Here is a 72,089-nt window from a genome sequence, read left to right on the forward strand (position 1 = left end):
CTAACCTCGTCCGTCAGCCTGTCCATGACAATTGCGAACAGGAAGGGACTCAGGGCTGATCCCTGATGTAGTCCTACCCCAACTTTAAACCCATCTGTCATTCCTACCACACATCTCACTGCTGTCACACTGTTCTCATACATATCCTGCACTACGCTCACATATGTTTCTGCTACTCCTGACTTCCTCATACAATACCACAGCTCCTGTCTCAGTACTCTATCATAAGCTTTCTCTAAGTCAACAAACACATAATGTAACCTTCTGTCCTTCCCTATACTTCTCCATTAACACTCTCAAAGCAAACATAGCATCTGTGGTGCACTTAGCTGGCATGAAACCATTCTGCTGCTCACAGATATCTACCTCTCCTCTAAGCCTAGCTTCCACTACTCTTTCCCAGATTTTCAGGCTGTGACTGATCAACTTTATTCTCCTGTAATTACTACAGCTCTGAACGTCACCCTTATTCTTGAAAATCTGCACCATTATGCTTCGTCTCCACTCCTCAGGCATCTTCTGACCTTCCAAGATTCTGTTAAATAACCCAGTCAAAAACTCCACTGCTGTCTCTCCCAAACATTTCCATGCCTCCACTGGAATATCATTTGGTCCAACTGCCTTACCACACTTCATTCTCCAAATTGCAGCCCTTACTTCCGCCTTGCTCACCTGAGGCACTTCCTGATCCACAACCTCTACCTCTTCTAACCTTCTTTCCCTTTCATTCTCTTGATTCATCAGTTCCTCAAAATACTCCTTCCACCTTCCCTAGACACTCTCCTCACCAGACAACACATTTCCATCTTTATCCTTTATCATCCTAACCTGCTGCACATCCTGCCCATCACAGTTTCTGTCTGGCCAATTTGTACAATCTGTGAATTGATAATATTGACACTTAAAAAGGACCTTTAGCATCTGTTTAGCGATTGTTAACGATATTAACATTTTTGCCTTAGTGTAAAGCTGTTAGCATGTTATCTTCTACTCTGTTCTTGTAATAGTTATCTATAACTCGTATCCAAGGTTCAGTAATAGTTATCCCACTTGTATTCTTTATTTTTGGTATGTGATACTGTTTGTTTATTTATTTATTTGTATTTTACAAAATGTGTACATGCATGGTGCTTTTGTGACCAAGTTGGGCATGTAATCCTATGTGGGGCTGTAGGATGAAGAGTAGACTTCATATCAGTGTGTATATATACTGTATATAAATTGCATAACGTAGTCATAGTACTGACACTTATTGCACAGCTAATGAACTGGTATGTGTATTTACTCATATAAATAACATGATAATTTCCTAGCCTTACTTACCATACTTAACCATTACAGATTTATGTGTCCCTCCAAGTGATGATCTTTACCATGAAGTACACTATGAACTCACAATTAAGACCTGAGCCATTACTGATATATTCATTGGTATTTACTGATTGTGTTTTTTTGCATGCTCAAATGTTAAAGAAATATTAATGATCAATTAGTATGTTTATTCTAAATGATTAAATATTACACACCAAACAGAGATAAGGAGCAATAGCTTTTTTTTTATTAAACAACAACACATTCTTCATGATGGAGCACATGACAAGAGCAGCCTTGAGAACAGCTGACTGCTGTAGAGATTCAGGTACTGAGTTTCAATGGTTTTATGTGTTATTGTATTTGTTTAACCCTTTCCTAGCCTTTCCAGATGGACATCTGTGAAATTAAGAATGTTTTGTCAATTTTACTGTACTTAATTTATTAGCATACAGCACAAACACACATTTTGCCGAGATAAATTGACGGAAACAATGTGATTAGATTCCAAAGACGTCTGCACAATACTAATGCATAAGCAGTTAAGCAACATATACATAATGTAATAATGGATACATGATTACATGTAATTAATCACTGATATGCGACCCTTAAAGTGTTACCACTTTAAGGAAAATAAAGTGGCATATAAGGCATAAAAAATATAAGGCATAGGAAAATGTGAAATAAATCCATGTGAAGTAGTTAACCACTCATAAAAGCTGTACTTATTGACGAGAGCCCTCTGAAGTTCCTGCTGATGTCTGAGTGTGGGGTGTGCCTGTAATTTTTACAGGTCATCCATAATATTGTTTCAAATGTACAAATGGAATAACACAAAAGATTGTTAACCATAAACGTTTCAGATCTGAAAATGTGAAAAGGATCTTCCTGCAGAAATCATCCTTTAAATCCACACAGAAATGGGCACTCTTGTCAGGTTTTTAGAGCTGCATGCCAAACTCCTGATCTATTCCCCATTAAAAATATGCAGGATAAGATCATCTTTTTAAGTTTACCTTTTCATTTTGCATATAAAAAGATGTAGGATCAAGGTAATGAACAGCAAAATACATTTTTATAATTGTTTTGTACATAACTGTTTATTAAAAAAGTAAACAAAAAGTATATTTTTATAATCTTTTATATTCTGCCTTTGTTTTTGTGTGATTTTGTTGCTTATCTCAGCTTAGTGCATATCTAGTTTGCCACTGTGAATGCATTTCTTTAGGAAGGGTACATTAGATGAGTGCAGCTACGATGCTTGATGAAGATGGTCAACCAAAAGATGGACCACAAGCAAAACACATGTGAGGAAGCTTCTCAGCAGGAAGGCATCTAGTACCACATTAGTCATGGCTGAGCAGAGCAGATTTACTGAGGAAGTTAAATATTCAAATGATCAATGACAATCGAATTTTCCATCAGACACCATGGGTTCATTGTGCAGAAGACAGAGGTGGGACCAAGTCAGTGTTTTGCAAGTCTCAAGTAAGTCCAAGTCTTTATACCTCAAGTCCCGAGTCAAGTCTCAAGCAAAGACACTCAAGTCAAGTCAAGTCTCGAGTCAAGACAGGCAATAGTCAAGTCAAGTCCCAAGTCTGAAACTTGGAATTTCAAGTCCTTTCGAGTCTTTTTTTTTTTTTTTACCAATGTTGCAGGTATATTTTTAATGTAAATAATAGACATGCGTTCTTTTTTTAATCTGTATTCTCCTCAAATCTTGATAAAACATGTGCAACTGAAAACACGAAGTATAAAAAAAATTTAAATTACACCTCTTTATTGCACAGTTCAATTTGTTAAACTTAGCTGCAAAAATATTCATACTTTAAACTACAATTTTCCAGAAATAAATATTCTGTGAAAAAGTCATAAGTAGAACTCCATGTTCAAATAAAAAAGTGCTGATATTTTCACAGTACAATACAAAGAACCATAACAGCATTTTCCCTCTCTTCTCTTATCTGGTTTCTTGGAGAACATGTGTGTCCATGTGTGAGTGACACAAGACAAACAAATATAAGAACTGAACAATTAACAGGAATCTGCAACTTTAGACATTTCAGTAAACTATTCTGCATTGCATTTGCTGGCCAAAAGTCTGTATGTCATTTGTGCACGATGAATGATGTCCCCATAGTTGAAAACTCGCTCCACTTTTGTCAATATATTTTTTTCTCGACGTAGATGTCTTCAAATACACAATCCATGCTGAGATAGAACTGGATATTATGATGGTGACAGAGAGAGGCTCTCTTCCCTGAGTTCAGAGAACCCAGGGTTGCCAACTCTCACGCATTGAGCTTGAGACACACGCATTTGACCGTCTTCACACGCTCTCACGCCACACATCCGATTTCTCACGCCGGAAAAAAATCTAGTTTATTTACCTCTGATCCACATCAATGATTCAATGAGTTACTAGTTCGCTCTGGCACCGACCACTGGCGATCGATCGATCGCGATATAATACTTAATTTGTGTCCATTTTACACTCCGCCCGGTAAAAATTTACGTTCGCAGCTCATGCACACACACACGTACAGAGTGTGGAAAAGCAGAGGACTGGTCTGCGTCAGAAGGACGGAAATGAAATTAATGGGGCGCACTTTATAAATATTAATATGCGTTTTAAAATTTAGATTTGGGGTAAAAAAAAAATCAAGTCTTTGCAAGTAAACAGGTTCAAGTCCAATTCAAGTCCCAAGTTATTGGTGTAAAAGTCCAAGTCAAGTCTAAGTCTCTGAATATTTTTTCAAGTCAAGTCAAAAGTCTTAATATTAATGACTCGAGTCTGACTCGAGTCCAAGTCATGTGACTCGAGTCCCCACCTCTGGCAGAAGAGCAGATGAAAACTTTAGAAGGTGCTTGAAAACATGATCTATCAAAGAGCTCAAGTAGTCTGAAGGAGATCTGAATGCATAAAGAGCAAAAAGGCCAAGAAGCGGAAATAGAGGAGGTTCTAAAACCATGTCTCGGTTCACATCAGGCCAGGTCATGTCAGGTCATGTTTTTTGTCATCTCAAACCACATACAAAGTATGTGAGAGACAAAACTATGCATCGAGGAAAACTAATCAATAAGACATACAAAATCACATATAAAGTGCAATATGAGAGAGACATGTGAAGTGATAACCACCTGATGCGGTGGTCAGTATAGGCTTTATCAAACACATGAGAATTGATGAAAAAAATATTACTCAAAACATTTAAGGCATGTCTAACCACATCAGTGATACTGAGTTGGAAGAAAGTAATACGTCATTACAACTCATACATTTTCATTGTGAAGGGAGAAATATATGCTTATTTAATTGAAGGGCATGATTTTGTTAGAGCATTCACTGTGTTTCCTATTTTTACCCTGTTTTTGCCCTGTTCGGTGTAAAAACGGCATGCACTTTCCCACATTTTTTACAGTTATAAATGAATTTATATAAATGTATTTATATAAATTTACATTTATTCATGCAAATGTATGTGTACAAATGTATTTATTGTACAGCCATGGTTCCTAACCTGGGGTCTGTGCCATCCTCAAGGGGGCACCAAACATAGGGTTGGGGTGATGCTTTGTCAGTTCTATCAAAAATCTGTGTATAGTAGAATATACTAGCAGGTCACACATCTGTGACTCACACTCAATTACCTGTAGCTGGTTAGCTAAATGATTCATCCCTCCTCTGTGTTTTCTGCCAGAGCTCTATTTTATGAATGAAACAAGTCTCAGAAATGGAAAAGTGCTGATGGTACATCAGTGTCAAAAAAAGAATGGCTCTGTGTTGAGATACATTAACTTTGGTTTAATTGAAGGATAGAACATGACTTGGCTAATGCAGCAGGATGAATCCAATGAATGAAAGTTCAGTGAGTGGAAACAATTAATTTGTCATACGTTTTGTGTGTAATTTATGTTCCTGCTGAGAAGGAAATACATTCATATATACACAAACACACACTTATGAATGTATGCATAGAAATTTTTAAATATACATACAGTCATAGATGTATAGCTGCATTGAACGGACAGCAATTCAGTGTAGCAATAAATCATGGCATAGAAGACATATGAAGGCCAGGGAAGGAACACACATCATTAGGACCAAGACTGAAGTGTAGATTTATATGAATTGAGATCTTTGCAATAGAAAGCTTAAGGGACATGTAGGTTGGAAGGCCACAGAAGGGGCTGATATTTAGAATTTCTCCTGTAGGTGTGCTGCTCCCGTTACCTCATGCAAACGTTAGGCTATACTGGACACTGGTCTGTTGTTCATCGACCTTGTTCTTGTGTGTCTCAGTGACTCTTGTGAATGACTCCTTTATGGTCAGTCTGTCACATTCTTGGCATTCATTTAATTCCAAGTAAATATTCCAAATACTCTGTTGCCACTATGGTTTTAATAGGTGACTATAAAATTCAAATAGGCCTATACCCATTTGCAGGTGGGAACCCTGTGTGATTATTTGTGTTGGTTGTTTTACATCTTTGTAACTGTTTTATACTGAAAAAGAGTTTTACACTAATTGATAATTATTAATAAAAAATATTCAAGGGTTTTCATTATAATAAGCAGATTAAAAGATATGTGTAATCGTTCAAGCATGTTTAGATAATAAATGAGGATTTGTGATTCTGCTCTCTGCATTGAGAGTCACTGTTATTTGAATATGTCTTTATGAAAAAACATTATCGGCTTTTTGATAGCCTAAATCTGAATAAGTTATGCCATCAGTATTCCGTACCAAACCATACGCGAATGTCTTGTCTTAAAATTGTTTCCTATTATTGTGTGAATAGCTATTGAAATAAATGGGTTATTTATATAAATAAATATATACATTGAATACATAGACTACTTCAAATGTAGTTTTACTTACACATAAGATCATTTTATACCCCATTGATTAAAGTATTCGTATTGTATCCGGTAGGCTTCGCATTACCGTTTCATTCTCCAGCGTGGAGCCGCAGCCCGTAACGTGCTGGACTTGGGGATGTGTGCGCATGCGCTCTAGACAGCGAGGAGGGGGTCTCTCATTCTCCCGGGTGGTACGCTGTCTGCCAAAGGGCTATGGATGCAAGCCGGTTGTCTGCCGGCAATGGTAATATTATTAGCACACATTCAAAATTATTGTACTGAACATGGTTAAGTTATTGAAAGAAAAAAAATGTTCTGCAGTCGTAATAGATGAAGTGTTAATGTGCATTTGTCTACATTGTTCGTCTTTTCAGTGGCGATGGAGACCGGCGGAGACGAGGAGGGAGAGGCTCAGAAAGTGAAAACGGAGGTAAGAGATGCTGGAAGAATACACCAGCACCGCGCCCAAACCCCGTTTAGAGTTACGCTCTTTAGACATTAAGATCTCCAGCACAATACTGACTTTCTTTTAAGCATCTAGGCCCTGGCTGAGTAAGCTAACCGGCATTTTGATTTATTCGGCACACGGTTCCTAATGCAGCCACCTCCTTGAATGAACACACTGGGGCATTATTTGATTTAATGCACAGATTACTACTGCATTACTACTGCATTTCGCAGTACTGCTCCAGACATTCACCCAGATAAAAAAAAAAAAGTTCACTCGCACCATCAATACCTTCAAATGTTTTTATTTTTATTTTTTACAAGCACTCTAGGCTTAAAGCAAAGCTTGTCAGCTCGATCGGAGAAGCAGAGGTGGGCCGGGTTACTTGTCTAAATCATATGCACCACCCCCATCACTTTCGTCTGAAACTTGTCACAGGATTACTATCTAATGCAGTGGTATTATCTAATGTGAAATAGTACTACAGCCCGTTTTTTGACTGAATTTAAATAAGGTTCAATGAGATTCATTTGACAATTGTTTAAAAATTATCTATTGTTATGTAAAAAAACAAACAAACAACATTGTTATTCGTGTTGTCAGACAGAAAGTGCTCCTTTATTCCCAGCTTCTTGAAATTGCCCATGCTGGGTTATCCCTCATTTTCCTCTGTTACCGGTACAAACTGTGTGTCATTCCCTGACAGAACAATACATTTTCAGCTTTTCTTAAAGATACAATCTTGTTGATATATATTTGTTTTACAGTTGTTACTCAGTCTGACTGCTTAGTATGTATACTCAAATGCGGCATATATTGTGTGATGTCAGCAACTTTTTAAAATTCCTCAGTGCATGAGGCTTACTGAACAGAGAGATGAGGCAGAAAGACAACTCAAGCACATCAGGAGAGGTAAGTTCAGCCTTCTGTTGGACATCAGTGGTATGCTGTAGGTAAAAGGCAGATGAGTTTCAAAATTGGCTCCGTTTTCAATGTTAGGTATGGCTAAATTCTAAATTCTAGACACTCCAATGTTGTAGGAACAGAATTGTTGTCTATTTTTATTGCTTTTACCATGGCATTGGCTATAAATTCCGTCACATGTATGTTCCTATCTTCTGATACATTTTCCTTCCTGTTTCATAATGCCTCCTGAGCCCGTGTCATTATGACCCTGCCTCCAAGCCCTCTCAATGAGTGACTATATTATTCCCAGGTGTAAAGTGGCATCCCAGTTGCTATGGCTACTTGGAGCCAATCCTATAGATGGGGTTTTGTTTGGTGATGCTTCTTATTCCTACTTAGCACCTTGTAAGGAACTACACTCACACTCACATTGCACTGTAAGAACTCTCTTTTGGATTAGTTTTGGGTGAGAAAGTTATGATTTTTACATTCGATGTAGTATTTGTTTTTACTAACCTACATGTATCCTATTTTCTGTTTTTGAGGTGTAGAGCTGCTTTGTGATAACATAATGGAATTAAATGTGGCATGAGTTGGTACTCCTGTTTGTATGTGGAAACCTATTTAAATTTCGTTTAAGGGTTTAGATGTGTTAAGAAAGATTTAAGGTAACTTGGCTTTGTCTGGCTCTGATATTTGTAACTAAAATAGAGTACATTTGAGCTAAATTAGGCCATTCCTATTCCAATTTCTCATTCCTATTTTATGCTTCAACATGAGCCTGTTACGGTTTGGAAGTCTCTTGAGCTGAACTACCAGTGCTGTGGTAAAGGGGAAACTGGACTGATAGATCAGTTTAAGAATATAATCTGATTTGGAACTTCTTTATGTTGTTTCTTGTTAACATATAGGACGTTCAGGATGTGTTGTATGGATTAATAGATTTCATATAGTCGAATGGTGCCCTATAATCTTTGTAAATTAATCTAGACCCTCCTGGAAATATCATCATCCAGCAAGAGAGGGTTAGCAGACTCATCTGTGTAATGTATTTCTTTGAATTATTTAATCGACCAATTATTAATGATTGACTCTTCAAAAATTAATGAATGTTTGTGTCTTTATTGTCATTCTCAGTATTTTATATCTGCATTACCAAATTAACACATATAAATGATGTTGAGAATGAATTCTGGTCATGTCACATTGACCTGTTTATATATTTACAGAAATTAGATTTTAGGGAACATTTTTGTTGATCTTCTTTACACAGATATACATGTTATATCCATTATACATGTAAAATTGTGTGCAGAAGGTCATTTCATTAAGCCACAAAGTGCAATTAACACTTTGCATAGCTCTCATCAGTTCTTAACATGACTCTGCAAATGTCAGAGCAGTTTGGCCTAGCAGCTGACATAAAGGACAATGGTACTGTACTGCTTGCACATGATTGGTGGGAGTGCTATTTGTTGATTGGCTACCATGACTAAATTACTGCTGAGTATCTGGGAAGCACTGGACCTGTGTCTGGCTAAACAGATGCTTCCTGTAATTCTTAGTCATAGTTACACTTGCACAGTAAAATACTGATATTTATTATTTTTTAATGCAAATAAAAATATAAGGAATAAGTGTTTGAGGTAAAGGCCTGTTTAACTTAAAAGTGGAGATGGCTTTAAAAGATGAAAAATCGAAAGACGGGAAGTTAAGGCTGCAGTTGCAAACAAAATTGCACAGTGATATCCAGTAAGGTTTATCAGCACGCCTAACTACTACAATGAAAAAGCATGCTACTTTCAACTAATACCAGCGTTCCACATTTATAGGACACAGAAAGACACTGTCAGGTGTCTCTTTGAAGTAATGTATTTGAACCCAGCCTGGAAGAGTACTGCAAGGATAAAATCTCCTCTTTTAGTCTCGGTTTGCTGCATCTTTTCTCAGGCAGGATAAAGCAACTGCTGACCTAGAATCTTCCCATAAGTGCCAGGCCTGGAGCTTAGCTCACCCAGACAGTCATTAGGAAGCTAAATGATCAGGGTCCATGTCTGGGGGGGGGGTACTTTGTTAGAGCTGGAGTCCCACCCATTTCAGTGTACAAAACCACAGTCCAGCTGGGTCTGGCTGGACTCTCATTTTACATACATTTATGAACGAACCATTATCATGGTTGTTTAAATGGTGAGTAGGCTCCTTGTCTTTAATTAAACTCATCATAGACACCTTGAGCATTATACTTCAGTCACAGTATTTACATGCATTCAAAATGATGATTTAAGAAACACACTGGCATGAATAAAGCCCCCCAAAAACACGTCTGCTTACACAATGCAAGATAGACAATGAGGAAAACAAAGTGGTGAAAGTGGATGACCAAAGTTAACAGGAACTCTTCTGTGAGCATTAGACAGAGACACACTGAGGAAAAATGCAGAGGAAAAAGAGAATGTCCTGTGTTCTTCAACAGCACTCGGTGGAATGATTACCTTCTTCAAGTAAGTGTGGTAGGATGATAAAAAGGTATTGCCTGTATTGGATGTATTGGGTACTGCCTACCCAGTGTTGACCATGGGCCACTTTTATGCCTTTCATCTTCCATCGCTGGTGGCCTGTGCTTAATAACATGATTAGTACTGGTCCCACCCCCAGCACACGCACATTTGTTTAGGTCCTGCTTTGTGTTGGAGTGTCATTTTGGGATTGGCAATCATACTCCATGAGGCTCTGCATCACATCCTCCCCCTTTTGAACCGAACCAAGAGTGCAAAAGATACCTGTCTCAATAGAGTGCAGTCTAGAGATACTTCTGGTGTTTGGAGCCAACTCTGTACTGAACCCAGGTGAACATCCTGTAGATTGAGGGTCTTATATCACGATATGGGGGTTAGTGACTTTGGCCCATGTCCTCCAGTGGAGAGTAGCATGGTCAGTGATGGGGGGGCATCTAGTGAGGTAGCAGCAAAGATCCTCCACCACCAATTTGATGACGAGTGCTTCCTGCTTCACCACTGCATATTGATGCCTAATGATAACTAAAAAAAGGTTGCCTCTCATTGCCCAGATGCTAAGTGTGTCTGCCTCCTTGTGGGTGCCAGGACCATGTCTGATGCATCAGTCTGGAGGACAGAAGGCCAGTGGATGTCTGAGTGTGCCACCACAAGTCTGGAGTTAAGGTTTTGTTTTTCAGCTCCTCCAGAGTGGTGTCCATGGTGGCATTTCACTGGACCTTGTCTGTCACATCGTTTCCACCTCCTCCTCCATCGCCTGCTCCTGGGCCTCATGAACATAACAGGGCCGCTGCCTGACAACCACCACCACGTGGTGGTGAACGAGGTTGGTTTAGTCAGAGTCAGATATATAGACATCCAGAAACTGGTTCTTTGACTCACAGCAATTCCTGATGCTGATTACTAGACAGTTCATGGTCCAATCGTACCAGTAGATGAATTGTTGGAGGGTCTTTCACCAGGGTTAGGATGGAGATGACCGGGAGGGGCTCAACCCCCCTCTTAAGCAAGTTGATGTGATAGACTTGCACTGTCTTTTCCGGTCCGGCACAATAGGTGACCTGTGACAGTTCTTGGCTTCTTTTCTATGAGGAATGGGCCTTGGAACTTGCAGGTGGCATTGGGAGTGAGAATCAGATCTCTGTCCCCTGGCTGGAAATCGTTTGGCTGGACTTCCCAGATGTATATTCATTCCTGTGTTCACTGGGCCTCCTGTAAATTTTGCTGTACTATGGGGCTGTGATTCTTTTTATGTGCTGCTGCATTTGTTGTGTTTCCAAGCCCTCCTTGGCTATATTCAGCAGGTCCCAGGGCTGTCATTGCTGGAGGCCTGAAGTACTTCCTGCACTGCAAATAGCACATAAGGCAGCAGAAAATCCCAAATGTGTATCCCAAATGTGTGGCTATTCAGTCACTCCCATCCACGGTATGCATTTCAAGGATCGAATGAAATGCTTCACCATCCTGTCTGTCTGGGGTGGCAGACTGAGGTGGAGGATCTATTTTATCTGTAGTTACCTACATATGTCTGCCATCAGATGAGGCAAAAAATACGTCCCGTGGTCTGTGAGACTCTGCTTGGGTACGCCAGCCCAAGACCAACAGAAACAGGACCATGGGCTGTTTTTAGATGTGGCTTTCCGGAGAGCAATTGCTTCAGGGTAGCAGGTTGTGTAATCTACAGTGGCTAGGATGGCCCCATTCTGTACATGGCAGTTCATCAATGTTAACCATGCCAATCCGCTCGAAGGGCACTTCAAAGATGGGAGGTGGTATGAGGGGAGTAGGCAGTGGCTTGCAGGAAAAGGTCCACTAGTAGATGTTGTGGTCCTGCAACTGCTCGATTGTATGGTATCCCAGGTAGCCACCAAATGGATATGTACATAGCATAGCAGTCTCACTGTTGGAATGATGCCACACCAGCAGGTCAGTTGGTATGGTAATACAGAAGAAGGTAATAATCTGTCCATTTGTTCCTCAGTGAACCTCCCTCTGGAGGTTCTGCTTGTAGAGTAGATCCATGGTTGGGGGAGGATTCGCCTCTTGTAGATTGTACATTGTTTTGCTGCATTTTAGGGTCGGCACTCATAATACACGAGGTTCTGTGACACCAAAGTAACACAGAGGTTATTTTGTGACTTCTCAACCAAGTCTGTCTCTTAACAGGGAATAGTGTTAAATGGAGCACTAGGATGAACTTGAGTTTAACTTCCATTCAGCTCCTGCTACCAGACTCTCAGAGGAACACGAGGAACAGAGCCACACTCACAAGCGCACACTTCACGGGGAAACGGCAGTCCATCCTACACTCTCTTCATCTTCTGGGGTTAAACAGCAGGGGACTGAAAGTCTTTGGCATTCATTAAAATGGAATCTTACAGAATATACAGAGTTCACAGAGTGATTGTACAGTTTGGGTGAGGAAACTTCTCTAAGAGTGATTTGGGCTAGACTCAGACATTTCACTGTTTCTACAAGGGTCAAAAGTTGGGCCTTGTAGCCACAGAGACGTACTGTTTCAGAGGAGACATGTCAGAGAGATGAAAGGAGGAAATGTGTTCAGTTGTTGGTCATCCGTACCACTGGATGATGTGTTCATTCTGACTGCATGCTAAGAGCATCTTTCATGTTTTAGTCACCAGCTGCTGTTGTCAAGATATGGACAACAGTGTTTTTTTCATCTTCATCCATTCCACTGGAAAGTGGAGTCACAAATCTATAATTGATCAAAGCATCAATATCATCACAGACATGCCCATAAACGTGATGGAGTTTATAGTTGCTCAATGCATTTCTCAACACACAGTGATTGAAAGTCAAATGTATGGATGATCAGCAGTATGGAAGACAAAGCAGGAGTAGAGCCTCCCTGAACGGGCACTTGTGCACGACCTCGCTATGACACCTGACCCCCCTTTAAAAGGCCTCCGTGGAGGGTAGTGTTACTGTAGAGGAGTTCCGTGACAGCAACAGTATTAGTGCTGTCAAAATTGTTGAAAGAGCCTCCATTGTGAACATGTAATAGATAAGCAGCTGGGTGGTTTCTGCTTACATGCTGATTAAAATGAAAACTCAGTCTGACACTTTTATCAGATTTTGATATTTCTAGAAATGTTTTCTTTCATGTACATGTTTTGATACTATAAGTACATCCTCTTTGTCTTTCTTTTCATGTATGATAAATTAGAAATAGATTTTTGATAATACATATATTTAGAAATATTTTCACAAAAAGATGGAATGGAACTGTGTAATACAGTATCTAACATTATTTCAAAAGAAACCACTGGTAAACCTTTAATTTCATCTAGTTTCCCAAATGGTGATTGAGGAGGTGAGCGTGTTGCAGACACAGCTGGAGATTGAGAAGTCATGTCGGGAGAACGCAGAAGCCCTGGCTACTAAGGTAATGTAACTGCGTTTTGCTCCATCCTGAGCCCAAAAGCATGTTTACTGAGCGCTTTCTGTGTTCTTAGATTTCTGATGTAATCTGTGCAAATCTAATAGACTGTGCAAACATCAAAAACGTACTTCAGTTCAGTAACACAAATATCACAGCGCGTGTGTGTTCAGATTGTACTTAAAGTAACTGCTACGTGGCAGGCGTTGGTATTCAGAGTTGGGCAGTTCATGTCATTGTGCACATCCCCAGCTGAACTGTGAGAACAGGAAGCTCAAGTACCTGAGCCTGTCGTCTCGGCCGTGCCTGGACGAGCTCTTACCCAGCATCTCTGACTGCATCTCCCTGGAGGAGGAGGCCGAGCCTCAGGACCACAGCCCAGACCCTTACGCCCAGTACCAACGGCAGGTCAAAGGTACACCTCATTGCCAGATACGGCTTTAATGTTAAGCAATGTAAGAGGGTAGTCATATGAGGGTTAGCATTTAGCCATACAGAAGGTATTTCCAATGTTCATATAAGTCACACAAGTAGAATTCATGATCTCTACATTCAGGTACACTTCATATAATGAAACAATATTATTTTGTGTCTGTATGCTAGTATTGAGAGATCTGTATGGTACTGGGGAATATATAACCACTGCCTACCTCTGCATGACCTTTAAAGCATTTTTTTCCCCCCTTTCCTGTAGATCTTCAGGAAACGGTGAACACTTTGCTGGAGGAGAAGAAGCAGCTTGCCTGTCAGCTGCAGGAGCAGCAGAGACGGATGGAGGATCTGACAGCACTTGTAAGTGGAGTACGGATTTATTCTTTTCAGTGCAGGAGAGGGAACCTGCTGTGGTTTAGCAGAGCTGTAGATGGGGATGTGGCTATGCACTACACGTACGAACATGTTTCATGACAAATTAGTTAATGAAACCTCACAGTAACCTGTGAGCAACTGTGTCGATATTGAGCATAGTGGACTGTTCTACTGTGCTCCTTTACATTTCCAAATGCGATTAAAATTTTAAACAATGCAGATATAATGTTTTTATACATCCTTTAATTTCTCGTTTTCTAGATGGAAAAAGAGCAAGCGGAGATGAAGGAGCTTCATAAAACGATTGAGCAGCAAAGCAAGACCATCAAGAGATTCAACAGAGGTGAGTGTTGCCATGACACCCCACCCCCTCACCTCTCCGTCATGAGATACTTCTGAATGGCAGCTGGTTGCCCTCAGACATGTTCTCATGAAGTTTTGATGAACTGCTGGCAGATATGTGGTCTGCTCGTGTCTTTTGTGGAGCCACATCCATGCCACTGTGTGTATGACATCATCCCCGGTCCTGCCGCTGTGCGTCTGGCGTCTGGCCAAGTCATTCCTTAACCCGTGCACTCCCGCCCCTATTAAAACAGCCCGATCAAATTAACAAATGGGGAAACGGTGCAGGAAATCCCTTTAGCCTCCTCTAGGGAGATGTGCTTAACGATGACCTCTATCTTACACCCAGCAGGCGTGCCGCATAGTGCAACTGTAGCATGTCAGGTGTTCTGCCTATAAGAACAACGTGTTGGGCCGTCAACTCTGGACGTCTGAGGGTCTCAGTAAGAACTTGTGTTTCTTCTCAGTGTCCATGATGGCTGCTCACGAATATGATGGTCTGAAGGAACAACTGGACCTGGAACACAACCTGAGGCAGAAAGCAGAGACATATGCACACGAGGTGTTTAGTCAAAACAAACACACACAGCATACATCACTGTTATCACTTATGGTTAACACAGACTTTAGTCAACAATCTTCCTAATAATTCACGGGTTTGTCAGCATGTTCTGTGTTTTCCTGAATGAAATCTGCATGCCATTATTTTAAGCAAACATGGTAAAGCATTTCAAGCATCGGCTATCAGAATTTGATGATGCCAGACCTGTTCACAGGAACATATTTAAATATGCAATGAATGATACCAATGACATTTTTAGTCTTTCCAATATTGAAAGAGAGTGAGCGATGGTCTCCTTGTGTCCCGGTAGATGCTGGTGAAGCAGAAGGAAGCCAACAGGCGGAGCATGATTCTCCTGCAGCAGGTGGAGCCCAGTGTGCAGCTGCTCAAAGCTCTGGAGGATGTGGCTAACATGACCAAAACGCTGGAACTGGAACGACTCCAGCACCAAGAGAAGGTTTGACATCACGGCATCTCCACCAGTACCAAGGGGAAAGAGGCGTGTGAACCATGCACGCAGTTATTCCTGTTAATAATAGACTGATGTAAATGCCTGGAGACCTGATGCTGGTTTTAAGGCAAAGCTTCAAGAAAGCTATGAACAAATGCAGATATGAATTAAGAACCGAGCGCTGCAGACGTGAACCTGTCAGAGCTGGTGTGTCATTGAAGCATGGATGAATACTGGCATGAGCTGAAGTGGGTTTGCTGGCTCACGTGATTGCAGGCTCACGTGACTACAGGCTCACGTGATTGCAGGCTCACGTGACTGCAGGCTCACGTGACTACAGGCTCACGTGATTGCAGGCTCACGTGACTGCTTGCCTCCCTCTGGAGCTACAGCATGTGACAGGTTGTGATTTGGAAGGTGGCTGTGCCTCCACAACTGTACTGCAGTAACTACAGTTCCAGCACGTCGGAGGGGAAACCCAGCAGGGCGTGGCAGTTCTGAGAATGCAACTAATGGACATGCTCACTTCTAAGCTAGGCCAGGTCTGGATGAGCAATGACTCAGCTGGTCCCAGATCATGCAGTGCCAAAATGCTGACAGTAACGAGGAGGTTGCAGACCAACTAAGGGAAGTGATTCATTGTGCGTTGAGTTCAGGCGAGGTAAGGTGGGTGGGTCATCAATCAGAGGCCAGATCTGCTGATGCCATTGGCCTCAATGTAAATTTTGGGCACTGTTAGGTCAATACATTGTTGATAAGGGACAAACTGCAAGGAGTAATTTGCAGCGTAGGCTGCAAAATGGGGGATGTTTTGAATGTGAAATTAGACACTTGTATCTGTCTGGTCTGAACTAGTTGGATTTAAATTCTGATTTTGGTGGGCTGTGGTAAACGGACAGCGTTTTGTTCTAGAGGGGTGCTGTTGGAGTTCTAAAACAGGCTGCATGGGTCTAAACGAGGGGAGTGCTGCTGGTTCTTCACCGTTCTTCACTGGTTTTTCTCCTCCCTCTCTCGCCCCTGCAGGTGAAGGCCCTGGAGGCGGAGCTGGAGCAGTGCGCCTCTCAGAAGCAGCTGGCTCAGCTGCAGCAACAGCTGGAGCTCCTGGAGGAGGAGAAGAAGGACACGGAGGAGCGGCTGCACGAGGAGGTGAAAAAGTGCAGCGCTTTGGAGAGCAGAGGTGAGCTCACATCCTGCCGGACGAATCCCCCCCCCACATACACACACACACACATTATCTTTTATTATGTATTCCGCATCAGCTCCATTTGGAAGGTGATAAAGTATAAAGTATAAGCATTTGACATAGTAAAATATGTCCTGCCATAAAACGCGGGACAAGCCGTGTCTTGGAGCGGTGGGCAGGCTGTAATGTAGTAACGTCTCCCCGTTTCCTGCAGTGGAAGAGCTGCAGGAGTCTCAGAGGAAAAGTGATTCACCGTCGGATCTCTCCGCAGGGACTGCCCCGCCCCCGGCGCCTCCTCCTCAGCCCCCTCCCCCTCCCCCTCCACCTCCCCCACCTCCGCCCCCACCCCCTCCATCTCGCTGCAACCCCCTCAGGTACTGCCCCGTTTCCTGCACCAAAGCCATGCCGTGCACCTGCTGTTTGCCTGTATTCTGTCGGCCAAAGCAAATGCTCTTAGTTACTCTGCCAATATGTTAAATTGTTTTGTACCGTCACCTTTCATAGTTTTTGTTCTTCTGCAGCAGTCTGCTGTTAATTATTAAATATGCATGTGCTGCACGGTTGTTTGATGGTAGGCATGAATCCATAATTCTGGTTCTTCTCATCATGCTGATTTATTCTACACTAGCTCCCTTATCGCAATCATGAGGAAATCTTCCAAGGCTGGAAAAGGCGCCCCAAAACTGGAGCAGGCTCCAGGTGACTTCACCTTTGACCCCTACACAGTCCAAACGTGTCCCGTGTTGCTCCCGCTCGCCTCCTGCTGTGCTGTCATCTGACCAGTGTGCTGGTTCCTCTCTGCGCAGTGAACGAAGGTGTGGATGACGTCAAAGTAAAGGCTGTCAATGAAATGATGGAGAGAATCAAACATGGGGTGGTTCTCAGGCCGGTGAAAGGACAAGACACAAAGGTGAGTCCGTGGGCACGTGGGTTGTGTTCTGTTTAATTTATGGAGATGTTTTTAAACGCTTGCCGTGCTGCGTGCTGTGTAATCTGTGATTATTTATGTTGTGCCCTTTATGTTGTGCACCTTATATGAACTGCTGACATCACTGGATCATATGAAGCGGTTTGGGACCAAGGTAAGCTGACAGATATATCAGGAGACTAGCAAACATGGCATTACTGATCATGAGCATCAAAAGTATTGCATTGAAGTTGCATTATAGGCTTGATATCCTCTTTAACGAGGATATACTACTGAACAAGCCCCTTTCTAGAAAGGCTCATCTGGCCATTGTCCCTGAGGAATGGTGGAGTTAATAAGGCAGTGTTTATAGTGGACATCTCATAATGAGAGTAAATCGACTGTATTGAAAACATTGATTAAGACACCATGACAACACTCATGCCCCTGGTTGCTGTAGGATTTAAAATCAATAATTTGGACCCATGGTCAGGGTCATAATTGCTGCCATCTGTACACTGTTTCAGTGCCAGATACACCCCCAGCCCTTTCTGTGTATCATTCATATAACGGTAAACCATATACTGTATACAGTATAGCAATTTAAAAATGGAATAGACAGTGGTGTAGGCTCTTACAGTTTGACAGCGCTTACAGTATCGCAACCTTGTGTAGCGTCCTGACAAGGCAGAGCATCTGAGTCCTGTCTGTTCTGGCCTTCTGTCCAGCAGCAGACTCCGCCCACTGAGGACAGGCAGCAGGAGAGTGCCATGGAGGAGCTGAAAGGCATTCTGGTACTTCATCGCATGAATGGCTCCTTTTCATTCATTCAATATGCACTCACCAGAACTTGCACGCTACCCTACGTGTGGTTTGGCAATAATTGGTGCTTAGTACATACCAGATTTATAGTATTCACTTGCTATTTCTTAATAATAATAATGAATAATCAATTGCATGATAGAATAGATTATGCTGTATTCTGTTGTGAAAGTGAAGAGGTAGCCAGAGGCATGAGGGTGTGATGTCTTTTACCTCTCAGGAGGTGAAAAAGAGTCCCAGTCGTGGATTCCAGGAAATGCCGCCTCTTAAAAAGGACAGTGAACTGGAAGTGATTCTAAGGAGGAGACGTAAGCAAGCGTGTGACACTGCTTCAGGTCAGACCAATGATAAAAGCCTTTTTAAAATAGCAGAAAGCAACCTTGAGTACACATATTTATGTGTTTTCATGTTCAGATTCTAATTTAGCCATTAAAGGAAAATTTACTGTTGGTGATTATGATAATGAGAGATGAAGGCTATTTATGTATGCAAATGTTTATCATATGTGACTTCTGAACTCCTAGTTGTCGCTGCCAAACACTATAAAATACTGATTAACCCTAAAACAAGGACAAAGAATTACTGATGTAAAGCATTGCTCTTGCATAGCTCCCCCTTGTGGAGAATCACCCAAACAACTACTTAAATTCTTGATAACGTGGTAGCTCCATAGTCCAATTTTTTCAGCAACTTAACCTATTGCCAGTGAAAAGTGTACACATGCATTTGTGTTTTTTTCATCCTGATCAGTACCTTATTATCCTTTATATTTTCAGGTTTGCTTTTAAGCGACTTTCAGTGAAACTACATGCCTGTTTGTGTCCTACTCTACAGGTGAGATGGGTGGTCACATCAGCAAGGTCTCTTCATCTGACAGTCTGAACGGTCGACACAGTTCCGACTCAGGCAAAGAGACAGACGGGCCAGGGGGTGGTTCTGACTCAGGCAGAGAGACAGACGGGCCAGGGGGTGGTTCTGACTCAGGCAGAGAGACAGACGGGCCAGGGGGTGGTTCCTTCTCAGGCAGCGAGACCGGCTCCAGAAGCAGCTCTGACTCGGGGAGAGAGGCCATTCCCACCCAGAGCTGTGCAGACCAGGACGCCGAGCCTAACGAACCCAGGCAGACAACTGCATTCCATACGCCTCTCTCTGAGAAAGGGACTTGTGGTCCAGTTGATGACAACCCCAGTTCCTGGTAAAGCCAGTTATATTCTCATTGTGTTTAGAGTTTAAAGTTGAACATTTCTTTATTAGTAACCTCAACTGCTGTCGAGCGGTTTTCTCTGAGTTCAGGATTAAATCAGCATATATGTGAACATTTAGCAAATACGATAGGAAAGTGTTTTTGATGAGGACTGGAGTGTGCACACACACATGTCTGCTTATCACCCGTGTTAACACAGTTCTATTTTTGTACAAAGTGTATGTGCAGAAGCTCTGAAGCTCTCTCATGCTGTGTTCCAGGGTGCAGAAAGACGGAGATCAAGAGAAGACCGAGCGGCTCAATCAGACGCAGCCGCTGAGCGAGGAACCGCAGGGTGCTCTGGGCTCCGCAGCAGACCCTCCCAGCACACTGAACATCAGCAGGGACGCTGAGTGTTAACCCCATCCAGCACCGAGCAGGACGGCTGCAGAATTTGCACAGAATCTTGCTTTGGTTTTGCAATTTCTATATTCCCAATTCTAAAACAAAAATTTGAAAGAAGTTTCAGCTCTAGGTAGTCAGTGTGTGCTGATGGAACACACTGTTTAGTAATTGCCATTTCCTTTCGAAATATCCTGCATTTTAAAAGGAACCTGTCCAATTTGTATTTCAGAATAATCATTTGATCCTGTTATAAAGAAACTGGAGTTTGCCAGGATGAGTTCACTGAACTTTGAAAACTGAGATTTGATATGCAATATGAGTTGCTATGTGTTGATAACAATATCTTTCCAAAGGAAACACTCATTCTGAAATGTACCATTTTCTGATTCCATCAGCAGAGCGTTTAGGATAAGGACATCTCATTGCAGCAGTAGGGTTCGTTCCATTTTAGTAGATACCTATGAAGCCTTCATAATGGAGAATAGTGATTTACCATGACATTTACATGACAACTACATCTTTAATTCATTTACACGTAGTATCTTTAGGGCTGGGCAATATGGCCTATACATATAGCACAAGATTTAAATTAGATTTACCATAATATAAGTTTTATGGTCAAAGAAAAAAATGGTAACACAAAAATAACACAGAAAACAATACTGAGCCATCAGATCTTCAGCTCTATTTAACTGTACATTGACTAGAGGACATTGAGAACTTGCCTGTAGGCATTAAGAACTAGGTAACAGAATTTGGTCCAAGATCACATAAATTAGCATCAAATGGTAAGAAAAGGTTGGAATAATCATCAAAGGGCACACCAGTTATATTAATCCTGATATTAATATTCAGTATATCTTAGAACAGTCATTGCACTGACCAACAATGCCCCCCTTTCTATGTGCTTTTGTTTCTCAAATAAAACCAAACAGTAATGATCGATGTTTACAATGCGAAACCTTTGAATCAGTCTGAGAACAGTAGAACAGTACTGCACATCAAAGCACCTTTGCTGTATTATCTGAGGCTCTGGAGTTCAATTGTGGACTGTCCTCGTAAGATGCAAAAACAAGCCATGCACGTGCTCTGATTGGTGAAAGTAACCACGAAGGAGAAAGGTCAGTCTACCTCCTACCAGACAAACTCACCTCCTAGCCTCCTGTATTGTACAGCCCCCAGTCATCATAAAAAATGTGAACACCTTATAGGAGTGAAATACCTTCTCCAATGTCTTCCACCTGTGTTCCTACGTTTTCTTGCACTGCAGTAAGTACACTGCTCGGGGATAGTATGCCTGTTTGCTTATTTTTCACATTTGATTTTGAGGTAGAGCTGGGTGTGACAGGCTGTCTGCAGCTAGGTGTGTACAGCCTCCCCAAACAATGCAATATCATCGGCACATTGTAATGGTGTGCAGGGCTGGTACACTGCAGACACTTATTGCTGTTACAATGTGGTACTGTATCGGATGTGAGGAAATTCAGCTGTTATGTTTTATTTAGATTCTACTCTTATGCTTATTGAAAATGGAATTTCTAAAGTATGACCCTTAATTAGGCAGCACCTTTGGGACGATTCTTGGCCTTACTTAATAAAACATGTATTTCCTTTATATGCATCTAGGGTTACTTTGTAGTTTAAGGGAATCAAGGGAGATTATGTGACTATTGTGATCTTGTATTGTCTGTTTGAAGTTATAAAACAATGAGTGCATCTTTTTATTTAAAATCATGTTATTCTCCTGTACTGTACCTTTTAAACTGGACAGAATAAAGCTGAACAAATACTTTCTGTTTGATTTTCTTGCTTGTGGTTAAAAAAGGCCACAGAGCTCGAACAATATGATCACGGAAAGCAGAGATACATGCAGCCAAGAAAAAAATCTCAAACTTGTTGAGTTTGGCTGCATAATTGAGATTGAAAAGTGCTTAGGACTTTTGCAAAATGCACAGGAAATAAATTACTTAGATGTAGGTATGTAGAGGTGTGTGTGTGTGTGTGTGTGTGTGTGTGTGTGTGTGTGTGTGTGTGTGTGTGTGTGTGTGTGAAGAGTACAAGAGCGCAGGTATGTGCCCCTCAGTAACAGCATATGTTCAACCAAGTAGATTAAATTCAAGTAAATAACAACCTGCCAGTGTAATACAGCATGAAATAATCTAAGATGATTGGCAATACATAATTTAAGCTGATGTAAAGTGACCTGGGATTAGTGAAGTGTATCGGATTTGAATAACAACCCTCCTGTACAATAGGCGGCGCCGTCGTTCAACTTTTGACGAATACATCTAGCGTAGAAATTGACGAAATATCACCAAAATGGCGACCTCCTATTTTCACGAGATGCAAGAAAATTTCAAAAATAACAACAAAAGTCGCGAATTTCCTGCGCACAGCGCGAAAGTCCATTCGGTCGCCTGGAGCTGCGACGGAAGGCGACTGGCTTCGGGCTCGTTTGATAAAACCGCCAGCGTGTTTGTCCTGGAGAAAGATCGTCTTGTAAGTCCAGACGCCTGTCTAGTGCGGGACGGCGAGTCTAGATCATCTCTAGTTGTGTGTAGTAACAATGTTCTCGTGTTAACAGTTTATTCTTGAGAGGGTTAAATAAATTACAGCGATGTCCGTGTTGGCATATTTAGCAAGTTAAGATCTTCATTCACGCAACTGTCTTGCGTCGCTAATGGAAAGCAATGAACGCCCGCTAGGTGAAGGAGAATAACTACAGAGGTCACGGAGACAGCGTGGACCAGCTGTGCTGGCACCCCACCAACCCAGACCTGTTCGTTACTGCGTCCGGGGACAAGACCATCCGGATCTGGGACGTCCGCACTACCAAGTGCATGGCCACGGTCAGCACTAAAGGTGACGGTCTTGCTCTTCAAGCTGACCTCAGATTCTTCCTCTTAGAGACACTAACATTTCTTAAAGGAACGTTACCACGTTTCACATTTCCTAATAACCTTTAGTAAGTAAAGCAGTTAGAACATAATGTTTCATTGAGTTGAACACTTTTAGTCACAGTAAATGTTTGTGTAAACCGTAAACCACATTCTTAAACACCTTCTGTCCAATCCGAATGAGTATATTCTTGATTGTGCTACAGGTGAGAACATCAACATATGTTGGAGTCCCGATGGCCAGACCATCGCTGTGGGCAACAAGGATGATGTCGTCACTTTCATCGATGCCAAGACTCACCGGCCACGTGCGGAAGAACAGTTCAAGTTCGAAGTGAACGAGATATCCTGGAACAATGACAATGACATGTTCTTTCTTACCAATGGGAACGGCTGCATCAACATTTTGAGGTCAGTCCGAAGCGTTCTGCAGTTGCTGATGTAAAGCAAGACGTTTTCACTTTTTTTTCTTCATTGCCTGTAAATTAAATTCAACAATGAGTACTTGGACTAACTCGTCCTTTCTAATGCATTTAAGGCCATTATCATCAAAGCAAGTTGCTGAACTATTAGAAATGGGCTTGTTCAGTTTGTGTTGACACCTGCTGTTTAACAACTGATCTGTGTTCCAGCTATCCTGATCTCAAGCTTATTCAGTCCATCAACGCACATCCATCCAACTGCATATGCATCAAATTTGATCCTACTGGCAAATATTTTGCTACGGGAAGTGCAGATGCGCTGGTTAGTTTGTGGGATGTTGAAGAGCTGGTCTGTGTCCGTTGCTTCTCCAGGTACATAAAAACAACCTTCATTCAAATGACAATAATAATAATAACAGTATTGTTCCATGGCATATTTGTAGGAAAGGGTATAACTTTGTTGACCTTAATCAATTGCGTGTCCTGCAGGCTTGACTGGCCAGTGCGAACACTGAGTTTCAGCCACGATGGCAAAATGCTGGCATCAGCATCTGAAGATCACTTCATAGACATTGCCGAGGTGGAGACAGGTACACGAACAATGGACAACTGTTTTTCTTTGGTTGTTTCGACATGGCCAATAACGCACCGCCACGTGTCTGATCTTTTAAGCACCCAGAGGGTCTGCTGCTGTTTGCTCATGGCTGCTTTGGTTCGCAGGGGAGAAGTTGTGGGAGGTGCAGTGTGAGTCTCCGACCTTCACCGTGGCGTGGCACCCTAAGAGGCCGCTGCTGGCGTACGCCTGCGACGACAAGGAGGGGAAGTACGACAGCAGCCGCGAGGCAGGAACCGTCAAGCTCTTTGGACTCCCGAATGACTCCTGAGGAGCAGGGAGCCGTGTTGCGCATGGACCTTTCCCTGAACATCCACACCACTATTCACTCCCTGTGATGTAGGTAGGCTACGTCTCTCTCTGGGAGAGATCAGCTTCCCTGCTCGTCAGCTCAGTGGTGGAGTGGTTCCCACATTAGTTCCCTCCATCTCTTTATTGTTTATTTTTTTCTTCACAGCCCAGTTTGTTTGTTTTTTTTTTTTGTATAATGAAAGCAAATTGGCTCCTCGCTTATTCTTACGTTGACTCCTACTACGTGTACTCAAAAACAGAAATTGCTTTCAGCTTAGAATCACAGCAAGGAAATTGTACACGGTTTTCTCCCTTGAGGCCTCCACACCTAGATCACCCTATGGAATGGCCACTAGAGGGCACCAAGAACCCGTCGGTGTTCATACCTCCTTCCCAAATTCAGGCATTCCCAAGTTTTTCTTAAAATGAACCCATTTTTGTGTATTAGGTTTTTATTAAAATAAATATTTTGTATTGACTGTTTGTTCATATATTTGGGCTCCCAGGCAGTTGTGTGTATTCCCTGATGTACACTGCCGATTAGAAAGCTGTTACACACTAATGCCCAGAAAAGGAGGAGTATGGTAGTCAGGTAGCATCACTCTGCCTGATAGGATTCGTGTGAACTTTAGAGCAGACAGTATGTCGTGCATTTCCTGGAATTACAATAGCACAGAGGATGTATGTCTCATTCAGCCTGTGAAAGGTGTGATGTAAACAGCACACCCTCCGCTCTCAGTATCTTTTTCATATCATAAATTGTAGTGATTTTATCTCACTTATGAGTTCCATGTGTTTCTGCATCACACTCCATTCTAATTCATATTGTGGATGTCCCAGTGAAGCGTGACTGATGCTTTAGGAGCCATGCAGACACCAAAGTGCTGTTTCATCAGATGTGTAATTGATATTTAAATGTTTATGGTTTCTGTGACTATAAAAAGGCACATCAATCAGGGAATGCAGATGTATAATTGGACCTGGTAGTAATTTGCTGGGGTTATGGATCTGGATCTGAGCTGTGTCATCCGTTTCAGCGGCGCCTCTCTTGGCAGCTGCTGGTATTGCGGTTCTTCCACTTAACTAGCCATCACCTCTAATTACGTGCCGGGGTCGACGGCTGCCGGGTTTGAGTCACGCCGCATATTAAACAGCCGTGCGGCCCTTAGCCCACCACCGACACGGTAAACAGTCTTGGGATCGGAGTCTCTGGTCACTGTGGAGCGCTTGCCGACTGAGATTAGATACGGCCCTGTTGCTGATCTCTTTCGGTGACAGACTCGCCCAGCACGAGAGCTCTGCGTCCACACGGGAAGAAGACCAGAGCCTGGCTGGAGACAGCTGTCCTCACCCCGTCGTCTGGTGATTCAGCCCTACAGGATCCCGGATGTCTTACTTTGCCACTTCCTACACATTGCTGGAAGCTACAGGCACCTTCCACATACACCCTTAATAACATTTAGTTATGAGACATAGCTTATGTTTGTTCAGGTGCTGATTGTCAAATCTCATTTTGCTCTTAATGCCTGATTCAATGAACGTTACTGTTTATTATGTGAAGAGATGGAAATCTGTCATTTATTTTATGCAAGGAATTTGCATACTAGATCGTATTTTCAGAGTGAAGTGGAGATACTGATCACGTATCTGAAAATCGGACGTCCAGCGGATGTTATGAATGCTGGAAATGGGGCTTTTGAGTGTTTCATGGGGCATTTGAGTGTTTCCATGGACTGAGCCTCAATGCAAAATGTTCTCCAGCTAAAAAAAATTGTGGGTTGCATGCTTGCTATGAAAAGCAGTGACATTGTGTGTGTGTGTGTGTGTGTGTGTGTGTGTACATATATATACATACATACACACATTTTTGTCTACCTATCAAAGTAGAGGCTGTGTGTGTGTCTCTCACTTGGATATAAACACCATCTTCTACAGTGAACATTGTAATTTCCATATATATGCAAAACCTGTTCATTATGGCTTTGCTACTACTAAAGGCATTTTGGTTTATTTGGGATGATGAGCACCTAGAATTCTGTAATTCTGGTGCAGAATCTCAAGCATGCTGTGTCTCATCACCTCTCCAGAGAAATAAGAACGGTTTCTCTGAAGGAAGAGGAAACTTGAAGAATATCTTGGATCCAAAAAGGTAATATTCTAGAAAATGTTATTTCTCTGTATTTCTTTATCTTGTGAACACAGACACAATTCAGTCATGCTTTTCATGACAGACAAAATTTGATCAGTGTCAAGAAATGATCTTGTACACAAATAAACTAAAAATAGAAAGATCTGTATCCCAAGATGCAATTCATTTTTCTCATAAAGGTCTACCGGTGCTAATCTAAATGCAATCTCTAGCTTCAGGAAAACAAATAGTGGACTGCTTCAGATCAGCAGGGCTTTCAGGTGCCAGCCAGAGAGATACACGCTTATTTACTGGCAGAGAGGAGAAGAGCAAGATGGGGAGTGTAAATCCATTTATAATGCTGTCAGTTTGGGACCCAGAACAACACGCTTAGCACATCTTATGCTTGAGCAAATAATATGCTAACTCGCTTAGCAAAAGGGCTAGAAATCAGGAGGAATATCCATTATCATTAATATCTGTTTATTTCAAAGTAGCAAACTAAAATGTACTATATTGCATATCTCCATGTAAACATTGTCATGAATTATAATTATTCTGCCTCTGGATATCTTAGTTTTACATAAAATATCTTGGTTTCAAAAAAGGCATAAGATGAGCAGGAGAGCTTACTCCCTGAAGGGGTTAATGTTATTTTGCAAATGTCAGAGTGCCTCTGAGGGCCTCAGACGTTCACCTGTTCACTTTTCCTTAGCCACAACAGCCCCAGTTACGCTTGATTTTTTCTTCCATAATGTTGTACTTTATGAAGCTTGATTTGAAACAAACCACCTTTGACATTTAATTTATTTATAATGCCCTCTTAGTTACGTAGTTATCCTTGCAGTTCTATCTAGAATGCACTTAATTTGTGAAAATAGCATCAGTTTCTCTTTTTCTAAACCCTTGAGTTTAATGAATTACCTTTGGCTTTCACTTGTGGGCATAATGTTACTGCCCAGAATTGACAGAACAATGCAGATGTTCCTCATGGTTCAGGCAACAAACATATCTAGGTGTTAAACATTTAATACATTTTTACATCACTTCCATCACTGATGATGTGTCCCGGCGCATCCCTGAGATGTATCTTACAACTGGCCTAGCCAGTGACTCTCAGGAACAGACTGGGTGGCAACCAGGGACAGTCTGGTGACAACTGGAAAGACAGCTGACAGCTCGGAAATACGGCGAACGGGACAGGAAGGGCCAGCACCCCAACCTGAGTCTCCCATGAGGGAGAAACCCAACAAATGCTATGACAAAGCCTTCTGAGATATACCCCCAGGGGAGCCCAAGAGGGGGGGGGGGAATGACAGCCCCAACCGGACGGACCTTACGCTATCGGCACAGGGTAACGGACTTTCGACTATGAGTTCAAGATGCATCTGCGGAAAAGTGTGCAAGAATCCACGTGGCCTAAATATACATATAGCCAGGATGAAGTGTAAGGACCAAGAGAGTTTACTGCAACGCACAGGACCTGGTCCTGGTGAGATGCAGGAGGAGCCCGGCCCGGAAGCACCCCACAGTGCCCAGCCCCTCTGAGCAGTAGAGCCTCTGAACCCCTGCATAACAGTCCAACTAAAGCGGATCAAGTGGCCTTCAGCCAACAGCCACACAGTGTGGGCACAGTTTGATGCAGACGTAATCCAGATCTTGGAGACTATCGCCAAGGGAGAGGTGGATAGGCAGCTGGAGACCATGATTGCGATTATCATCAGCTATGCTGCAAAGAGGTTTGGCCATCGTGAGAGCAGGAGCGTTAGGAACACCTACACCCTGAACCGCAGAGCCGCCTACATCCACAAACTACGCCAAGAACTCCGGATTCTCAGGAAACAGTACAAGGTAGTTAGAGAGGAAGAGAAACAACCACTCGCTGAGCTCCTCAACATACTGAGGAAGAAGCTCATGACTCTACGCCGGGGAGAGGAACATCGAAGGCAAAGGAACGAGCAAGCAAGCGTGCTGCCTTCATCTCTAACCCCTTCACCTTCACCAAGAACCTGCTAGGGGACAGGCTTAGTGGCAGCCTCATGTGCTCACCTGTAGACGTAAATACCTTTCTGCACAACGTCAAAGTCAAATTTATTTATATATAAATGAGCAAGCCAAAGGTGAAAGTGGCAAGGAAAAACTCCCTACTCTGTAACTACTCTTTTTCATTTGTAAAAAAAAAAAAAAAAAAAAGTAAATAAAGGGGCAAGTTCAATTTTAGTTTGTATTTCTAAAGAAACCAGTTTTGACAGACAGGTTTTTGCAACACTGCCAATTTGGAAACATTTAAACATGTTTATTAGGGGTTGTTTGAGATGATTTTTCATAAATTACCTGAAAATCTAAAACATACAGATTATTAAAGATTTGACACATGTAGCCTTTTGTTGACGGATTTTTCAGATAAATCTCTAAATCCACTGACCATGCAGACATTTGTGTTCCAGTTTTTGTCTCATAAGGAAATGACAGCATAATCATTGTTAATATGAACTACAACCTGATTGTAGTACGGTAGTTCTGCAATGTCATTTGAAACTGTGGTTTGCTCTAAAACAAGGAACCTGAGTGTATTGGGGCAGTATGGATAACATTTAATAATTCAACAAATTACACATTTACACAGTTGTTTTTTATAAAGTTGTTTTTATTTCTGTATGATCTTTCCAAAAATGATAAATTTTGCAGTCTTTTTTTAATATGACAATTTTACAGTGATTTGGTTTGACAGATGACATGCATTAAAATAAATATTCCATCTGAGCTCACATTATACATTCTCAACACACTCGAATTAACTCTCCATTTTCAACACGCACATGTTAGAAATTTTTGAATGTTTTGTTTTTTTTCTTAAGTCAGTACCTTTCAACTTTATCATCAGAACAAATCTGTACATACTCTACAGTGTGATGTAATCAGGCTAAATGGAGGAAAGTGTTACATAAAATTATTATTTTTTAAAGAAAAAATATAAACTTAGAAAGCTGGAAGTAAATGTAATGTTGTTGCCTCACCAGTGTTTCCTTAGCATGTATGGAAGTCTGTGCAGGGAAGCATTTTATGCTGAAACTCTAGCAATTTGCTAATATGTATCAAACCCAGAGGCACTTGCACTGTATTTGATAGGAGTGGGCTTTCATTATATTGCATTAGGCTTCCCAATACTTTTAAGATGTTATAGTATACCACTGTTCAAAATGCTGAAAAAGTGTTTAAACATTAAAAAACTAGTATCTTACAAGAGTTTTTAATTTATTATATTTTAATTGCATTGTGACTAGAGAAATTACAGTAAAACATATTTGTCTGACATGATAAAGCTGAAAGGCTGTTTTTTTATTTGTTTATTTTGTTTAAAATAGAATAATAGATTATTCCACTAATCCCACCAGGAATACCCTAAAGAGTGTAACTAAGACAACATCATGCAGTAAACATTAATACATGTATTGTACTCACATATCACATGTCCAGTTACATTTTAGAATTGCTTTTTTGAGCAATAACATTCCAAAGTGAGTTCAGAATCCAAACCTTAAATACACGTTTATGTGTAAAATCCATCTTTTACTTTTTCCTGCAGTATGTATTTAGAGAAATAATATTACTTCTCTGCTTGAACCTAACCTTTGAGGTCCCTGGCAACAGAAACTGACTTAATTATCCTGCCACTGAACAGACAAACATTCATTCTGTAATTCTGTACTGCCAGAAAACAGCACAAATGTGGGTACTATTCTTCTTTTACTGTTGCACTAATAACAATTACGTGTCATTATTTTTGCTGACCCGACCGGTATTGGGAAATGGAATCTTTTATGGTGCCGGTCTGCTGCGTTGGCCAGATCTCAGAAGTATATGCACATACATTAGAATATGGTCATTCATGATCTGGACATCAGTAGTGTTCTTAAACTGTCCCTGTTTCTGTCATTTATTTAGTTTGTTAGACCCAAGTCCCAGCTTCCATTGTGCAGATTATAACGAACATCTACATGATATCAGTGCTAGTAGCATCGGAGACTTGAGTAGCACGGAACTGTTCAGACAAATATATTTTTGTATTTTATCTTTGATAATGTGCATCAAAAATAAACAATTTTTCATGTGTGGGAGAAGTATTCTTCTCAGTGAAGTTATGAAACTGATACCAGAACTTCATAATGTAGGGTGTGTTGTATTTGTAAACACCTGGTGATCATAGCCCTTAGCACAGGCAGTGCCAATACTTCTTGCCTTGTAGCATAACATATGAGAACCAACAGACATTCAATCTTTTGAATGTGAGTAAAATGGATTCGTGAGAATCATTAGACATGGACAGTTTTACAATGAAAGAACAATCATTGTCACGTATGGTATACTGTATACGTGGTAGTTATCTGTGATCTCTAAGGCCCAAACGTGAAGTGAAAGAACACACAAAATGTTAAATGTATAGCCTACATAAGACATGGAACAATGATGTCTAGAAGGATGATGGTGCTATCTTCACAGCTGAAATATTCGTGAGTGCTTTTCCCTGCAAAGAAATGCTACAATTCTAGCAGCAAATGAATCACTTTTGGGCCAATATTGTGAAAACAGGAAGAATCATATTCACTAACTCCTACAGCTTCAAGTGAATATTTTAATGTTAGCCATTACAGTTTGGGTTGAATTGAATGCTGTGTTATCTAGCCATGAGTACAGGGCCTTAAAAGATAAAATCACAGGCTTATCAGCACATTCAGCCTTTTGACTTTGTTGATCATTATGTAATGTCAGATTTATAGAGGAACATGCCTGATTAACACAAAGATCTTGTAAGATTTTTACATTTAAATTTGAATTTTCATATACTTGTAACAGCTTTTACAAATCTAGTTTACAAATGTGGTGGCTAGATGTACTTTTTAAATATAAGTAAAACATAAAAGCACATGTTACTCTGACAAACGTGCAGATTTTTAGATTGACACATTTTTAAGCAGGAGCATCTGTTCATTGACCAAGAGCCCATATGTCCTGTTTAGAGCTAGATGAATGGGTCAGTAATCAGTTGCGATGGTTAGTGATCTTTTGCCATATATGAATTCTTAAGACAGTGGTTTTAATGCAGGGATTCATTCATTTCTTACAACTAATCTAATATCAGGGAATCAACCCTTCTGTCTAGGAAGCAGCTTCTGTTGCAGGGACGATTATTCACATACAACACAGAGCCCAGTGTTTTGGTATTGAACTGCATGCATGTCAGACATTTGGAAGCAGACAATGAGTCTGTCTCCAAGACAATGAGTCTGTCTCCAAGACAATGAGACTGCTCGGAGTTGTGCACATTAGATCATGAAACACCCACAGCAACAACAGACTATCATGAAATAACATGTTTTACATTACAGGAACAGACATACAGACACTTACACCGACATCTTGTAGTACATACAGAAGACATTAACAATGGCTTTTTAGTATGTTTTCTTTATAGAAATATTTGCATATATACCTAGGTATATACACAGTTTCACATAGACGATGTAAGAGATTAAAGACACATAACATAGGTAGGTACGATTCACAAACATTCTACATCCTTACAAACAAATGCATGACTAAAAGATGATTTACCTATTTATTATTTTAAGTAATTATTGCAGTCTAAACAATATGGCTTTAACTAGTGATAAAAGTCTCAGCACTAGAATAGAAAGTAATACATAATACTAACATCCTATAAGAAATAGAAAGCTTACCTGGTGTATTTAACTATTTCTATCTTCAATATTCACTATTAATATTTTTGATGCATGAACAGCCAAATTAATAAGTAGTTCAGGAATTAATGTAAATTGGGATGCATCAGATGTTTCAAAATTATTTTTTAATTTTGTTTTAATCCACATAGTTAGGGCTATTGATTTATATTTATCACTACTTTGCCTCATTAACTATGCTTATAATATCCATCATGCATTACTTAACCCACTATTTCTTGGCCTGTGATTAGATCACTCACAATATAAATACGCAAACCGAAAGGGTCTGGAAATCGGTCTAAGAACAGGTTTCAGGCCGCAACACATATTTACAGCCAAGCAATGTTAGCTACCCATTTTACCATTTGACAATTTTACGAAAACAAACATTTGACCAGACTTTGTGTTTTAAACATGCTCTACATCTAGTTTTTATGGTAAAAAATACATGGTAATTAAAATAGATACAGATGTCCAATGACTGGAAGTACTTTGATGGGAAGATTATCTCTTTCTTTAGGCCAGTTCAGATGGTTGATTGTTGGTAAAAATTGGCAACACATGATTAAAATGAGAAAATTCTATGTTAGAACAAAATAACAACTTTAACTGAAAGTCAATACAATGTGAACTTGTCAGAGGTTTTTAAGGTAAGCTTGTAGAGAATTGCAAGATTGTAAAATTGTACAATGATATGTCCTTTGAATCACTTGGAATTTGGTAACATTTGTATAATGTCATTCTATCCCTTTTATTTTACAGTGGAGCCAATGATGAAAGATGTTTCTACATCTCCATCACCTCCCTGGTTGCAAACAGCCACACTAAATATGTGTAAATAAAATCAGGGTATTCTCTCCTTTCTTTGGTCTATGGGGTTCTAAAAGCAAAAAGAATAAAAAATGTTTTCCTAGATGGCTACTACAAGGGATGTTGGGCTTGACCAGTGCAGAAGTAAGATCTAATGATGAAGCAACTAATAGGAGAGCCATTTTACAACAAAGCAATGACACCTGCAAAAGTATTCTCAAAGAACCTTTTTGGAAACAGGTGCATATTAAGAACAAGGCCAATTATAAATCGGTTTATTCACAACAGGCAGTGTCAAACAGCCCTTGTATCACAAGACTGATATAAGTCTTTCTCTAGGGTCTGTTTCTGTGGCAGTGTTTGGTCATTGGTCCCACTGTTATTTGTACCCTTATGTTCTACATACACTGTTTTTAATTAGGCAAGATCAAGGAAGAACTCCCCCAATACAGTTGTTATTTTGATTTTGATTGTCTTTGGGGTGAAGACCTTTTATTTGAAAGAACTGCTTATTATATATATTATATATATATATATATATATATTATCATGATCATAGAGCTGATTTGGCCATGTAAACATTTTGTAAGGTAAAATCTGTTAATGTGATCATGTTTCCACCCAGTGCAAACTGAAATACTCAGACACTTTCGTTTTCTGAAACCTTTGCTAGCAGGGCTAACATGTATCATAACTTTGTATCACACCTATAACAAATCTAAAGATTGTTAATTTAAAAATTAAGAAGAGTATAAGAGTATAAGATATAGAATAGGTAAACAAAAATGCCAGACTGCATACAGTTTGAGGATTCAGATAATCTGCAATGGCATTCTAGAGGCAATCACCTTATCCTTCAGGTCAGTTATGAGCAGTTCATTGTCATGTACGGCAAAGCCAAATCCAAAGGACAGTTTCACTATTTCATTCAAAAAGTGTCATAGCTTGACCATTTGTATCCCAGAGAGAGACATTTGCAGTATTTCTTGAGAACAACTAAGCAAATCGGAGAACCTCCATGTCGGGGAGGTCATTGGAAGGCAGCATACACTAACTGCTGTTTAAAATTGCCCTCTTTGAACTGATCACCAGTGTCTGGAGAAAATAAAAGACCTAACTGTGGGCAAACCCTATTCCAGACGCCATGTTCAACAGTCTTAGCTGCATGGAATGTCTTTCTTGGTGTCGTTTTCTTTAATATTGTGGGCTGAATACTCAATAGCGATAGCTCACAGTTTGCGGTATAGCTTGTGAGGCTTGTGCATGTGAGCTAACTGATAGAAAGATCTTTAAAGTGTAAACAATTTGAACCTGGATGGCAGTGAAAAAAACATTTGTGGGCATGTGAACCTTTTTTTTCTTCAGTAAAAAGAGCAACTAAGACTTCATCAAGGTAGTGAAAATCCTTCCATGGTTTTCAATCACACCCACTCCCAATTCACCCCTCCAAAAAAACAACAAAAAGGGGGGAAAAACAAACAAAAAATAACTCCCCCACCCAAAACAAACAAACAAACAAACAAAAATTATGTCCGTTACTTTTTAAACATGTCCTGAAGTGGTCCAGGAAGAAATTTCAGGACGGTGTCTAAAATGCTCTCCTCGTCTTCATCATCATCATCCCCACACCCCGCAGGGATGGCCTTTTTGGGGCGGGTTAGTGAGCCCTCACAGGCTTGTTCCATAGCTGCTTTCTCCTCTGCCTCCTTCTCCTCTTTCTTCTTCAGTCCATACTATATAAACACAGGGGGATTCAGACCACATGCCAGAAATGGTACTCAAGGCTCAATCCCTGTGTCTGTTCATGTAATTGCTGTCTTTCTGATCAAGAAAACAATTTTCAGGTATTTGATGAATCTACAAAGGACCAGAGACTCATGTTATGATTACAGTAAACACGTTGCAACCAGTGCCCCAGCACACCAGCTGCCATTTAAACTAACAGGTCTTGCATTTCTGTGGCTCTTGGATTAAAAAATTTAATTTAATTTTATTTTTTTACATTTTAAATGTAAAAGTCGTGCACTGTAGGTGTTCTACCAGCATGTCTTTTCAGTACACTGTACCTCATAGTAAACTTAAAAAGGAACAAATAAACGGAGATGTGGTTTCTCAAGTTGCTAACAATGCCATGCATAACATACGCATAAAGTGCATCTGTCCAACCAGAAACCTCCTCAGGCATCTGTTCAAGTCAGTACAGGCTGTTGCTGAATGTTGTGAAGACAGGCAACATTACACACTCCCAACAGTTCGATACTCGTGCTAATTCCATTCTATTTGAATCTGTTAATCTAATCTTAACTGTCCAGTTTGCTCTGTCACTCCTCCATCTTGAGAGAACATTTCTATTTATCAAATTATGCTACAAATGGAAACTCAACATGCATTTATTTGCCATATTTGAAATACTCAGCTGTGGGTGATTACTGAGAGAGTACACACGTTATTTTATGGTGACTGATCATTTGGAATTGGGGCCTGAAACAAACATATCCTGGCAAAGTGTCAGTTTTTTTTTTATTAGTTAATTTAATGTGTTAATTGAATTCATTTTAATCATTAAATTATGTAAATAAATACTTTTCAAGTACAGTTTGGACAGCCCAGGAAGCTCACCTTGTCCCGTATGGTCTGTCTGACCTTTTCCCTTTCTGCCTCCATGCGAGCGTGTTTGGCCTTCCTCTCTTCCTCCTGTTGCCTCAGTGCCTCCTGTCTCTCTTCTTCCTTCTTCTGGGCATCTGGGTCTTTCTCCTCTTCTCCACCTAACATTTTCCCCATGTCTTTTGTGGCCCCTGTGGGAGACAACCAGCAGCTTGTTTACTTGTAAAAGCCGTTTTCTTTTAGCACCTTGAGACTAATTCTATTTCTTTTACAACCTTTAGAATAAAGGTAAACTGTGACTGTAGCTCAGTGAACTGTACTAAATACTCTTATTGCCGAAACAAGTGTTTGAAGTCATGTCGCCCAATAGCAAGGAACTAACTGCACTAATTATACCATGTAAACAGTAACTTTCAAAAACTTTCACATGTGACTCAAGGAGTAAATGTGTAGATGCCATGTATATTTCTAATCACAGGAGAAATAAAATAAATAATTTAAAATGCAAACAGTATCGCCAACACAATAGTAGCAAGTGTACATACTGTCTGACAGTAGGTCTGATAGGAGGTCTGGTAGAAGGTTTGATTGTAGGTTTTGAGGGCAGATTTAGAGTTTCAGAGTGATCAACCCTTGTGCCAACAATAACCATTGCCATACCCTTTAATAACCATCACCAATATCCATTAGTCTTGATTTTTTCCTAATCATAATGGTGAACGGTCAAAGAGAAAAGTCAAATAAAAATGTCATATTGTGAGCACCATTTTTTTTCTTTAACTTGAAGACATGAAATGAATTGAACTGAATCTTTTTATTGACCTTGTTGAACTCTGTCTCATGAGATTATGTCTTAGTTTAGTCCTCTTAAAACATTTAAAACTGAGGAAGGCTCAATGAAAATATTCAGCCTTCACAACACCAAGCCAGCTTAACCAAAGTATTTAAAAACAAGCTGTCAGCTTTGCAAAACTGAGTAACACTTAGAGGCTTTACTGATCTTATTTTAGGTTGTTCTCAAGCTTCCCACGCTTGCCTGGGAAAAGACTGCTGTGATTCATACACTGTGAGCACTGTGGTGCTCTCGGTGTGACATGCTGGTAAAGTGGGTATTTCTGAGCTAAAATAAGGAAGCCACAGAGGGACACTGGAGAGATACACATTCCTCCTCTCTCACAAGCATCTGCTGCACTTCCACCTATCAATGACGGAGCCTTACAGTCATCTTTTATTTATCTCTTCATGATGGATGTGAGGAGCATGCTTCAGATGCTAGCCCATTGTGTACCATGGAAACATAAGGTGACTTCTTTATAAACAACCTTCAGAATAACTAATGCCTGGTATAAAATATACAAACTAATATGGAATTACCATCAATGTTGTGTTTTAAAACATGGAATAATCATTTTTTAATTTTTTTAATAAAACTTCATTCATCCCACGAGTGGGAAATTCAGTTCAAAATGAATGTCCAAACTCACAATAAAAAATAAAAAAGGTTGGAAACAAATCCAAAAACATCCAAATTGACAGCACCAGACTAACAACAGACAGGCGATCAAAGCCTAAGGCTATTGTAACACACATTGAAAAGGCATAAGGCCAGTAGCAGAATGTATTATGTACTCCTACGCCTTCTCTGTCCATATCAAACAACGACACCATCCATGCAGTAAACTCAGAAATGTTCACTTGTTCTACTGGAGTATTATTTTCAGGGTGGTAAAATGATCAACCCTAGATTCTTGCTTCCCAAATCCACAAGATAGTTTGGGAGGAATAGCTGTATGAGACAATGAAGGTGTGGATGTCTGTTCATGGTCTTCCACCGGTTTCGGTGTGAGTCGTCTTAACTTCCCCTGAGTGCTCGAAAGTTAGTGATAAGTGAGTCCAGGTAATGAGCCGATCTTGAAACACATATTTTTCCTTCGAGACAGGAATGAGAAGCAGTGGCTTCACATAACCTCCATTGCAGATCCTCTTCAAAGTCTCACTATAACACTCCTATGACACACACAGTAGGTAGAAGAGGTAAGGAGTTTGTCTCACGGATGTGAGAAAGGCCTTACCATTCTGTGACCCGGGCCTGATTTGAAAATGATACACAATAAAAAATAATAACCATAAATGAGTGTTTAGCCCCCTTCAACCAGTGTCGCCACTCCTCAAAAAAGGGTCTGATGAAGGAGTGGGAGTTGGAGTCTGATTTGGAGGAACCTCTGCTATAAAGAGTTCCTCCGGGTACAGTTGTTTATCTACTGGAGCTTCAGTAAAAGTTTTCTTAAGGCCCTGAGTATATATGGAGAATATATATTGGGAATGTATCCTGTTATGGCCTGAAGCCTAGACAGCGGTCGTAACACTAGGCAATCAGGTGTAACCATGTAGCCATAGTGGCCAGAATTGGTCATGAATGCTTCCTTCCTACTAAGATAGGACTCCTCAGATCCAGCTTGGTAATGAATCTGGCCACCCTCAATGATATTGCTAAGGCCTCTATAATCTACTATAATCTATGCATGTGTGTAACCCGCCATCCTTCTTTGGGGGGGGGGGGAAACCTGTTGCTGCTGGGGACCTAGAAGGATGAATATACCCTTGTGTTATGTTACAGTTACATAATCCTCCATAGCCTTGTTCTCCGCAACGGAGAGGACGAGCTCCAGGAGGCACACCCCCTCCCACTAAATCTATGGCACAATCACGGGAACGATTTGGCAGTAGCACTGCAGCCTTCTCAGCCTTCTGCAGACTGCCAAGTCCTGGTACTCCAAAGCTAAAGCTGTCAGCTGGTTTAGGGCTCTGAACAGAAGTGGAGGCTGTGATTACATGGGGAACTCTTATGTTTTTAAAACAGAAAGGCGACCATGTGATTATGTCCCTCCCATGAAACTACGAGACTATGCCTTTGTAGCCAGGTGTGGCGCAATACACCTGGCTACAAAAAAAAACAAAAACAGTGATTGTCTCTTCATGGATGGCAGTACACTACAAAAAGTGACAGGAGTAGTATGATGTGTGACTAATCCAGATACATTTGTGCCCTCCAGTGAGAACTTTAAGAACAGGTTCCAGGGCAAATGTAAAGATGTCAAGAGATCTCACAAGCTCAAACACGAAGTCGCCAGCAGCTTCATAGTCAGTCAGTGCTGGAATGTCAATAATACATCCCTGATGGAGAACACCTGCTACTCCCCACCTTGGTGTGCAAGGATTCCTCTGCCTTGCTTCTATTGGGCCGAGTGGGGCAATTGCGGAGGATATGACTCTCCTCAACAGATGCAAGGCTGTAGATATCTGCATTGTTGCTCTTGGGAGCTGAGATGTAGGTTGCCCACTTGCTATTCTTCTGTCTCAACCTGATGAGGTGGACTGCGTCTTGGTTGTCTCTGATGCTCATTATTTCTCTCTTGCAGAAGGAAACTGAGGCCAATAGACATCGATATCAGCTCCTCCAGTGTCTTGGAGTCATCATAGCAGGCCTGTTCCATTTCTATATCCAAATCCAGTCATTGTCTATAGGTGGTTATCATTCAATCCGCTACTTGCAGTTAGGTTGTGGAATTCCAATGCATAATCAGAAGTGGAACATACCTGCTTCAAGGTATCATTAGCTCTGCGCTAGCCCTGATCCTTTAAGGGATGATCAAAAAACACACAAAGCTGGGCAGTACAAAGGCTGTAATCTCTGGTGAAATTACACCCTCAGTCTAAACCGCACTGGCCAATTCTAGCGCTTTAAAGCATAACAACAATAGAATTAGGAGAAGAGTCTTCACAGGGAGACTGATGGGTGAAATGCAAAGAGCACAGCATCAAAAATCCTTTACATCTGGATTGCTGTTGCTTTTATCAAGCAGTGCTAAACAAAACGGAAAGGCACTGGATGCAGGTGGAGAGAGTGTAACTACCCCTGGAGCTCCAGATGTTGCCAGACACATGGTATGTGAGCTCTGTTATGGTAGGAACTAATGCTGGAAGCTACTGTGTCTGCCTAGCACGTTCCTCCACCATATTGCCTACGGTGCTAGTGGTGCTGATTCAATGGCTTGCCTTTAGTTTCTAGTGCATCCAGAACAGATTAGGTTCTTGCCAACACCATGATGATGGCAAAGTCTTGTGTCAGAACTGGAGAACCGAGAGACAGGGTCACTTGCAGGAAAAGTGTTTAAAGAGAAGAAGGGTTATCCATACTCATTCGAAAATAGGCAAAGGTTAGTAAATCCAAAAAATAATAAAATTGAAATTTGGCATGAGACATGCAGATAGCAAATAATAATGGCTCAGAAATGTGAGCCTAGACAAACATCACAAAACAGCATTTATAGAAATGTAAATGTGCCATATTTTGTCAATTGTGATTTTTCACCACACTAGTGATTAACTAGGGGGCTGTGGATCACACGTGCCCAGAGCGGAGGGCAGCCCTAGACGAGCGCCCAGGGAGCAGTTGGGGTTAGGTGCCTTGCTCAAGGGCACCTCAGTCATGGCCTCAGGCCTGGGGATCGAACCCACGACCCTCCGGTCACAAGACCAGTTCCCTACCACCAGGCTAAGACAGACATGAAGAAAACAAGGCACAAGTGAAACTAATTTTCAGGGGACAAAGCATGATCAGGAGGATTGTGGGTAGTGATCTTGGCCAAATGCCAGTTCTGGGTGGCAAGTGTGACAATATACCCTCAAGGATCCTGGATATACTGGATCCCTCTCTGAAAGGCTGTGAGGACAACCTCTAGGATGAGGAGTATATCTCACTGGATGTGTCTGACAGAAATCTGGGTGGCAGACATGCCACTCAGAGACAGAGTGACTTATAGAGTGATTTTCAGAGACTCAAGCATGCTATACAACAATAGACACTGTATACAGACATCCTAAGTAACTAAACTCTGAGTGAACAAGAGATTTTTTGAGTTTTGATTTGAAGGCAGAAAGATTACTTCAAGCTGGGACATAGGATGTGCCACTGTAGGATTTAGCTCACACTGTATAGAGTTTTATGAGCTGGATAACAAGAAGGTCGGAATGAGGAGATATGAGTGAATTCACTTGTGTGTAGGGAACCATAAGTACGGGGCAAGTCCATGAATTGCTTTGTATATAATTGTTAGCATTTCGAATTTGATGCATGTTGTAACTGGAAGCCAGTGAAGTTTTATTTTATTTTGGCACCGCACATATGTTAACTTATAATAAGTTGCTTTGATACTGTTAAACTATGTCTACATGCCTCTCTCAAGACGATCAGGGGCAAAGATCTGCCAGTGGACATGTTACATGTCTAGTGCATCTGTGCATAGGACACCTTGGGCTCAGATTAGCATTCATCTGAGGTCTAGGCACAGGCAGGTATCTCTACAGTCACAAGAGGACAGGTAGTGGTAGAAGGTCATTCAAAGCCTTGGGTCTAGGCCACCCATATCCCCCACCCTCCGGAGTCCCATAATGGATAATTAACTACCAAGATCAGTGGTCCTTTTTTCTGCTAAATGGATTTGTATGCCCAAGCTTTTTTTTCCGTCCTGACATTCCACATGGTCAAGGTTGTTGATCTTGCCTTTTCATTCATATCTAAATGTTCTGGTTCAATAGTACAGAAAAGTCTGACCTCTAAATGCAGAGTCCCTGTACTGGCTTTATAATACAGCCTCTTTTCATTTGCTACAATAATGTTTCAATGGTAACCACAAATTTCAAGCAAAAGCTTAGTCACTTTCCTAGGTGTGTTATACAGAATCGTCTTCAGAATCAGCATATTAGCAAACAAAATATGTGGCCCATTTATTTCAGTCAGTTTTAAAGCCATGCAGAGATTAGTTAGCATAACAAAAGAGGAGATTTCCTTGTTCATCAGATTTGGCATGCCTTTACACCAGAGTACTGTGGGAATAAGACTCTGGTGATGGATGGGTGACCAAATCCTATGATTATAATGCAGCGTTTGTTAGAACTATATTCATATAATCAGAGAAAACCCCTAATTCTTGTTGATATGCAAATCACGAGGCCTCCCTAAATTAACATGTTAATTAAGTTCCTAGTATTCTTTGATAAAAGCAGTAATAAAATAGGTCACTTACTGCCACTATTGCAGCAAATGTCTATAGAAAAGGTCTTGGATTATGAAACAGTAGAACAGTGTCCTTGGAGACCCGCCATGTTGTAGTGTGTCCAAAAACATACTATGAGATATCCAGTGCAATATAACAATCCCAGAATGCACTGCAAGTGTATAAATGAAGATTTGTGCACAGATTCTCTGAGGAGGACCAAGGGATGACAGCAAGATCAAATTATTTGGTGTTAAAAATCTTTTTAATAAACTAGCTACTGATCATTTGATTACATTTGATGCGCTAAAGACACGGCGACTTTAGTACACCGTCTGGCATGTTGTCAATGTCACTCTACAGAGGCCCCCTGTTGGCCAACCCCATCAGCAGTGGCAGTATTTCATGTTGAACTATTGTGACACTGTGTTCATCCCTCAGGTGGGCGTGGCCCACTAGGGAACCCGACACCTGAGGGTCGTTTGTCTGTCTATATATGTTTTGACTTTGTACCAGTTGACTACTCCCTCATTATGTGACAGGTTTTGTGTTGGTCCATTTTAGTCATTAAATCTTCCATTTTCCCTGACACTGGTGTGTTCGCTTCCCTCTTTTTTTGCACTCGTTCACCCATCACAGTTGCACAGTGGATTGCGGCATGATTAGATTGTTTCTGCGACGCAATCTTCTGATGCACAATAATGATGTAACAACATCTCTGAAATCACCCCCTCCTTTGACAAATTCTGTCCCCTATAATAGGGCTTTATGTACAAAAATTCACAAAAAATCACTACATATCCAATTTTTGCATGTGTACAAGAATGAAGAGGGCACATTTTTTGGACACAGAATTTTTTCAGTGATTCTTATATATCAAATAGTACAGGAGATTGTAGTTACATCTCAGTTTAAAAAACATGCATAACTATTTTAGCTTACATTTTGTAAAAATAAAAATGTGAATAAACAATTTCACACCTAATTGTGTTTCACTATTTTGGGCATCTGCTGATCAAACCAAAAAACACAGGCTTGGGAAGACAGGGAGCTGCTGTAATGCTACATACTTGTGAATAATAAGGGCTACAGAAGTTTGATGAGTAGACATTAGTTTTTACTAATGAATGAAATTTGAGGATAGATCATGCCATTGAAGTAAACACAATTGCAAATGCATAAAAAAACACATGTTAAGCATGTCATGGGCAGTATCTTCTTATAGCACCATTTCTCTCTGGCTGATCTTGGGACACTAGTGATCATGGCTGAAGCAAAAATATTGCCAAGTGTCTGAAGACAGTACTGCCCACTGTCACAGTGAAAGTAGGGGAGGGGCTTACTTTAGGCAAAATAATGACACAACTTACACAGCAGCACTAAGCTACATTGGCCTGAATGTGGGGACAAAAACGATCTGTGACCCTTAGTGACCCCATTGCATGCACACAGATCTTGAACAAATTTGTGGGATGGATTTCTAGGCTCATTTCACTTTTCATGCAACTGCGTTCAAGCGGCTGTGCCAGGGAGCTGGTGTGACGTTGGTGTCGAGAGACGGATGCCAAGATGCGTAGCAGGCTCACAGATGTTTATTAACAAACACCAGCGCTTAGCGCACACAGACACATGCAGCTCTCATTGATACAAACTGACAACAACTAAGGGACGAGACACATGTTTATATACATGAAACAAAATGGGAGACAAGTGTAACACATAATCCTAACAAGGCGAGAGACAGTTGACACGAACAAAGGGGCATTGGCACACACACACACACACACACACACACACACACACACACACACACACACACACACACACACACAGGTACATATAAGGACATAACCAGACTAAACCACACGTAGACATGCTCCAATGGGGAGGAATCCGTGGCTGTACCGTGGAAGCTGGCTCTTTGGTCTGGTGGTCAGGGCATGAATTTATAACCTGCAGACTCATGGTGGGGTTGCTGTGCCCTTCTCCACAATCACAAAATCTATTTTTACGTTTTTTGCTATTGGCAATGCAATTTGCCAATATATGTTAATCTGCTGGGCCACTAATGACACAAGGTCTGTACACATTAGTTGTAGAAATATTTTTTAGGAGTTAAACATTTAAAAGCTAAAGCGTCACTCAATAACAATGTAGAAATAGGGCTGAATAATCTGGTCAGGGAGGCAGGGGGTACATTAGCTGCAAACCATTAGCATTCCACTGATGAAAACAAACTGAAATATAGATTTGAGGACTCATTGACCTTTGAACAAAATCTCCTTGCTAAATCAGAAAATCTAGCAGTCATACATGAATGCAACTACATGCTCCAACAATAATAAAAAACCAACAGTCAATATGTTCTTAAAAATCCAATTACTGGAAATTCTGCTACTCAGATAAACGCTATGTGCAGACATGCATATTAGCATGACCTTAACATCCATCCTGAGGTTAATTCCTAAGGCCTTTCTTTTCTTTGCTGTATAGCACAATCCTGAAGTGGTTTGTGATCTGATTTTGAACTCATGAAAACCTCAAAAATCTATTTGCTATGATGTACATATCTAAGCACACATCATAGCAGATGTTAAAATCTTTCACTTACCTCCCAATGCTTGCTTCATTACAAAATCCATGGTGCACTATTATATCTGGTTTTCTTATAGCTAAAGAGAATGGTTCATGTAGTCTATTGGTAGTTCCTATCGTGTCAGTCCACCAGAGTGTGTATCCTGTGCTTGATGAAGCTTTTATGTCTGTTGGGGGGAAAAGAAAGAAATGATAAGGAACTGGTACATGGCGATCTTAAACTGTTGATTTAAATGAGCTATTATTTTGAGCTATGTCATGCAAGGTTATTATGCTGGAACCGAGGACTTGGGCTAAAATGCATGTTTATTCAGAAATTAAATACTGAAGCATCCTTTCCTGTCTATAGCAAGAGGATTGTGACCCATGCAGCACTTATGATTTTCCTGCCGGCAGCTCCGTGTCAGAATCGGGTAACATATTTGTTCATGAAATCTGGTTACATGATAGAAAACCAGTGAAATCTCTCATTACAGATTCTCTGGATTCTGTTTAAGTCCAAGTTCTGAAACAATTACAAGTGTTTGTCATGATGCATTCATATTTTTTATTCTTTTAACCATTATAAATATATCAATGAATAAAGTTTAATATAACAACTATGCTAACAATAGAACATTACATTATAAGGTAAATATTCTGTACAAGTGAAATAACCAAGCTAAAATGCATAGCTTGTGTCTTCAGTATGTTAGAAATAACAGAGCAACAGGTTATTGCACTTTGGACAAATCACGCATGACCTTTCAGTGTTAATGGTAATGGGCTTAAAATGCAAATAGACAAAGCATTGCTTGCTTTCCATGCATAGCATGTTGATGGAAATCCCTTCCATTACATTTGCCTATGGTAGGCTTAGCACACCATTATCATTAAGCTTATTAAACAAGCCAAAGGCGAGTAGCTCACGCCTGCAAATGCACTGCCTGCCTCTACCCCCTCGGGTTCCCTAGCAGCAGGGTGTGTTTTGGAAAAGGCAACTGCAGGAAGTAATACTTCTGGGAAGTTTCTCTCTGCTAAAAACAAATTACAGTAATTGTATACATAAATTATTTATACACTTATGTAATTTGTTACACATAAAAAAAAAACAAACTGAACACGCCAGCAGCAAGAACTGTATGCTCACTACACAAGAGGTCAAAACATAAAACTTGACATGGGGCTAGGTAATTGACCTCAGATGCAACCGTAAATGTTGCAATAATTTTGTTCAGGCATGGACCTACAAATTAGCGTAGCCTGACTGTATAGAATCTGACTTGATTTCAAAAACCGTATAGCTCTCAGTATTTGGGCTGGCTACTATGGCATGTTATCAAACCACTTTAAAATGTCACAATATATATATATATTAAGACATACTATAACATATTTCATTAAAAAACTGATAATTTCATTAGCCACGCATTTACTACTACTGTCTTTCAGTCAGAAATGCATTCCTGCTGGCATGAGTATTGTGCTCTGAAATCCATGGACTGACTGTACTGGAGTCTGTGACAGCTACCTTTACTGACCACTTTGATCAGAGACCCAGGGGCAGGTTTTGGCTGGATTCTTTCAATATACCTTTTACTGTAAATGCTCTGGCAAATAATTGTTTATGCAAAACCCAGCATAAACTATGTTATATATGTGCATCCACAAAATATTCATACATTATTTACTCTTTTAAAAATGATATAAACAAACAAACAAAAAAAACTTCTGGGCACACAGAACTGATCAGTGACGATAGGTAGACAAATACAACAATGGAAACAACAGTTACAACTACAAAATAAGTGAACCTAATAAACTGGCAACTCCACTGACGTGAATAATCTCTGATACTCTGATACAAATCTAACTAAAAACCCTTAGTCTGACTAAGATATGATCACATAGACAGCATGACAAAACTGCCATAGTCTAACTACTGACAATTAGAAATGTAACCAAACATTGGTTCCAGACTGAAATTCGCCTACTCAGACACGTAAACAATTGCATCATCCCACATGTCTCAGTTTGAGAATTTGTGACAGTTTGCAGCGCTTGAATTTTGCGCTGCTTTGGAAGCTGTAGCTGCAGAAGTCTGTTTATCTGTAGGCGTGGGAGCCTTTTTCCCCATGAACTGCATTAACACCGTCAAAACAGTACATGGTCAGTTTCCACAGAATGTGTGGTGATGCAGACTTTTCCTTTGGTCTTTTTAGGTGGGGGAACTGTGTGTCGCAGCCTTGCAGAGATGTATAAACAAAACAGTAAATGAACTACTTTATAAAACTTGAGAATGTCTTGGTAACAAGATAGTGGTATCGCTCCATTAAAATAAAACATAGTAACCAGAAGCCAACTGCATATCGGGTTCTTCTGTCAAATCTTATTTATTTCCTAGTTAGCTTGTTCGTTTGACCCTCCCTGTCCCTCGTTCTTGAAATGTGTGGTCCCCCAAATACGCTCTTAATTCAAACCTGAAGAGGAACACGGTCCTATCAAGGTTTTGTGTGTTGAGCAGCACTAAAGCAGCATTTACCTACAGCTATTAGTGATCATTGCGTAACCTCCATTTTGGTGGATAACTGCCCCACTGCAGTACTTCACTCTAGGGCATTTGATTTCACAATACAATTTAGCAGATAAACAGAACAGTCTACTAATGGCCAACATATTCAAACCAATAACTTGTTTTTTTTTTTACCTTTTCCTGCATATTGTGCCTATTGCACTCAGGAGGGATGATGAACCTTGAAGTCTTTAATACAAAGTTAAATCATGCATTAGATTTACTTGTTCCATTTACCGAGTTAAACATTACAAGGCAAGCACTCCTGTGTCTCATAATGGCTTTTCTGGGTCTGTTCAGGAGTACAGATGTTTTTGGCTGGCTTGCGGCATTGCATTCTCTTTCAGGATAGTAAAAATGGAGCTTGTCTAAAGCAGTTCAGACTCTAAATTGAACGTGCGATTCTAGAAGACTGATCCTGCATTCACATTTAAGGCCACGCTCTGGTCTGAGAACAGGTGATTTATTAACAGGCTGACTGAGGATTTCTACACATGGGGGACTCATAGGACCCACTGTAACACAAAGCAATTGATATGCATGTGTTTGCAATAGCTGTTTTCTCACATCTGAAGAATAATACCACATAAATGAAGAACCTCTTCAATCTACCAAGGACAGAATCAAGGACAGAAGAACAAATATTCAAGAGAGACATGCATGCATGGTCACTGGCTGCATCCCTCAATCCTGTTTCAACTGTTTCAGCATCAGTTTAATGATTTTAGCAAGTATAACCTACATACAACATACAGACAGCCACTTGACCCCACTAATGTCTACATACAATGAATATATGACACCCCCCCCCCCCCCCCCACACACACACCAAAGAACAACAACAACACCAAAAAACATTACAAAGCCTTGAGGAAAAATTTAGTTCCCAGTCAGGGTCTTGTGTCATTTTTCGTCCTCCATAGCGATTAACACACTGGGCATCGAGGTATCGAGCCTCTGCCTTCTATACTTTACCAGACTGTCTGTTTTTCATTTTTATTTTCATTTTTTCATTAAAATTCACATTTTCACCTAAAATATAATCATGTCAAGCAGCATTGATGACACAACATAAATGTATAGGGCACTGTTACGGCAAACAATGTGCATCTTCACAATACCGGAATAATCCAGAATTCCAAGGGATTTTTCCTTTTCACTGCATTTTGCAAAATAAATATCTTGCATGCTCCATTAACCTGGGGTTCACAGAGCAGAATAATTTACTCCTGTAGTTGGACAATGACGAATCACAGCAGGTCTCACTGCAGGGAAGGCCTGGGTCCATTCATGTTTTTCCATAAAATGTTGCACCCAAGCCACCAACACAGAGTCTTATAACACATTTGGATGACTCAAGCCACTGTTACTCTAAATCCCTCGTGTAGATTCTTATAAACGGCCCCATTTTTTCCTTGCTTTAAGTGATTATAAAATATATCTCATGGCTTTCTTTGTCATTACAGCCTATTACCCAAGACACAGGGGAAAGAAACAAATGTTGAGAAATGGATATATCAAAATGCTAAACAGATTCCTTTTTGTCATTTTCTAGATTTCTAGTCACCTCATAGTAGATTTTATCGGTGACAAACAGCTTCATATAATGCACTAAGTAGTATAATGCTTTTTCCATTAGGCAGCATAATGTCTAATCAGACACTCAGCTAATCAGACACTCAGCTCATATAGGGGCCACTCTAGTGAAAAGTATTGAAAGATGAATTTTACATTGGGTGATAAATATATCTGTACTTAGGTAAGATATGCAGAGATATTAAAATAGTAGTGAAGTACATAAAGTTTCCAGAGAAACAAGGTGTTTAAAACCGAGGTCCTACACCAGCTTATAATATATGAATAGTTTGTATCACTATTCAGTGGCTTTTATTTCAAGTTAACTGAATTGTTTCTAAAGGAAGGCTTGTCTCCTGAGTTAAGGAAACTGAGGAACGTCCCATACGCAGAAATGACTGTAAGCCAAATGGCTGTGAGATACTGGTCAGGGCATAATGGGTAATTAGGTTAAACTCTCTGCTCATCTGCTTGGTTTACAAAGTAATTCTGACAGTGAAGTACAACTGATGATAAGATTCAATATGGGACATACTGCCCATCATATATTGGAGGCATACGGGTCTGTCTTTACTCAGCATTAATTATATTAACAGCAGAGTCTCAAACAAACATCAAAAAACAATACTGTACGAGATTTAAGTCTGATAATTATATTACATGTAGAGCTTCCTGTATGTGAAATGAAAGGGCTCCAGAAAGGTATATGAAACTTGTCTGAACAAATTATATTTTCGAAAGATCAACACAATCTGTCTAAAACACAACTAAATGGAAAGTGGACATCTGCTCTTGTGAAATGTACAAGAATAGAGCATGTAAGTGCCTGAAGTCAGTCTTGGATCTTACGTACAACAACACAGTGCTCTGTGCCACCTGACTTTATAAAACACTGCATCCTCATGTGAGGAGATTTTGTAATTTGGCTTTGCTGTGTCGGGAGGTTGCAGGACTCTCCACTCATGCCCACTGTGTCATTAATTAACTTTGGCTTCTTCGCCCGCTTCTTGACATGCTTGAGTGAACAATAATTCTCGTGTTTTGTGATGAGTGACAGTGTTCTGTGAGCTGCTGTGCATGTGGATGGCATTTCTCTGCCTTTCACAGTATTATGATAATTAAATTTCTTTTGACTTTTAAAACACATTTACAGAACAGCGGTAAAGCATGGCCTGAGCATTCAAAGAGTGACTTTATCCGTACCAGAATAATTTAAAAATACACTAAAGAGCTGCATAAAAATATATGGGCATATTTTTTATATATATATATTATATATGTATCTGTGCATATTTATAAATAAGCATATATTTAAATATATTTATACAAACAGTATATCTGAGCATATATTTGACATATTCTCATGTCTCACCAGTGCATGCTTAATAAATTGGTTGGGGCAAATGAAGTGGCATCATAGAATCAGGTGTGAAGAGTTGTTACCAGGGAAACGGCTTCTGGTGTAAAACATCAGCTGCCAGGAGGGGATGATGAGGCCCAGTGAAGGACCACAGTGGCCTTGGAGAATCCAGCACACAGACTCTTCATTACGCATCACTCCTTCAGACCATCCTACACGTCTCCTGGGACGGCTCTCTCAGAACGGCCGTCTGTCCTCATCTACAACTTCATTTCCGTCTAAAAGTTCCTAATATTGTTCTTATTAGTTGTTATCCCCACTGCTGAATGATATCAAGTACAGTATGACAAGTGTTCCAAGAGTACTGGCTCCTGAAACCACTCCCTGACATTTTATCAAGTACTTAGGCCAGCATATGAAATTTAGACCTACTGCAGAGACACACTTGCTTTGAGGCGCTTTCTTTGAGGGGGGGTGGGGGGGGGGGGGTGTCTGCATTCAGTTTTACTGACTTCCTGCTAAGTAAGTGTCACAGTACATCAGCGTGTGCTGATTGCATAGAAGGTCATGGGTAGCCCTGCTCCTGTGGGGGCCAATTAACCTCTGTCATAATGCAGCATGTCTGTCGTGTGCTCAAATCACTGCTTAATCAGTTCATCCATTTCACACAAAGATTTATGCACTTGAAATGACAAGTAAATAAAGTAAATAAATATCAGCAGATACAGGACATTTAACGGAAACTAGTACACTTTGTCACAAATGACCTATACATGTGTTGAACTGAAAAAAAAGTGTTTAACTCCATCCATTCATCCATTCCATCCATTTCCATCCGCTAATCCGGGTCCGGCTCACGGGGGCAGTAGCCTAAGCGATGAGGCCCAGGCGGCTCTACTCCGAGTCTCTCCCGGATGACCGTACTCCCCACCTTAGCTCTAAGGGAGAGCCCGGACACCCTGCGGAGGAAACTCGTTTCAGCCGCTTGTATTCGTGATCTCATTCTTTGGGTCACTGCCCACAGCTCGTGACCAGCATTTAACTCGTCAATCGAAATCCACAATAACGTCATTTACCCTTTCAGAGTGTCCAAGCTGAGGAACAACACCAAACTTACAAGACTAATGAGAATAATATCAGATCTAATGTATTAAAATTAGGCCTTTTCACTGAACTATTTATTTTGTTTTATATATTCTCATCAGACCTTTTCCCTGCTTTTATTCTCTTTGAATGGTTTCTTAAATTAATCTGTGAGTTTTAGCAGGCCTGTAGCCTAATTAATGATGGCTGCTTTGTCCCACAAACTTCGGGGATTAATTAGCAGACGTTTAATTCTGATCCTAAATGGTAACAAATAAATAAACAGGCTTGCTGTCTGTCACATAGGATTTTCACATAAAAGGGATTTGTTGAGAAAAAGGTTGGAAATAAATGCCAGCACCTCTGAAACAGAGTGGATGTGCTTTTCAAACTTTGTTAGTGTGACGCTCGTAGGAAGGAGGCACGACGAGCGTCGCAAGGTGCAACATAGAACGTTTTATTTGACGAAACAGACGTGTAAGCTCAGAGCGTAGAGCGAGCACAACAGACACTCACACTGGCACGGAACTTTAGACAAAGACGAGCACAAGACACTGCGCGAGCGCACATTAAATAGGTGATTAACACAGACCCTCGTGATCTCGAGACAAGGCACAGGTGAGACTACGAACACGCTCACAAACAACCCACACCCACGGAACTACTAATATGGACCTAACAGCACGCAGACGACATAATGACATGCCCACAGGGAAGGGTCCGGGGCTGTGACCGTGACAGTTAGGGCTAAAGTGTCTTAACCGTCTGAAATTTACTTTAAGTGGAAAACCAAAATGGGGCAGGTGGCATTTTGCTTATCTTTTACATATAGTAAGCTCTTATTTGACACAGGAAAATCTCAATAACTAGCTAAATGAAGTAAACAGAACTAAACTAAATTCAGGATTAAATGTCATTCTCATTTCAAATAGAAAATATCAGTCATGAAACACAAATATTTCCTGATCATATAAACAGTGGGTTTGACTTCTATCTGATAATCCTTCTAACTTTGCTACTGTTAGCTTGCTCAAGAATCTTTAATATTTTGAAGAGTATTTTGCATCCATGTGTCTGTCCAGGCACTCACCACTTAGGATGAGTGTGGGGGAGGGTGATAAGCTCTCATTTGACATACTTGCCATTAGCAGGCAGTCCAAAAGAATATTATCTCTTTACCATTTTACTAGATCTAATTTTTCAATTACAGCCAACTTCCCCATCTCAGCACAATCAGGGGTGTCATGGTGTCAGTGGCATCTGTGTTTAAAAAATCTTCCAAGAATAAAGTTCACTTCTCATGCACACACATTGGGGGACCTTCAAAAGCACTTATCCGGACTATTTATTGAAAGTGATATTATAGTCAATGTATTTTCTCTTGCAGTTTTTTGACATGCGTTGACCAGGTGATGATGGTCAGTGAAAGCCTTCAGGCTTTTCAAGGGCGTCAAACTCTAAGTCACTAAATGCTCTAAACTGCAGTACCTGAGCAGCAGAAAAAGGAACTGGATATGCCACAAACATGTTTTTAAGTGCTCTTGCTAACTGGAACTGCCATAGCTGGTGAGACCCTTTAAAGTCCTTCCCTCTCTTGCTAGCTTCTATCAGACCGGAAAGTTTAATGAGTTCCAACGGACGTTCTAATGCCAGCATGGCCCACCAAAAAAAAAAGTAAATCATAAAACACTTGTGCTGCATCTTGATGGGAGTTATTTTTTAAATTATTTAGCACTTGATTTCAGCTACTAGGACTCTGCTGATGTCTGTCCAGCTGCAAGACAGATCATTCCACATCTGGCATGCACACAGCTTTAGTTGCATGGGGTTAACATGCTTCTCTCTCTTTGGTCAGTTTCACAGTCATTAATCTAATCATTGAGTCTTGGTCCAGGTATGCGAGATATCAATACCCAGTCTTCGGGTAAACTGGAACTCATTTTTAAAAGGTCTGGTTGTTGAGCAGGGCTAGAATAATTCTGATGTACACACCAGCATAAACATGTAAGAACTGAAGAGAGAACCTTTGAGGAAACAGCTTCAGTTTGTTGGTTTACAAACCCACCTCTCCCAAGGCTAAAGAGAGGCACATCTGGCTTTTTGGTTCTAGTCTTGCATACAATAATGTACTAGTGAAGAGAAATCTAGTCTAAACTTATTCTTAGGCATTAGTCTTAGGCCTGGTGCTTGATCACAGTACCCCTCACAGACATAGGCACCCACACCGCACTTTTCATTTATTTTCAACATTTTCTCATCTGCTTCTTTTTTTTGGGTTAATTAGGCATATGCATTTTTTAATTGTTATTTGAGTGTTAATCACCAGCTATCCACTTAATGTTTGATTAATGTGAATGCCCTGTTAGTCCTTGCTAACCTTCGTGGCCTGGACATGCACAAGTGTATGTTACAGTATAGCTCACTATAATCACAGCTTCAGTGTATTTTTCTGGCAGAGTTACAGCATCCTCAAGAAAGCACATGAAGACCATTATCTTTGGCCTCGGGTGCTGATGGTGTGTTTGTGGTGTCCAGTGTGTGTCCTGTTGAAAGCCAGTGTCCCTGGTTCACAGGGAAGTGATGGTTTACTGTCTCTTTAAGCACTCTGTGCATTTTATCTCCAGTTTTCTTTGTATGGTTGAATTTTTCATTGTCACCACGAGTAGTGCAGTGAAATTTTAGGATGTTTATTTAAAGTTAATAAATTTTTTCACATTATAATTTTAGACAAAATCACTTTACTGCAATAATTACTATTAATTTAATATTTTTTTCAACTTTAAAGGTAGTGTCTGTTATATTGTACTAAATATCACACACACACACACACACACACACACTGTAATATAACTAATTCATAAGAGTTATGTTACAGAACACATACACAAACGCACAAACATCTGAATTAAAAAGCATAAGGGAAGATAAATGAAGCTTCAATGAATTATTGAGATGTAGTTTGCAGAAGCTACACATAAATCTAACACATACAGCGTAAGGATGTTATCGGTGGCACTAGAGCGCATCGCAGTAAGACTCGAAGCTATTTACAGTTTGTTTTATGACACTAACGTTTGACCGGTAGCCTATACAGTGAAATCAACAAACCATCTGTACCTGCCCATTCAGGTCGCTCTTCCGATATTTCTGCCCGTCACGGGTATCAGTTCCTACCGCCCATCTTAAAACACGTATGCCAGCATAAGGATAAAACCACAGTCACCTGGCAACTCACATTTACTTGTAATTTTTCCCCTTTGCAACATGGAGCTGAAACTGGCAGATCACGCCTTACCCCGCACGCCCTACCCTCTCCATCGTAGCATTCGCCAGCAACATGCGGTACTGACGCCGTTAAGAGCATCCAGCGCAAATCTCCTGCGGGGCTCTATTAGATGATGAAAGGAGCATGGTGTAATATTTACAAACCTCCGCTGTTCCGACGAGGTGGCGGCTCTGTAGTCCGTACTGGTTTAAATTCAGCGTTGACTGGTGCCTCGTTTCCACTCACCCCCTCCCTGTACGGTTCCTCGCTACTGCCCCCATCTCTACCCCCACCCCTTATCATTTCATTCTTCAGAACGCTGCTATAAATAACACTACCTCTACGTGTAGTTATATGTATATTTTATTTTTTTTGCCCCCAAACAATTTACGATCAAATTAAAACAAAAATAATTGATGATTACCGATGTCATATATTGTCCTTTCTGCTGTAAGACCTGCTAGAATACATCGGGTAAACATCCAGATAACTTTTTATACTACATTCTACAGGTAACAGTGTCTGAGATTTTTATCCTGCATACTAACTACATTGACGACAACAAAACAAACGTAAAATAACCACGCCTAAAGAAAGTTCTGAGCAGATTCCAATGACTTTGTCATTTATTAAATACAACACTTCAGGTTTTGTATGTTTCCCTATTACATGCATTCGTTACCTTCAGTTTGGATTCAAGAGTGCTTTAGGTCAGTGGAGGTCTTAAAGCATCGTTGTGAAGGGTTGTGCTGGCCTGTCATCACCTTGGCTAAACATAATCTCTAAACACACACTACTGACAGCTGCTAAGCCAGAGCTATATAACCAGTGTTTAACAAGATAGAGTATAGCCCGAAGAAAATAACGATTCAAACTTATTTACCATACATGCTAATATATAGGCATGTATATATATATATATATATATATATATATATATATATATATATATATATATATATATATATATATATATATATATATTCATATTTTCATAAATTAACCCTTTTCCTGTACACCGATTTATCAACACCTTTTAATAAAACATTTAATGCAGCTTTTTATACCATAAATCGAACATACAGTCCACATCCACACAGCCTTAACCCTAAAAAGACAATGAATAATAATATGAAAAATATAACACACTAATCAGTAGACACATGTGAAGGCTGTTGTATTACATAGCACTTTGAAATGTGGCTTTTAGGTTTATGGGAATACAGCCAGAGTAGCAATCTGTAAGTAAGATTAAATCAGCCATTTTGATTACAGTGCTTCTTGTTTCTAAAACAGATTTTATTAACATTAAAATTCTCTTAACATTGCTGTATAAAAGGGAAACCACTGTTTTGCAAATGACTTGATTGTGCTTACAGCAGCTCAACTCCATCTGTGTAGCCATCATCCCTCCTGTGCCTTAATATTACAAGAAACCTGATCACCAGCTGTTGACATATTACTGTTTGCTGTAATACATACTGGTGTTCAACAAACCGAAGCATTATACATGGCACCATCAGACATTCGACTACTTCAAAGTTACTTGAAAATGTGATTCAGTGCAATGTACAATACACTGCAGTGTGTTTGACCACAGCATGGATGGATCATTCATTTGTAATTTGGCATCTGAGCTGTTCACATCTAGGTCCACTTTACAGAATTCTAAAATATGCTATATATATATATATATATATATATATATATATATATATATATATATATATATATATATATATATATTCTGGGAATGCAATTTCTGAGAAGTGCAAAATAAATGTGATATTTATTTCCATCTAGTGCCAATGATGTTAGATATAATATAATTGATGCTGTGAAACAAACATCATAGCATGAACAGTACAGACAGTGTGTCCTGCAGTGTCAGTACCAGAACCAGGAGGGTGTGTAAAGAGGCAGGGAGACCCACCACTGTTACGTGCAGAAGTCATAATACCTTTGTGATTATACATGCAGTCTGTTATGATTTTGTAGGCTAAGAGCATGCTTTGTGCAAGCTGACTGTATGTTATATGTTATATATCTGATTCCTCAGGTCATTATTGTCATAGTCACAAACCTGTTTCCACATAAAGCCATCTGTAAGATAGTCAGACTGTAAGTGCATCACAATTTGGGACCATTATCTAAACATTTCCTAAATTATGTTTCATAATTTATTGGTGGTCCATATTGCAGTATCTCATATTGTGTGGTCCATATTGTAGGAAATCCTACTGAGAGCAATAGCTGGTTAGTATGTCGGTCTTGTCTCATGTTTGCTTTAGGTGAGGATACACTCCCGGGGGGGGGGGGGGGGGGGGGGGGGGGTCAGCAGCTGGTACACGACCCTGTCCTGCTGCAACAATGAAAGAGCAATAAAGCCTTATTCATGACATCCATAGACAGGCAGAGGTAACTCAATCACAAAGCTTCTCCAGAGAAACAGTCAGAGAACAGGGACAATTGCTTAGTGTATACTTCAATAGTCCTTAAGCATATTGTAGAAACCGCATTGACCAATGATTAAATTAACTCAGACATCTGTTTCACACACTCACAAAAATTTGGTTTGTGAAAATATTTAATAAATAATTGTTTAAGTATTTTTTTATGTAATTTACTACACCAATCATACATATCTTTTAGGTTTTACTAAAAGAGCTAGAGATTCTCTGCTTTTTGGCATGTGAATCCTTTCACTCTCTGCATTGTGGGTTCTTGGATGGTGTGTCAACATTAGAGTAGCCATTACCTGTGTGACAGGAAGGTGGGGCATATCTGTCTTATATCTGCTAGGAGTTTATGGCTGTGGCTTAGTAGGACAGAAACCTCTACTCTCCACTTTAATCCTCTGAAAGGGATCAATGATCAAAGTGGCTTCTCTCATTTTATCACACCCCATAGGCTCCCAATTGACAGTCCTGCACAGAGATGTATGTGTTCAGTTCAATAAATTAGTTTTCTTAACATTTTAAACCCAGTGCATTATTTTATCTCAATGGATTTTGTGCAAAAAGGCAATCTCATTTCTGTTTCTAATATGGCTCGGAGAGAAAGAGAGAGACCAAATCCATTCTAAATGATGGACCCTTATATATCATTTTAGTTTTAAGCAGTTAATCACACAGAAGTTAAATGTATTGAGTTTGTTCGGAATCAGACTTTCTGCATAAATCAGTCTACCTCTGGCCTTAGCTGTGCAGCCAGTTAGCTGAAACATTTTATGCTTAACATCATATATTTTTGTACATGCAAATATTTTAATAGGAAGCAATATTCAAATTGTATATGTTTGCAAACCACATTTTTCTGTTTATATATTGGGATATTTCTTTCCTGTAAGCCCACATTCTCCTTAGGTTTATATTTTGCTATAATTACTTATACTTATAATTGTAAAGCATAAACTACAGGTCAACCAACACAAACTGCACAATTCTAAAAAATAATGAAGGGCTGTAATGTGCTAGTTATTCTGCAGCAGCATATTGGCTTCATTAACTCGGGCCCAAGGTCATCTTGCTAATGGCCTTTGGAGGAACGAGGTTGCTGTAAGTGGTGATGGGCTAGTAGTTGCAGCCAAGGCATTGCAGTACAATGTCCTCTGTAAGTTAGGAAAGGTTGCTGCTTTATTTTTATTTTTGTTTATTAACTCATCCACAACTCTGCTGGCTATAGAAAAAAATGGAGTATACAGAACAAAATCTGTAAAAGTATTTTTTGCATTTCTGGTACAATATCCTAAAAGCTATATGTGTGTAACAATAAGAGTGAACTAACAATCTTAACAAGGTAATTTATCTTATTATGGTATTTGCCTGCAATTTTCATAACATTCACTTTTTCCAATCTCCACCACTAGAGAAAATTCACAAGCAATGTGGAAGGTAAAATTATTCCAGATGCAATGCCACCACCTAGTGGATTACAGAATTTGCAATTCAACTCCCATAACCTCTAAGTTTACTTGTGCTGGGTGCTTTTTCAAGGGGCACTTAACTGAACTTAATAATTGTGACAGTCTGCACTATATATGTAGTAAATTCTCATAATTTCCAAGTTTTGGGAGAGTCTTTAGTTATTGTCTTTTCTTTTCAGCAGATAATCCAGTTGATGCATTGGACTGTCATTCTCTCATACACTTTTGGTCTTTTTTTACACTCTGCTTCAGTAATGTATACTGTAGGCATTTAGAGGAATTGTAGACTCATATAACATCATTATGAACATCATCATTCAATAACATAATTGAAGCAGTGGATCCAGTGTCAGTGTCAAACTAAGTCACACCATAATCAGGATTCATCTGGATTCCAGTGCACATTTTAAAGTTTACATTCAGCCTTAAGAGTTTTATCGGTCGCATCACTGGACATCATCTGGTTATTTTAAAATGACACGAAAGGTCCTGATTATTCAATCTGCAGCATGATGACATATTCCAGGCCAGAACTGAGTGGGAAAATGTGAAAAGCAAAAGTGGTTTGCAAAAGTGGTTTGTTTTTTTTCTCAAATGTATGATTTCCGATCAAAAGCCAAAGCCCCACAAACATGATCTTGCTTTGCACCAGTCTAAGAAAACAATGTGTCCTTGCAACATTTGCGGTGACGCCACCATTCGCTGGACAAAGAAGTTAATGTTTGAGCTAAGCTAATGATTTGTGCTTCAGGTTTTTATGCAAGTCATAGTCATAGATTTTTCAGCAGTTCTCTCATTGATACATCACTGTCCTAGGATATAACAGAAGAATAGTATATGAATAATTCAACTCGATCAATTAAAGGCATTACAGGCTTATGGTTGATTAATGATTAATGAGATTTTTTTGTTGGTATGGAATAATTGAAGAGTTAAAGTTTTGTTGTGTAGAATCTTAAATCCATAATCCATGATACAATGTCCATGTCTAACCTGATAATTCTTCAAAACAAGCATTATCTGGGCAGCTACAGTGATAAAGTGAAAAGCTTATTGGAGAAGAAAAATTATGAAATCACTTGTGAGCTGCGTGTCTATTGTTTGTCCAGTCAATTTATAACAAGCAATAAGCCATAAAAGTCTTCATTTTTGTACAAAACTAATCAATAAACATACTGATCATAAATTACATACATCAAATGCAACAGCATTGTTTGGAAAAACAAAGAGATTTTGCTTGTTAAAATGTTCTTTATGGCAAGCAATTTTCTGCCTTATTATACTGAAAATATAAACATTCAGGATCAAATCCTGGTATTTTTTTTATCTATTATGTAAGAACAGCATTTTGGAACATATTGATCAAGGCAATATCAGTGTTTCCAATGAAGGCATGTAACCACAGGGCAAAATATGCAATTAGTAAATGTATTCTAAATTATACAGACATTAAAATACTCTAGTAAAACCAGGTTTAACGTCTGTAAATCATGTTTCATTTGGGTCCTTTCTTAATATAAGAAATAAAACCCCCACAAATTCCATACTGGCAAATGGTGATAGCTTGGCTTCTTGGCATTAGAAACGAGTCAGTCTTTCAGGTTAACTGGAGGCATGTTACAGGCTTCGTAAAAACTTGAGGGAAAGTTCATAGCCCAGGAACATAGTTGCACTCATGGGAAATCCTCTAATAGCATTTACAGTGGTACCACGAAAAAACACCTGAAATGGAGAATGAAGAAGAAACTTCACAAACAGTTCCATTCATACTGAACAAGGGAGCATAAATGTTATGGTTCAGCCAGTATAAGTACACACACACACAATAAACAGGTATTAATAATTGAAGGTAGCGAGTCACTGTCATATTTTGAAAATATGCAAATACCATCCAAGTTAGAGTTATATTACACAACATGACATACATCAAGGTGATACTGTAAAAATGTGCATTCATGAATATTCTGTAGCTTTAGAATATCTCTATGACAGACAGGCCCATATCTTTCAGACTTATGCAAGATGAACCTTTCATTACTGATCAATTCATTGTGCAATACTGACATTAAAACCTCTCTATTAAGTATCCTACCTAAACTCATTAATGTCTTTTGATGATAAAAACAAAAATGACATTGCATAAGACAGTGTAGTGAACTTACATGTAGTCCCTCTGTCTTGTAACTCTGTATGATACAATGGACAATTCCTTTATACTTCCTGTCGTGCATGGCATCAGCTTGCATTCGGCTTTTAACCACATCAGCTGGAGTTGCTGTCACCCAGGAGATAGACCCTGAAGAATAATACACACACACACACACACACACACACACACACACACACACACACAAGGCTTAGGGGGAAAGCATGAGTAAAGATACAGAGATGAGAACGTGGCTGATTCTTCACTGTCTGCCACTACACTAATACCATGACACCAATACAGCATTAACATGTGGTGAACTATTTCAATGGTAACATTATGTAGTTAGTTTACTCCTCTGTCTACTCCTCCTCTCCTCTGTTGGAGTCTGCATGGGTTCTTGCAGGCTTTTGATCTTTTTGAGTTCTGTTAAGCTGGGGCTGCTAACCCCATGATCTTTTTTCTATACACTTGGAGATGAAAAAGTAGGAACGAATGAGTAAAATTGCTAATGTCGCTCTAGACGTCCTTGGAGTCGGCTCCACAGCATGCTGGCGTATTAAAAACTATGTAACAAACTAAATCATCAGTCTAGAGAAAAATCCTAAGTTTCACATTTCAAGGCATGACCCCATTTACCTGCTAAACCTCCAGCAAGCCATACAGAGCCAGGATGGGGGGAGCTATTCCCATTAGGGTTTAGCCAGGAAGAGAACAGTGTGTATGGGATGAAGTAAAGGGTATAACCGGGCACGTCCCGCAGTACCATGGCTCCCGCCCCTCTGTACAGCCCTTGCACGCCTTCGGTCTGCAGGATGCTGCTAATGCAGTGGACGGGACCTCTGTAGACAGGCTGGCCTTGAAGGCCCACTGTGCGAAGAGGGATACTGCCATTGCCAGCAAAGGTAAAATTTTCTGCAAAAAAAAAAACAAAAAAACAAAACAAACATTAGCATATCTTGGCCATGCTATCCTTAGAAATGTTTGCATGGGTATAAATATATAGCATTTTTCTAATGTTATACTCCTTATGTTAAAATAAGTGCTTTCCTCTTGTAAATTACCTTTCCTATAAATAGTTCCGGGTGAATTTCAGACATACCTGCAAGGACAGGCTGTGTTTGCATTTGCAGCCTGATCTTGACCAGGTCCACTGGGGCTCCAACACCTACCGACACCAGGCCTGTCATCATACTGGCTAAAGTCAGGTCAAGCATGCCAGGGGACTGCCTCGCCTCACCCCCCCGAAGCTTGTTGATCAGTCTTCGAGAGTTGCTGAAGAATCCAAACACCATGGAGTTGTACAGTGTGATGCTCACCAGTGGGAAGGACAGGCCCTTGAAGAAGCCAGTGACCTAATGAAAAGCAAAACACATTACGGGTGTCACTGCATTGAAGAAGAAAGACTTTAAATGGAGTATGACACTTAGAGATACAGACAGATGAGAGAAAAGAAATGCATTTTTAATTCACTCTGTTCTGTCATAGTGGTGACCAGACGTCCTTTTACCCAGACATTTCCTCTGTGTGAAACTTTGTTGTTTGAAAAAATGTCCAAGCAGACTTTCACAAACGTCCAGGATTTTGTTTTACTAGAGCTTACATAGAATTACGAGAAGCGTTTCATCCACAAAGTAGTCACACCCTCCCCTACTCTGTTCAGTTCGTTTGAGTGAGAAGGGGGCGTGGTGAAGTGGGCTAAAATTTCCAGATCCCCCCCATGTACACCCCCACCCCCCCTCCTCCCGCTGAGGTGTCCACTTTTTCACCATGTCAGATCTGGTCAGCTAAGGCTACACTTGCTACATTAGACACAGATATACAGAACTTACTGTCTCTTTTTTGTATATAGTCATGATACAGTGCAGGGTGTTCTTGTATCCCTTTCCTGCTTGTAAACGTGTCTGTGAAATGCAGAGGTAGAAATTACACTTTGGCACAGCAGTCTTCAATCACAGTTCCCTAGAATAAGCAAAAACAACATTCTAACATTCTCTGAAAAAGCCCAGATTAAGGTTTCTTTTTTCCATACCTTAACAGTGTCAAGTGGATGTCCCACAATTACACTGGAGGCCCCTAAAAATGAAAAGTTGTATTATTTTTTAGTGGGATGCTGCAAGGCTTTGAAAAGGACGAGCTTGTCATGACATCTTTGTGGGTGTATGTCCCAGCAGGGCACTGATGAATACCACTTTGTTCCTTCTGATGAATAACATACATTGTGCGTTTAATGGTCAGTGCACATAGACATAATATTGCTAATTCTCGTGAAAGCTTGTACTAAAACAGAATGACTAGCGAGCAAACACTGACATTCCTTAAGGAATGGTTTTCGAGCAAGGACGGGTTACAGATCTATCCAAAACACATTTCTGTACAAACAACCTTGAAAATTCCTTAAAAGTTTAAAAAGGAAACACGTTGACTCTAAAAGTATAGGGCAAATATAACAACGCGTTACGATACAACGTTGCCAGGCGTTGGCAAAAAGCGTAGAAAGTGGAAGTAAACAAATGAGCGCAACGGCCCTAAAAGTCCTCTAGATCTCTGCGTTTAAATGCTCTGTGAAACAGCCAGTAGAATACAGCTAGACTAACTGTCATCACAGAACCGAGTCATGCAGTTGAATAACTGCAGCAAAAGTATTTGCAAAGTTTTAGAACAATTTTAGGACAAACATCAACGTGTTTAATATAGGCTACGTGTTCAATGTACACCATTTAGGAATATCTATTGCACATTATTTGTTTCGCTTTAAATTGCCTGAAGAATCGCATTGACACTGTGGTCATTTACTGTCCTATTTTAAACAGCACACAGACGTCCACCTGACGTTTTTTTCAGTTTCATTCCACTGTTTTCCATGGCCTACGTGGCTGCTTCCCCAAATTTCAATATTTTTCCTGTTGAGATTAATAAAATCAATAAACCTACCTCCTATCCATCCCGCTAAAAAATCGTCCAAGTGAAAGCAAGTCATATTATTCAGCGATGTTTGAATTTGTAAATAAAAGACTATATATTTTGCATTCGGCGCAAATAAACATTTTTCAAATATCTGCGAGCATTTTTAATCTTTGATTGTTTCAGATACACTGAAGAAGACCTAAAGCCAAAAACAACTTTTCATCTGCTCTGTGCATTTTGGGGGTGGGTGGTGTGGGTCTGGGGGCGTGACAGAAACGCGCCTCTGCACCAATGGGATTTCGGGAAATGCTGAGTGGCGTTATGTAGATCAAAACATATATCGTGAGACTCTCAGTACATTTCCAACGTTGTGCACCATATTCTTTCCACTCGATTCTGTGTAAGCGAAAGAGGAATATCGAAAACACCTACTTTGTTTGCTTATTTGTTTATTTTCCAGGATTCAGTAAGTATACGCTCAGTATAGATGACATAACGGATTCCCATGGCAATGAAGAAGAGAACACATAGATTATTAGTGGCTCAAACAAGCCGCATTGTTTTTTATTTTTTATGGCGAGTTACTTTGTTAGTATGTACCTTGGACTAATTATCACAGTTTTAATAGAATTTAATACATTATTATGATGTCTGTTAAAATATGAGGACATATTTGATTATGATCACTGCGACAAATTTGATTAAGGTATAGACGATACTGATATCCTAAGTATGAACAGACTTTTTTGGTAACCAAAACAAACTTAGTGGAAAATTACGAGTAATACTCTGACACACCTTGCTTGTGTCCGGCTTTCTTGTCGGGCATTACCATAGCTATAAATATTCATCAATATAATATTCAGAAGCGGGTATGACCATTATATAATTGATGGGAATGTACACTCAGGTTTTGGCTATGTAATGTAATGCAATCTCTCGCTATACTTTCTGTTACTGCTCTGCTGTGCCAACTGTTACAGTAGGCCTAATTATGAAAGTTCCTAGGGGCGGGACTCTTTCTCAGATATTTACTGCCTAGCCACAACTGTGAGTAACTGATAACGTGGCATATTTCCAAGTAAACCCCTAGTGTAGTGACATGTCATCTCCTCCATCTTTCCTTTAGCTTTCTCTTTCTAGTTTAACAGTGTTGTAGGAAGTAGTTGAATGAAATGCACAACCGCCTATACTAATAGTGGGTCCACAGCTTTACTGAATATTGTGTCTTAATAAATTCAATTCACATGGTTAATACATTAGCCACACAAATCCTACAACAGCTTTTTTACGGTATGTAGCTGGAACCCGTTCACATTCATATGAGGTATCAGAAAACCTGTGGCCTCCATCACTAAATATAGTGCTGTCTCTAGTTTCCTTTAACATGTTACTGCACACTTGAATCTTAATGAGGAGACAGAGATCTCAAAACAGTGCGCATGGTTTTAAGTCCTCTGGAAATTTTTGTGCACTTATTTGAGTGCACAGTATTTCATTTTACCAAAAAAACAATAAAGATCACTTTTTTATTTCCATACAAACAATAGTGCAATTATATCATTATAATGTATTCGTGTGATTTCACATGTAACATGAGCTTTCACATCAGAATCAGGCCTTTAAGCCAATTAGGCCTGATTAGTCAAACCAGGACTCAGGAATACCCACAACTGTCAAGTCTGTTGACTTTAGTTTATGTCTTAAACTGTCATTTATGACATAAACTAAAAATCCGACACCAAAACTTATTCTCATGCTCTGCTCACTTTGTAAACTCAGAGCTGTTCTGCAATGGCACTAAAACCTGATTAGGATTTCAAGAAATATAAGTATACTGATTAAAATGTTGTGACTTAAATACATGTTCCATTTATTTTTAAGCACCAACTTTAATGTGTTCAGCTAACAGTGCTGTGGTCAGTATACTATCACAGTGTAACATCTTAAGCAGCAGACAGTGGGCTGTTGCATACTATTACCACACTGATCCTTTTATGAAAGATAATGAATAAAATCACTTTTAAGCTTTTCCAACAAAAAATGGTGACTGGAAATAAAAAGGTAGCTAGATATCCATACCACTGAACAGTTGCATCCAGAAAAGCTGGTTTAAATATTGTAACTGGTTACTGCCAGCTATTTTGTCTTATCATTAACTTAACAACAGTTATAAAGTTACCTGACATAAATCATTTTCCTTTTACAACCTAGGTCAGATGAGGTCAGACATAGGTTTGTCAGTTTGTCAACTAACTTCATTGCTAACTTTGTGCAATCCAGCTCTTATGACTAGACAGATTGAATATGATTGAATATGCACCAAGAAACATGCCTACAAAGTATTTAAGATATTTCTCCTTTGAACTGAACTCTGTTATGAACTGTTACAAAAATGAGACTTGATCTCATGGAATGTTACAAAGTAAGAAGTGGAGATAAATGTATTTACAATATATTTCTCCAACAAAACAAAGCATTCTTTTGTGATTTTCATTGCTTTATGTTTTCCACGGTGTGAAAAACACTGCAAAATGTCTTCTCGTTTGGTTCTATGTATTATCCATGGTTGCTACAATTTACAAACAAATGCTAATGTTGAAGAATACACTTCTAATAGTGTATCTACGACTTCACAGGTTTTATAAATCAAACCTTTTTGGGGTTGAGATTCAGGTTGTGGGAGTGTAAGCATAACAAGACCTCATTTCAAGGAAGTGTGTTTAGTTGAGAGAGTTAAAAGAGTGGGATGAAAGAGGAAGATTGGATCCCCCTTCCTGACTGCAACAGCTTTTTCATACACATTCCTGTAATGGGTTTTTGCCATATTGGAAGCACTACTGAATGAATACTGCTATATGTCTTTTCACACAAGTTCTTTATTAATATGGAGTGAGGGGTGGTCTGTAGACCCAATACATTTACATACTTGTTGTCACGAGAGAGTTCCGTTCATTGTCATGATTCAGTAGACATAATAGGCACTAATTCCACTCAGTACAATGTGTTTTCAGTAGGCCTGCCATGACCTCTTGACAGACTGAGCACAAACACAACTCAATACAGTCTTCTGACAAAACATGTTTTGCACTGATTCCATAGCTGTCTCAGTGGGCATTTTCAGAAGTCATTAACCTTGAGCCATGCTACACTCAAACAAATTTTGGTCCTACATGTCCTGCTGTGACATCTAGAAAAAAAAGCAACACTTGTCTGAAATGAAATTGGCTAGTGCCTGATGGCTTCTGGGAAGCTCCCATGGTCAAAATGCCTAAGTGACAACAGTTCCACTTTGTAAAGGTCTTTGGTAGATTAGGTTACACCTTACACCTAGACACCATACGAGCGTGAGGCTACACTGGTATACCAATAAGTTAACTGAATATTTTCAGTCTTCTTTAAGAGAGGTCACTTTATACACAACATTTCTTTCTCTTATAACAGCTCATAGAGTAAGACTACAAGAGTAATTGACACCAAAGACCTGTGCTGGTGATGTTCTTTCTTAGGTGTTCTGGTAGTAGTCAGATTCAGTTTTATTATATATGGATCTAGAACTATGCAGCTGTCAAAGCATATAACTGTATTTTATTACCTGTCATTCCTGAACTTGTAATGGCTTGAGTGGAGACCAGATTAACGTTGTGGCATTCAGCTGATAGTCACCTGGAGATTTAGTGTGGTGTAATTTTAGGGCAACTCATCTTAAGTATAATGCACCTTTTCATGAATTCCTAGAAAATATATTTATTTTTCTAGTTACTGAAATTTACATATTCATAAACTGCTTAGGTCATTTTATGGAAATTTCGTATGAAAAAACTTGTTACAGTATAAAATACAGAATATATACATTGAAAAGCTATTTTGCTGATCTGATGGACTTTTGAAAGTTGTCATAAGCAAGAAAATGGGTGTTAACATTGCGATGACAAATGTTCCCTGAAAGAATAACAACATGTTATTATTGTTATTATTTACTTATATGCTTGATGTGTGGTTTTAGAAAAATGCTGAAAATATTTTCCATTGGCCACATTTATCAAGTTTTAGGAGTATAGTCAGTAAAAGAACACTGGCGGGTATAATGTGGAATGGAATATTGAATGGATTACCTTTTTGTAGAATTCTGTTAGTCTGATTGTATTGTAACTTTTTACTACTTAATATAAAATCAGTCTGGTTAAATCAATCCAGTGTTTGAAGAAGATAACAAGCATGTGATGAAACTTGGGTCTGCTATTGGTTTTCAGAGCGTCAAAGCATGTTTAGAGAACTCGGGTATAACAGCCGGTAATAGACCTCACATTTTTGGCATTTTTCCACAAATTTCCACGTAAATACCAGTGATTCTGCTGACAGGCAGTCATTTGTCTTTAAGGGTTTCACTACACCCCCCAATACTTAACCAGGGATTGGCTGCTGCTGTTGACCCACCCAAACAGACAACCATTTTTTTTGTAAATAATTAAAGGTTTAGATGTGGCCATCTATAACGATTGGCTCAGTTTTGCACATTATTGGCATATATCCTGCAATAACCTTGGGCAGTTATTGATATGGCATAGAAAGTATGTATTTCCAGCATTGTTTGTAGAGGTTTTTAACAGCATGTCTCTATAACATACATAGCCCTTTTAAAAATATGTATTCAGTATATATTGGTTCATAATATTTGAATCTGAAGTATCACAGCTATTTGATTTTGAGCATGTTTTTTTCCATCAGGCATCAAGTTGTCCAAGTGATTTAGAGCATGTTTCCACTGTTCCCATTTTAAAATGATTTCTGTTAACTGGCTTGGGTCTCCTTGTTCTCTTTTAGTTACAACAAATCTGTTCAATAAACTAATAAAAACTGAAAAAGCTGAATTCTGTTACAGCACATATAATGAGTCATATGATACATTTAAAAGCATGAGGAAAACATTTTTGAAAACTGTCCCACGAAGAAATCAGTATCCCTCCCTCAGATTCAGACATAGACTGATTTGTTTGTGAAATCATTTTAGATCCTCTGATGTTGACGTCCAATTCTCTGATGTAATATTGAGACCATTTGTGGCCTAGCATGATATGTTCCCATGTGACTTGCATTATAGAAAAAAAAGGTTGGTGTGCACCAGTTATCTTTCATCAAACACATCTTGCACTGATATTCAAATTTACTGAACTTCGGTCTTGCTTTGTTCTGACCTTTAGAATGACAACCAAAGGCTGTATTTCCTTTTCATGTATCCCAAAAGCCAAATATTTGCCCCATTTCTATATTGTCTCCACCCTTTCACTGTCCTTCCATTTGTATTTGCAAATCTTTGTCATGTTGAAGTGTGTTTAGTATCAATAAGTAACAAGAAGGAGTAGTTCATAAAGCCTTCCTGAAATATGAAACTAATGACTGATACTATCATGCTATATCTGACTTGTACTTTCAGATTCCACAATTTCTTGGTGTGGGATAAAAATCATTGATGTTCCTGGCAAGGACAGAGATGAAGAACTTGTCTCCTTTTCTCTCACCATAAAGCCATTTTCAAATTTACTGCGTCAAATGTCATAAAACTGAAGGAAATTAAGCTAAAAGTTTATTATAATGTCTCCTTTGGTGTGAGTGTGTAAATAGGTAGCCTGTTCTGAGATTTTTGCATTTCATATGTAAATTTGGGGCTTTGCTGTTTCCAGCAAATATGCTAGTGATCAGGTCTTGCGCTGTACAAAAAGCAAAGCACAAAGCAATAAAATGTGAATGTCATCTGAGGCTAAAGATGGCCTGCAAATGTTGGCCCAACTCAGATGCCAGATTCTCCCCTTTCAACAGATTAGGGATGATGAATAATTACTGGACTTGGTGCTGTTACTGACACAGATGCTGACTCAGATGCTACCATGTCTTGGATTCACCTTAGCACTAAAGCAGTCACTAGCAGCTAAGCCAAAGCTAATTTTAGCTTTTAGGTCTAGTAAAGCTAAGAGACATAGCCATAGATGGTTGTGCAGAGACATAATGAATTAAAATAATGAATATGAACTAATAATAATAATAATAATAATTCACTATTCAACAATAAGCCTTTGAACCTCGTCTTTGCCCATAGTGACCACTTCATATCCCCACTTTGAAAATCAAAGTGTTAATCAGAATGTGACGATTATATCTGGCAATCTGTTAATTAGAATCTGTCAAATAGTTAATCAGGATCTGGCAACAGCTGTTGCTGCTACAGTGTTTTGCAGTCCCTTGACTTTACATATAGGGAACTCATTGAAAAAGGACGAACCAGATGATTAAAACATTCTGCTTTCCTGACACTTCAAGAGAGATTTTCTAATGCTTTGTTTTCATTTATCTGATCATTTATGTAAGAAAAAAAATTATTAGTCACAGTCTTTTAAGTAGGGGACAAATCTGACTGGAACAATCATGTTTACCTCTCGAGACCACTGTCATGCTGTTTGACGTCTTAATTAAAAGAGATTCAGTGAACCACATGGCTGCCCAGACTTTATATTATATTTTAGCAGACTGCTGTATACTTGCTTTTCATCTATATATGCAAGGTAAACTTTTCAGATGACTTGAGCTCCGCTCAATGGCAAAGGCAAAATTACTATGATGGGGCATTTTGAAAGTAGGAGAAGGCCAGTGATTTGCTACTAGCTGTTGCAAACACATGTTAACTACCAATTGTTGCATGGACATCAGAGCCTCAAACCTGTATTTCTGTGCTTCGAGTAAGGCAGGTGAAGGCACATTCCCAGATTAGGTTCATTTTGTTTGAATGACACGTAGGCCTGAGGCTTTGCAGTTAATGTTGTTGTCTTTGCGTAAAATGTCTCTTCCAAGAACTTTAACTAGTGATGCTCATGCATAGAATGGAGGTGGCGTTGTTGTTTGAACTTCTACTACCTGCACTTGTGGTTCAGTTTCAGGACGTCCTGGGAATCTAGTCATCTGTGTGGATTTACAGGATAATTCTACACTTGGTAGATTTTGTTTATGCAGGAGTATAGTTGTACCTGTGTCTACCAGGAGAGACAGGGTGTGAGGTTTTGTCACGAACCAAGATGATATGTTCTTGCTCTGATGTCTGTGAAGTCATGTGTTGGCATCAGCTGGTAGTGAATCTAGGCAGCCCTGTAATAATAGTTTAACCCTTGCCATTGTTGGGACTGAAATATAATGAAAACCAATATGAAGCAGCCTGAGGAAATCTAAGCTGTGTAAACAGATGCGTTGAAACCTGAAAGGCTCCACCCTAAAATGGCTGGCATGTGTTTGCCTGCAGCAGGTCTTACCTGCCTATAGCCTTAATTAACCCTTTGTGATGATGACAACTACTCAGCAGGGAATCTTGCCGTCTGCTTTTGGATTGATTGTGGTTTTGTTGAAACTGATAAGCTCATAGGTAACGTCGGCACGCAGTACACTGTGGGTCTTCTCTTCTTTTGTGCAAGTGAAATATTGAATTTGCAATAGCCAGTGGCATACCAAGAGCTTTGATAAACATAATTAGTGTCAAATGAGTTAAGGCTGAAAAACACAATGCACTGCAACCCTGTCCCCAGGTTCTTTAATATGCATGTCTGGTCATTGACTGAACTTTTCCTAATTGGCCTGCTAATTGAAAACTATGAACTTTAATTTTCTATGGTAGCGTGCTATGACAGTAATGGTATTTATCATTTTGTGATTGTTCAGTTTGTCACAGCAGTTCAGCTCTTTGTCCACCCGGCTTGTCACATCATTGGTTTTCATGATGAGTTTTGGGGTTTGCCTGATTTTTGTAATTACTGGAGATTCTAATAGTGTGCCCACTGAAATTTTGTTTAGTTTTTTTAAATTATTTCTGGTTTTTTCTTGTTTAGAAAAGAGTGCTTGATCCTTTTGTGGTTAGCGTCTCTAATGTTCCATATCTGTGCAAAATAATTGAGAAGTTAGTATCTGTCCATTTAAACGATTATCACAGCACAATGACACCTTTTACTCTGGGTTTTATAACTAACACAATAACTAAGAATGCTTTTTTAAAAATGAGGGCTTTAATAAAAGAGACATAGATAAAATGTTTATCTTGGTTATCCTGGATGGTCTTTTTGCTTTTACGGCAGCCTGACATTTCACCTTCTTCGTGATGCTACAGCAGGTATGTCGCAGGTATGTGTGACATTTGAAGCCTTGTTAAAGTCATTTTTGAATGGTGCCAAATGGGTTATGGGGAGAGCAAATTTCCAATCAAAGCTCCCTTTTCTCACTGCTGTTTAGAAAAAGACCAAAGTACATCTTGTAAAATCACACATGACAACTCATCTTAAGTATAATGCATCTTTTCATGAATTATTTAAATTAAAATGTATTTATTTTTCTAGTTACAAAAAATCACATAGACCTAAACTGCTTAAATGATTTTATGGAAATTTCTCTTATACCAGAGCAACTTGTCACAGTCTTTAGAATATAGAATAAATAGTTTGAAAAGCTATTTTGCTGATTTTATTATTTGTGTGGTTTTTGAAACATGCTGACCGTCTTTTTCAGGGTTTAGGAGTATAGTCAGTAAAAGAACACTGGCGGTTATAATGTGGAATGGAATATTGAATGGATTACCTTTTGCAGAGTTCTGTTAATATGTGTGACATTTTATGCCTTGTTAAATTCTTCTAGAAGTTATTTTGAATGGTGGCACATGGGTTATGGGGAGAGCAAATGTCCTATAAAAGCTTCCTCTTCTGTCCTCTGTTTAGCAAATGACCAATATGACACAATAAGGAAGACAAAGGTTTCAACAATAAGTGAGCGTGTGCAGTCTGCTGGAGAGAGCACTGGTTCACATGTTGAGGTACTTAGTGTTTCTAAATTAAACAGGTACTATATCCACCACTGCAACAAGCTGTATGGAAACAAACTGTATTGATGACTTGGCCAGGCATTAATGCATCAATAGATGGCATCAAAGAGATACAGTGTAGTCATTATTAAACACGGTGGTACATGGTTTAGATTTTCATTCCAATCG

General features: G+C 39.7%; 4 protein-coding genes across 6 annotated transcripts; 2 read left to right on the forward strand and 2 right to left on the reverse strand.

Annotated features, from left to right (window-relative positions):
- The first annotated feature begins 6,279 nt into the window (after positions 1-6,279).
- On the forward strand, positions 6,280-21,885 carry shtn3 (shootin 3). Of its 2 annotated transcripts, none has more exons than XM_077021855.1 (18): positions 6,280-6,422; positions 6,553-6,608; positions 7,478-7,538; positions 13,357-13,451; positions 13,698-13,860; positions 14,140-14,237; positions 14,514-14,595; positions 15,062-15,156; positions 15,467-15,613; positions 16,631-16,784; positions 17,005-17,164; positions 17,419-17,489; positions 17,597-17,700; positions 17,858-17,872; positions 18,426-18,491; positions 18,740-18,854; positions 19,354-19,714; positions 19,984-21,885. In XM_077021855.1, exons 1-18 carry the CDS (start codon positions 6,392-6,394, stop codon positions 20,120-20,122), a joined length of 2,013 nt encoding a protein of 670 aa, XP_076877970.1. In that variant the 5' UTR covers positions 6,280-6,391; the 3' UTR covers positions 20,123-21,885. The 2 variants fall into 2 exon arrangements, with proteins under 2 accessions (XP_076877970.1, XP_076877971.1); XM_077021856.1 differs by having other exon boundaries at positions 18,429-18,491.
- Positions 21,886-22,393: 508 nt separating this feature from the next.
- thoc3 (THO complex 3) lies at positions 22,394-24,809 on the forward strand. The gene is made up of 6 exons (XM_077021857.1): positions 22,394-22,606; positions 22,813-22,969; positions 23,211-23,415; positions 23,637-23,798; positions 23,916-24,016; positions 24,147-24,809. Exons 1-6 carry the CDS (start codon positions 22,427-22,429, stop codon positions 24,308-24,310), a joined length of 969 nt encoding a protein of 322 aa, XP_076877972.1. The 5' UTR covers positions 22,394-22,426; the 3' UTR covers positions 24,311-24,809.
- A 4,286-nt stretch (positions 24,810-29,095) lies between these two features.
- cplx2b (complexin 2b) lies at positions 29,096-54,352 on the reverse strand. Of its 2 annotated transcripts, none has more exons than XM_077021860.1 (4): positions 54,263-54,352; positions 44,281-44,431; positions 35,629-35,804; positions 29,096-34,742 (listed from the first exon to the last, which is right to left on the reverse strand). In XM_077021860.1, exons 2-4 carry the CDS (start codon positions 44,309-44,311, stop codon positions 34,545-34,547), a joined length of 405 nt encoding a protein of 134 aa, XP_076877975.1. In that variant the 5' UTR covers positions 44,312-44,431; positions 54,263-54,352; the 3' UTR covers positions 29,096-34,544. The 2 variants fall into 2 exon arrangements, with proteins under 2 accessions (XP_076877975.1, XP_076877976.1); XM_077021861.1 differs by lacking the exon at positions 54,263-54,352 and adding an exon at positions 54,069-54,099.
- A 4,766-nt stretch (positions 54,353-59,118) lies between these two features.
- On the reverse strand, positions 59,119-63,292 carry slc25a48 (solute carrier family 25 member 48). Its single transcript, XM_077021862.1, has 7 exons — positions 63,104-63,292; positions 62,202-62,245; positions 62,002-62,073; positions 61,272-61,524; positions 60,809-61,084; positions 60,186-60,319; positions 59,119-59,745 (listed from the first exon to the last, which is right to left on the reverse strand). Exons 1-7 carry the CDS (start codon positions 63,147-63,149, stop codon positions 59,641-59,643), a joined length of 930 nt encoding a protein of 309 aa, XP_076877977.1. The 5' UTR covers positions 63,150-63,292; the 3' UTR covers positions 59,119-59,640.
- Between the last annotated feature and the right edge of the window lie 8,797 nt (positions 63,293-72,089).

Source organism: Brachyhypopomus gauderio, chromosome 11 (genome assembly GCF_052324685.1).
Source record: "Brachyhypopomus gauderio isolate BG-103 chromosome 11, BGAUD_0.2, whole genome shotgun sequence".
In the NCBI taxonomy this organism is placed as follows: Eukaryota; Metazoa; Chordata; class Actinopteri; order Gymnotiformes; family Hypopomidae; genus Brachyhypopomus; species Brachyhypopomus gauderio.

Excerpts from the sequence above, each read along its gene's own strand:
- shtn3 (XM_077021855.1), top strand. The coding sequence starts at position 6,392 with ATGGATGCAAGCCGGTTGTCTGCCGGCAATG. Across the intron at positions 13,452-13,697 it reads CAGAAGCCCTGGCTACTAAG|CTGAACTGTGAGAACAGGAA; the intron begins GTAATGTAACTG and ends GCACATCCCCAG. Across the intron at positions 18,492-18,739 it reads AGGAGCTGAAAGGCATTCTG|GAGGTGAAAAAGAGTCCCAG; the intron begins GTACTTCATCGC and ends TTTACCTCTCAG.
- thoc3 (XM_077021857.1), top strand. The coding sequence starts at position 22,427 with ATGGCGACCTCCTATTTTCACGAGATGCAAGAAAATTTCAAAAATAAC. Across the intron at positions 22,607-22,812 it reads TCCTGGAGAAAGATCGTCTT|GTGAAGGAGAATAACTACAG; the intron begins GTAAGTCCAGAC and ends AACGCCCGCTAG. Across the intron at positions 23,416-23,636 it reads GGCTGCATCAACATTTTGAG|CTATCCTGATCTCAAGCTTA; the intron begins GTCAGTCCGAAG and ends TCTGTGTTCCAG.
- cplx2b (XM_077021860.1), bottom strand. The coding sequence starts at position 44,311 with ATGGATTTTGTAATGAAGCAAGCATTGGGAG. Across the intron at positions 35,805-44,280 it reads AATGAAGCAAGCATTGGGAG|GGGCCACAAAAGACATGGGG; the intron begins GTAAGTGAAAGA and ends TGTCTCCCACAG. Across the intron at positions 34,743-35,628 it reads GACAGACCATACGGGACAAG|TATGGACTGAAGAAGAAAGA; the intron begins GTGAGCTTCCTG and ends GTGTTTATATAG.
- slc25a48 (XM_077021862.1), bottom strand. The coding sequence starts at position 63,149 with ATGACTTGCTTTCACTTGGACGATTTTTTAGCGGGATGGATAGGAG. Across the intron at positions 61,525-62,001 it reads CTATATACAAAAAAGAGACA|GTCACTGGCTTCTTCAAGGG; the intron begins GTAAGTTCTGTA and ends GCTTTTCATTAG. Across the intron at positions 59,746-60,185 it reads ACAAGACAGAGGGACTACAT|GTGTTTTTTCGTGGTACCAC; the intron begins GTAAGTTCACTA and ends TCTCCATTTCAG.